This window comes from Oncorhynchus mykiss, chromosome 13, assembly GCF_013265735.2.
Source record: "Oncorhynchus mykiss isolate Arlee chromosome 13, USDA_OmykA_1.1, whole genome shotgun sequence".
Lineage (NCBI taxonomy): Eukaryota > Metazoa > Chordata > Actinopteri > Salmoniformes > Salmonidae > Oncorhynchus > Oncorhynchus mykiss.
In genome coordinates this window covers 39,704,804-39,765,751 of record NC_048577.1, presented here as the reverse complement: position 1 = coordinate 39,765,751, position 60,948 = coordinate 39,704,804, and the positions used below count along the sequence as shown (strand labels likewise).

At 41.6% G+C, this 60,948-nt stretch overlaps 1 protein-coding gene across 1 annotated transcript; it reads left to right on the top strand.

The window, feature by feature from the left end:
* The first annotated feature begins 5,578 nt into the window (after window positions 1-5,578).
* LOC110486323 (ubiquitin carboxyl-terminal hydrolase 31) lies at window positions 5,579-26,330 on the top strand. Its single transcript, XM_021557834.2, has 16 exons — window positions 5,579-6,940; window positions 7,105-7,236; window positions 8,421-8,515; window positions 8,620-8,712; window positions 10,032-10,167; window positions 10,915-11,062; window positions 11,225-11,405; window positions 13,021-13,132; window positions 15,551-15,645; window positions 16,562-16,639; window positions 18,777-18,906; window positions 19,611-19,730; window positions 20,017-20,242; window positions 20,371-20,529; window positions 20,720-20,875; window positions 21,066-26,330. Exons 1-16 carry the CDS (start codon window positions 6,377-6,379, stop codon window positions 22,532-22,534), a joined length of 3,894 nt encoding a protein of 1,297 aa, XP_021413509.2. The 5' UTR covers window positions 5,579-6,376; the 3' UTR covers window positions 22,535-26,330.
* The last annotated feature ends 34,618 nt before the right edge of the window (window positions 26,331-60,948 follow it).

Sequence of the window (60,948 nt, the reverse complement as noted above, 5' to 3'; positions counted from 1 at the left end):
GAATTGGCTTTGAAGTCCCGAGTTGAGTTTGAGGGGAGTGTGTGGTGCGGGAATAATGACAAGTGAACCTGGGAGCTTTGTGTTCACATTGCCCTTAAAAAGGGAACCAGACTGTGGAATATAAGCGAACCGAACAGACCACCTCCCGAGATGGTCTCAGTTCGGTTCACTTCTGGGGATCTTTTGAGTTGTCTGAGTTCCATTGGAGTGTTCACACTGCACAATAAATTAAGAGAACTGCACTTAGTTCACAAAAATTGTCTGAAAGAGACCAAGTGTAGTCTACAGCGCATTTTCTATATTTGCGGGTTAGGGTCAGGTGCATGCTTCAGATTTTCCCTTTATCACATATAGACGGGTGGCTGGGGTTGGGTTATTAGCAATTGTGGGCGGGGGCGGGTAAACAAACAGCTGACCTGCACACCACTATCAGACAAGTCTGTGGGCACGCTTCGTAGTGCAGATGTGCTTGAGCAGAGATCCAAGAAGCTGCAACAGGAACAAGACTAGTCACAAAACGTGGCGATGCTTTCAATTGTGTAGGCAACGCCATGCACATTTACATAGATAAAACCCTAAACATCTCTTGTCTGTAACAAATGTTGGACTCTTCAGACAGCATTCTGCAGTGATACACCATCCCATCTGGTTTGCGCTTAGTGGGACTATCATTTGTTTTTCAAGAAGACAATTACACAACACACCTCCAGGCTTTGTAAGGGTTATTTGGCTAAGCAGGATAGTGATGGAGTGCCGCATCAGATGATTTGGCTTCCACAATCACCCAACCTCAACCCAATTGAGATGGTTTGGGATGAGTTGTACCGCAGAGTGAAGGAAAAGCAGCCAACAAGTGCTCAGCATATGTGGGAACTCCTTCAAGAGTGTTGGAAAAGCATTCCAGGTGAAGCTGGTTGAGAGAATGCCAAGCTTGTGCAAAGCAGTCATCAAGGCAAAAGGTGGCTACTTTGAGGAATCTAAAATATATTTTGATTTGTTGTTTACTACATGATTCCATATGTGTTATTTCATAGTTATTTCATAGTTTTTATTTCATAGTTTTCACTATTATTCTGCAATGTAGAAAATAGTCAAAATAAAGAAAAACCCTTGAATGAGAAGGTGTGTCCAAATTTCTGACTGGTACTATATATATATATACATATATATATATATATATATATATATACATACACACTACCGTTCAAAAGTTTGGGGTCACTTAGAAATGTCCTTGTTTTGGAAAGAACAGCACATTTTTGGTCCATTAAAATAACATCGAATTGATCAGAAATACAGTGTAGACATTGTTAATATTGTAAATGACTATTGTAGCTGGAAACGGCTGCTTTTTCAGGAATATCTACATAGGCATACAGAGGTCCATTATCAGCAACCATCACTCCTGTGATCCAATGGCACGTTGTGTTAGCTAATCCAAGTTTATCATTTTAAAAAGGCTAATTGATCATTAGGAAACCCTTTTGCAATTATGTTAGCACAGCATAAAACTGTTGTGCTGATTAAAGAAGCAATAAAACTGTCCATCTTTAGATTAGTTGAGTATCTGGAGCATCAGAATTTGTGGGTTCAATTACAGGCTCAAAATGGCAAGAAACAAATAACTTTCTTTTGAAACTCGTCAGTCTATTCTTGTTCTGAGAAATGAAGGCTATTCCATGCGAGAAATTGCCAAGAAACTAAAGATCTCGTACAACACTGTGTATTACTCCCTTCACAGAACAATTTGGCTAGAACCAGAATAGAAAGAGGAGTGGGAGGCGAGGCCCTGGTGCACAACTGCGCAAGAGGTGTCCATTAGAGTACATTAGACTTTCTAGTTTGAGAAACAGACACCTCACAAGTCCTCAACTGGCAGCTTCATTAAATAGTATCCGCAAAACACCAGTCTCAACGTCACTAGTGAAGAGGCGACTCTGGGATGCTGGTCTTCTAGGCAGAGTTGCAAAGAAAAAGCCATATCTCAGACTGGCCAATTAAAAGAAAAGATTAAGATGGGCAAAAGAACACAGACACTGGACAGAGGAACTCAGCATCCTGGAGTGGCCTCTTCACTGTTGACGTTGAGACTGGTGTTTTGCGGGTACTGTTTGTTTTATGTCCTGTCCTTCCTCTACCCTCAAAATATCCCATCTATTTCAGATGTCCTTCCAGTTTGAGTTTCTATTTGCCATATATTTTTAACTGTGCTGTTTCACAAAAGTTCTGAACCTATAGACACTTTACGTACACAGTATATATTAGTTATCTTGTTATTAGTCCCACCGTTCAGCTCCGTTCAACACCTCCCATCTGTCTCTTAACACCATCCATATTGGATTTCTATTTGCCATATATTTTTCAACTGTGCTGTGATGTTTCACAAAAGTTCTGAACATTTCTATTCTCATAGTTTCTACAGATTGTAAATTAAAGAAACATTTTTGCTAAAAGTATTATTATATTATTGATTGATTGACTGTGACTTTTCAAATCACCCAGTAGTGCTATCTGCAGAGTTAGCTCCAGGTAAATATTGCAGTTCTTCAGCCATTCCTGGAACTGTGACAAAAAACAAGCTACAGTACCAAAATATATGATCGAATGACTCTGTCTCTTCACAGCAAAATCTGCAGAGCTGGGAAGGTTGTATCCCCCTTATATATGTATAACATTCTATTGGTTCCAATAATTTTGTATAATTATTTAAATGTATAATAATTTATATAATTTATAAACCATGTGCCATGGAATCGGTACATTGAAAATCTATTCCCAACTATTTTGCAATCTGCTCTACCGGTCAAACGTGTTTTCTTTATTTTTACTAACGGAGCTCAAAATGTCCATATATTTTTGCTAGCTGCATGTTTAACATACTTTAACTCCACCAGTCCTATTTATGATATAATTTACAAAGATTTTACCCTTTTTTTAATTCATGTTTTTTTTTTTTTATAAATTAGTATAGTTGAGTTGAATTTGTTGTATTATTTGTTCTGTCTTTTCTGGTGGATTAAACTGAAATTGCAACTAACTTTCTATGGCTTGTTTTAAAAATAGCGATATTTTGGAAATTATTTCATAAAAATAAAAAAACAAAAGTGAGAGGTTGTAGTCTGAATAAAGGGAAAAAGGCCATTCTTGAACATGGGGTGAGACATTCTTACTAATTTACTAGTGAACCAGTTTGGATTTAAGTATAACATTTGTATGACAGATGCCTTTAGTGAGAGGTCTAATGCTTTAATATTTAATCATTTCTGCCCTCCGAATTCATATTCATTATATAAATAGGCCCTTTTAATTTTGTCTGGCTTGCCATCCCAAATAAAATGGAAATCAATCTTCCAAATCAAGATGTGTTTGCTCATGACCTAAGGCACTTGCACAACACAGAATTACATGCATGTGATGCATTTATACTCAAATTTGACATGGTTTTGCGCATGTGCCAGGTGATATAAATGTCAACTTCAGTACTGGCGCTCTAAAAAGTTTGGTAAACAATACCCACTGGGCACACACTGACTGAATCAATATTGTTTCCACATCATTTCAATGAAATACATGGAACCAACGTGGAATAGACTTTGAATTGACATCCTTGCCCAGTAGATTATTTTCCTGTGTATGTTTTGTCTTACATTTTGAGCATTTTACTTAATGTCAATCACAGATAACTGGGGCACTTGCTAGCAATAATGTGAGTATTTAGCAGTGTGGGCCTACATGTTTAAAAATGGATCTAGGCCTAAAAGTAAGCCTATTGGCGTGAGTGTGTGCACAGGCATGCATTTTGCCATCACAAAATGATCAAATTAATCAAACCATTCTATAAAACCACACTGCAGGTCATATTAGGCCAACGTGGGGATTTTTAAATAATCATCTGTCTGTAGCTAAAATAATCTTTGCCAGCTCAAATCTATGGAGATTTTTCTCATTATGTGCTGTGGGGGTGCTAATTTCCAAGAAATGTAGTCTACACTGCAGTGGAAATAATTCTTTATTTTCAAAATCTTACTTGGTGACTGACTTCCTTTCTCCAAACAGCAGAGGGCAATAGTCACGTGGCTGAATCTTATATAATTTTTGTAGAAAATAGCATCTTATTTCTTGGCATTAAATGTTGCATTAAATAGTTTGCTCTAACATGTACTGTATACTACACCATAGAGGCACTGAACACCAGGATAAGATAGAATGAAGGAACTCAATGTAAAGATTTCATCATGCAATGTTTCCCAGTAAAATGCATGGTCTACACACCCTTCTTTTACGTAGGGTCTATGGTTTGCACTCTAGTCTGAGCTACTTGGGAGAGATGTAATTGGATAGATATCCTAATGATGAGAGGTGTTGCTGGGATGCACAGTATCTAGTCACTGTGTGTGCTGAGGTCAGCTTAAAATAACAGGAAATTAAGCCATACCCGAGCATATGGGAACTAAATGATCTGGGCATGTGGAGGCAGCATATGGATTAATCTGTACCTCTAGGATCTTTATCTAGGTTACCTACTTTTACCTCACTTCTAAGTTCCACCAACCCAATAGCTATAGCTACAGCAAAATAATAACTAAAGGTCCAAGAAAGATATTGATGAGGAAAGTGACTCATGGGACTATAATTAAAAACACACATTTACTCACCACATCCTTGCGTCTTTAGGTCGGCATCATTTGTAGGTGTCAAGCCCGTACTACGTTCAGTGTAAAACAATAAGGAAAATGCATGAACCATTAGGCCTACATAATTGAATATTTGACATTGTGTCGGATGTCTGAAAGTAGGTTATATACAAATTGCATTAGGATAATTTCGTTCTGTGCTATATGACAGAAGACATGCTGATTGGTGGGTAAGGAGTGGGAGGCGGGCACAATGAAGACTCAAATTAAAATTGGTTTTATGCTGGTGACCTTGACTGCTGATTCCCTCATCAGACTGATTCTCTTTCCTCTAACATCAATCTAAAATATATATTGTTTTACTATGTCTCTGTGTTTTGCATTTTAGTAGATCATGGAGCTAAATGTTGTATTTTGATAGGCTAATATGTGTATGCGATAGGTTACATAACATTTAATAAAGCTAAATCCATCACTGTATGATGTAGGCTATATGGTGAGGCCATTTAGCCAAGATGTGGCAGTCACAGATTGATTCCACCATCCTATTTGTTGTACATTTTGTATGTTGTGGTGCATTAAAATACCAGTAGACCAACTTGATGTCAGACTGGATCTCAGTGGGAACTGAAAAATACCACCTCTCAGATTTCATTAACCCCATTATCATAGGGCCCCACCCTGTACTATAGGAGACCCAACTCCCTCATACCTACAACCCCCCCCCCCCCCAAAAGCAATTATTTATGTTAGTCTTACAACCAATATTTTTTGGACTGTCCATAGATCAGGAAGTATTTCATTAATTGTCAACTGCATGATTATGGATAGGCCTACATTTGAAGAAAAAAAACATTTACTTTATTATTCAATAGTACACGTTTTGAGATACAAAACGTTTGATTTATGTAAGAAGAAAAAAAGGCACAGTGGAACCCCTCTCTCCCCCATATGTATTTTGGCGTTGACTCTGTTACGTCAGCTGTTTCTCTGCTGTCCTGCAGTGTCCCTATTTTTGTAGCTGAAAGTGTGAAGAACTGACTCTGTTGCAATGGAAAATCGGATTTCGGAGAACATTTCAGCTTGGAAAGCATAGGAAATTGTACAATCCCACTCAAATTAACCAAGGACACGGAATTAAACGTCTCTGCTTGGTAACTACATTTTTATTTTCGGATGGGATGGAAGGACACTTCTGCGCAAGGGACTCTTATGCAGTGGCTAGCAGCTAATGTTCAAATGCTAACTATAAAAACAATCAGCTAGCTACAATAAACGATTTGCATGAACGTCAGCGAATAAACTGACTTGTTTAGCATATACAAATGCATTCCGACAGTTTATTGTAATTTGTGTATTTTACTAAATCGAATCACTTAAAATGGATTAATGGATAGTTGGCAAGCTAGCTAGCCAATTAAGCTAGCTAGCTATGGATAGTTGCTGTTCTTGTGTTAGCTGACACGCTAAGGTTAGCTATCCAATTAGGTCAACATAACGCTTGTCTTTGAAAAGCTTTTTTGTGTTGTGTTGACTCGTATTTAATGGTAGTCATTACTATAACGTTACCCCTAGCATGGGAAATATATCCCAGCAAGCTACTGTTAGCTATCTAGCTAGTTGATGGGTTAAGATGTAACTTGACTTCCCAATTAAGATGTAGCACGAGACAGCTGAAAGTTAGTTTGCTTGATAGCTCAGCTCATTCCTCACAGGAAATATTGTATTTTGAAACTTATTGCATGAGGGGGTGCCCAACAAGTCAGGCAATCATGTCTAGTAAAGCCATGACTAAAGAGAAGAAATCTGGTAGCTTCAGCAAGAAACTCTTCAGACGAAGCTCTGTGCGCTCCGTGGGTAGTTTTATGGGCAGAGTCCTCAGGACCCTGTCAACCTTGTCCCATTTTGGATCAGACGGGCATGCTATTGAAGGTGACAAAGACGATGGGGGTTTCACATTATTCAAAACGGGAGGCAAAGATTCACCAGTTTTGGATGATAGTGACCGTTTCCTCGGAGAGAAGGTCCCTGGAGTGTCTGGTCTCAAAAACCATGGTAACACTTGTTTCATGAATGCCATCCTCCAGTGCCTGAGTAATACTGAACTATTTGCTGAGTATTTGGCACTGGAACAATACAGGGGAGTTGAGGAAACGGATGAGGAGAAGGAGAAACCGAAGACAAACGGTGTGCATTCGGGGAGGAAGGGCCCTCATGACAGAGGCGAGGTGACAGAGCAGCTGTCTGGACTGGTCCGGGCCCTGTGGACATTTGAATACACCCCACAGCACAGCAGGGAGTTCAAAGTAAGTTGGTACAATGTATCATAAAGCAAGACTACTTCTCTCACAGAACTGCATTTGGCCCTATACTACACGTCTTTGAAATGGTCAAATACATTTAGGCTACATCATACTTCTGAGACTAGGCTATCACCAGAATTTTCAAGCAGTGTTGCTGTTTGTTGCAGAATGCCGTCTCAAAGAGCGCTTTGCAGTATAAAGGCAATGCTCAGCATGACGCTCAGGAGTTTCTGCTCTGGCTTCTGGACAGGGTACACGAAGACCTCAACAACCATCCCAACAACAGGCCTTCCATTAAGGTAAACTTTTGTTTGCGCATCATAGAGTTAGGGCCTACTAATGCAACTTCAGGAACGGTGGTAGTGGCCAGGTTAGCACAACGAGACAGTGATGTGACCTCGAGCTAGCAGTGAATGGAGCTGTACCTGAGGTGAGTCAGCAGTCTGAGTGGATGAGGTGACAGGAGGTGGCTGGCTAATTCTGATGTCCTTTGAAGACTCATTCAGACATTCCAAACGGAATAACATTTGAGCGGTAAGGGCCTGGCATCCTGCAGGACAGATTTACCGACCTAACCCATTTCTGAACGCAGAGCCCCTTATCAGGCATCAATCTCCCAGAGCACTGGGACAAACAAATTAGGAGAGAGAGCTCACTTCCCTACTTTACGGTGTGCTGACGGATTCATCTCCTGTGGGAGAATGAACAGGAAGTGATGGTGTTCTGTGTCCCCTTCCTGGATTGCTTCCAATCTGAAACCGTTTGGAACAGTCTGTGCATATATTATGATGACATTTTGTTTGTTTTGGTCTTAGGCAAGGATTTTTCAGCTGTTCGTGCTATCTAGAGGCAATCCAAAATGTGTAGCCGAAGTCTACGCTCCTTTGTTGGTGATTGGTCAACAGTAGGGATTATTCAATGTAGAGTTTGTCATCACAAATCGTCTTCATTCAAATTTTGTTCACTTGAAAAGTAAAATTGTGCGACTTAGATCTCCTCGGCAAAAACGTAAACATTTATGACAGATTTCTTGAGTTATCTTAGATGAATTCCGACTATGTTGAGGAAGTTTATACTGGCTACGGTGTCTTAAATGGACAAACGGTACTACTGTCACTTTCTCATTTTTCAAGCAAAGGTCTTTTAAGGGAGTATGCGAGCACATTCGTTTGGATCACCTTAGGCGCCAGCCTGAACCGAAGCATGAAGAAGACTTTAGACATGCAGTGAGAGACGTGACCTGAATAGACCCCACAGAGCTTTGTTGATTAGCCTGCCTTGTTAAATGCTCATAATTCCTTGAGGATAAGTCAGAGGAGCCGCAGCGTCACAGGTAGTTTTATTTGTATTTTGGTCTCTTATCCTTTCGATGTCTTTCAGACGGCTTTGGATGCTCATTGACCCAGTGAATAGAATACAGCCTCAATATCCTAAATGGTCTAATATGCAGTAGGAGCTCATCCACTCTGTTTTGTCCTATTAGCCACCAGTGGAAGAGGATGATGGGGGCCTAGAGGGGCCTTCTCTTCCGCTCTCAACCGGTTCATTTGTGCAAGAGCTATTTCAGGCCCAGTACAGGTAGGTCTTATTTGATGCTTACCCCTGAGGAGTTTTATATTCTCCATTCTGTTTATTCCTCATGACTTCTTCTGAGACAAATTAGTTCCCTTTCTTACCAACAGGTCGTCGCTCACCTGCCCGCATTGCCAAAAACAGAGCAACACCTTTGATCCTTTCCTTTGCATCTCCCTGCCCATCCTCTTACCTCACACAAGGTGAGTACACACCTCTGCTGTGTTCCATCATTGGGTCTGATGGGAGGAACAAGACTGTTGACAAGTGTTGAAATGTACATCTTGAGACTATTTGAGACTGCGGTTCATTTCAATTTCCCAGGGATGCGGAAGCAAAGTAAATAAGAAGGAATGTCGTTTGGGGCCAAAGTCTCCAAAATGGCATATATCTGCAGACCAAACCAAGCCAGTAATTACGTGACTATTCTATTTCTAAAGTCAATTTAAGGGCTACATGCCCAGAAAACACTAAATGGCTAAAGTAAAAAAGGGAAATGGACTATGACTTTTTTTAGAAATATGTTGAGTTCTTCTCTGTCATAGTTTAAGTATTTTGAGTTTCATTATTTGTGCCTAGCAGTCAAAACCACCTTTATGCTCACTCAGCTGACTATTCATAATGCTCCTAAACGGAGGTACCTGGGACATGCATGGCCTTTTTTTGTCCTCATGATGCTATTTTTACAATGGTGTTATACTGTCACATCAAGGAGAGAGCGCCTGTTCGATGCAGATTCTTTTTTTAAGTCACTAAATTCATTGCTGTCCATGCATTATTAAAGATGGGAAGAATGAGGTGAAATGAGGAGATATGCAGTGGCAAATGATGTCCCATTAGTCCTCTGGCTGTCATTTGATTGATGACAGAATAATGGTCCTCCAGACCAAGGCTCAGTGGCTCACCGCTCTGGCTTCACTACTACTTCGTCCTTCTCCCAGAAACACAATTCTGTTACTCAACTTTGGGTTATCAGTTATCACTAGTCTGAAGCATCTAGTTTATTTATCTGAATAAAAATGTTCTGCTAAGCCTGTTATGCCACTGTTTCTGGCCATAGCTGATGTTAAGACCGATCCCACATAACTGAAGTTCAAATGACAGAGAAACTCGGAAATGGCAACCATCTTAAAAATGAGGGTTCTTCAGACTGTGGGGTATCTCAAACTGAACTCCCGAAAGAGCTGCGTTGCTGTGCCTGCTGGTTGAGTTCTTAGTGTCAGCTTAGAGTAGCACTGATCCACACAGTCACCAGAAAAATCCTGCTCAGTGCTCTCAGAGTAATTATAAATTAGCAGTCTCCAGACAGTGTTGTAGCAGCATTACTAGAGGAGGTGGAAACGTGTCCTCTCCTAGGAGGTTGATTATTGGACTTAATTGTGTTTAATTTGGCAAAAGTTGCTGTTTGTCCATTCTGTTATTTCCTGGCCTTTGTCAGTGGTTTTTATCTGGTGTTTTGTAATTCCTTATATGGTGCCAATATTTGATCCCTGTCATTCCCATGTTTCCTCTCTCTTCCCAGGCCTCTGTATGTGACAGTGGTCTACCAGGGGAAGTACTCTCACTGTATGAGGATCGGAGTGGCCGTGCCCCTGAACAGCACCGTGTCCAGACTCCGAGATGCTGTGTCACGTGAGACCAAGATCCCCCAGGACCAGGTGCTGCTTCCTTCCTGCTCTCTTATCCCTAGCAGCCTCAGCTCTGTCTTACTAGGTTACATGAATACAGAAGTGAACTTGAATGCTTTATTTTCTGGTGGTACCTAGCTTCTAAGGATTGTTATCTGAAAAGAACAGTAAAGGAGTACCCTACTTAGGCTTACTTTTTCCTTTAATGATTCATCCCTGGGTACTAGACTGATTGTACCAGCAGGTGTGCTCATTTCAGTACTAATAGCTGCATTACAGTGTTGTTGTAAGTACTATTAGGCTAGTGCATCATAGCCTCTAATCAGGGTGAAGGGATCACTCGAACAGAGCCCATTGTATCCCAGAACAACAGAACTGATGCCTTGGGTTTGATGTGGTTGAAACGTTCATACAGTGCTCTCATTGGATTACATTAAGCAGAACACTAGTGTGTGTGACATCTTGGTCAGAATAAGAAAAGTTGTCATGATTTGAGGGATAGGGCAAGGACTCCAGGAGAAAGGGAGGGGGTTTTCAGTCATAGTGTGTAGCCTTCCATATTTACCATTGTTCTGTATTTGCAGAAGAGGTAGTAGGCCTATACACTGAAGAGAATATTGATGTTGTTTATTTATATTCTGTAATTCATTCACTGAAATGAGCATGGCCTAACTCTAATCTGTTTCACCATCTTATCTGAATAAAAGGTTTCAGTGTTGACTAAATGGCAGCAGCGTATTGACTTGTTTTGGTCATCTCCGCATCCCTCTGATTCAGTTTGTTTTGACGGAGATGTACTATGACGGTTTCCACCGCTCCTTCTGTGATGACGACGACGATCTCGATATCATTCAGGAGAGCGACTCCATCTTTGCCTTTGAGACGCCTGAGACCTTCAGACTAGAGAACATTAGAACCAAGAGAGGTACCTCTTCACTATTCATCTACTGTTGATATCAAATTATTTAATACATTTGGGCATTTCTCAATGAAAGTTTTTTTTGGTAGTGTACTTGTCATGCATTTTGTATAATGTATATTGAACTATTGACTGAGTATCACTGACCGATTGGGATTTGAAATCCAGGGAGTCTCCTTGCCAACCTGAACCAGAACAACTTAAAGTTTGGGAGTGAGATGAGCAGGACTCCATCTTTCATGCAAGGAGCTGTGAATCCTGCCACTGCGTCGGCCAATAAGAACACGGGGGTCGACAAGATGATCCTGCTTATCTGTAACCGAGCCTGCACCGGTCACCAAGGGAGGAGGTACTATAGAGATGTAATATTGACTGCAATGTTGGAATTGTATTTCTATGGGTACTACAGCCCAGTGTTTTCCACTGTCCTCTGAAACCGTTACACCATGCAGGTCAAATTATATTTGTTATATTAAACCTCTTATGCATGAGACATCATATTGATCCCGTTAGCGGGATCTTAGCCCAACAGCCAGTGAAAGGGCGCCAAATTCAAAACAACAGAAATCTCAGAATTAAAATTCCTCAAACATAGAAGTATTTTACACCATTTTAAAGATAAACTTGTTGTTAATCCCACCACAGTGTCCGATTTTAAAAAGGCTTTACGACGAAAGCACACCAAACGATTATGTTAGGTCTGCACCTAGTCACAGAAAAGCATAGCCATTTTTCCAGCCAAAGAGAGGAGTCACAAAAAGCAGAAATGGAGATAAAATTAATCACTAACCTTTGATGAGTTTCATCAGATGACACTCATAGGACTTCATGTTACACAATACATGTAACACAATACATGTATGTTTTGTTCGATAAAGTTCATATTTATATCCAAAAATCTTGAGTTTACATTGGTGCGTTATGTTCAGTAGTTCCAAAACATCCTGTGATTTTGCAGAGAGCCACATCAATTTACAGAAATACTCATCATAAATGTTGATGAAAATACAAGTGTAATGCAATGAACTTTAGATAAACTTCTCCTTAATGCAACCGCTGTGTCAGATTTCAAAAAAGCTTTACCGAAAAAGCACACCATGCAATAAGATGAGTACAGCGCTCAGACAACAAAACAAGCAATACAGATATCCGCCATGTTGTGAAGTCAACATAAGTCAGAAATAGCATTATAATTATCTTCATCAGAATGCACTCCCAGGAATCCCAGTTCCACAATAAATGTTTGATTTGTTCGATAAAGTCCATTTATGTCCAAATACCTTCTTTTTGTTTGCGCGTTTAGCCCAGTAATCCAAATTCATGAGGTGAGAGCAGATAAAGTCCAAAAGTTCCGTTACAGTCCGTAGAAACATGTCAAACGATGTATAGAATCAATCTTTAGGATGTTTTTAACATAAATCTTCAATAATGTTCCAACCGGAGAATTCCTTTGTCTTCAGAAATGTATTGGAACGCAAGCTAACTCTCACGTGAACACGTGTGACCAGCTCATGCCACTCTGGCAGACCTGACTCATTCAGCTCCCATTTCCCCCTCCTCCACAGTAGAAACATCAAACAAGGTTCTAAAGACTGTTGACATCTAGTGGAAGCCTTAGGAAGTGCAATATGACCCCATAGACACTGTATATTCGATAGGCAATGAGTTGAAAAACTACAAACCTCAGAATTCCCACTTCCTGGTTAGATTTTTTTCTCAGGTTTTTGCCTGCTATATGAGCTCTGTTATACTCACAAACATCATTCAAACAGTTTTAGAAACTTCAGAGTGTTTTCTATCCAAATATACTAATAATATGCATATCTTAGCTTCTGGGACTGAGTTGCAGGCAGTTTACTCTGGGCTTCTTACTCATCCAAGCTACTCAATACTGCCCCCAGCCATAAGAAGTTAACAGACTCCAAGTATACCTTAACAGGAGAATATCATGCCCTCTGTTCCAGGTTTGGTCTTCCATTTGTACTGTACATGGATCGCACTGTGACCTGGGATATCCTGCAGAAGGAGATCCTGGAGAAGATGCATCACCTGCTCAGGCCAGGAGTTTACATTCAGGTGGGTGGAGGATAGTGAATGGAATGGAAACAACCCCACAGAATGCAGGTAAAAAACTTTTTTTTTTAATGAAATGGCTAAAGACTGTGCAGACTTTCACTAGTAGGCACTCTGGTTTACTGCATTTAACCCCCTAGATTCGATTAATTACATAACAAAAAATCCCAATCAAAATCTCAGTTTAAGCTAGAGATGTTTTTTTTTGCATTGGATGCCTCTCAGACCATGAGACGTCGCAAAAATCGTTCTTCTCACGAAAAATGTCTGTAGCATCTGAACAGTTTGTCCTAGAACCTATTATGACCACTCTATGCAAAGGTAAGACTCCCACAAACTCAATTTTGCTCTGACCCCCACAAGTGTCTCAGGACTCATCTGAAGATAACCGGTACCGGTTTTAAAAAACTAATGGAAGTATGAAGGTCGTTTTGTGCTACCCAAAAAAGGGGTTAAATATGTGTAAAAAAAATATTTACACTAACAGTTAAAAAGTTTGGGTCACTTTTCCTTGTTTTCCATGAAAGCATACATTAAATGAGTTGCAAAATGAATAGAAAATATAGTCAAAACGTTGACAAGGTTATAAATATTGATTTTTATTTGAAATAATAATTCTGTCCTTTGTTTTTGTCAAAGAGTCCTCAATTTGCAGCCATTACAGCCTTGTAGACCTTTGGCATTCAAGTTGTCAATTTCTTGAGGTAATCTGAAGAGATTTCACCCCATGCTTCCTGAAGCACCTCCCACAAGTTGGATTGGCTTGATGGGCACTTCTTACGTACCATACGGTCAAGCTGCTCCCACAACAGCTCAATAGGGTTGAGATCCGGTGACTGTGCTGGCCACTCCATTATAGACCGAATACCAGCTGACTGCTTCTTCCCTAAATAGTTATTGCATAGTTTGGAGCTGGGCTTTGGGTCATTGTCCTGTTGTAGGAGGAAATTGGCTCCAATTAAGCGCCGTCCTCAGGGTATACCATGGCGTTGCAAAATGGAATGATAGCCTTCGTCAAGATCCCTTTTACCCTGTACAAATATACCACTTTACCATCACCAAATCACACCCAGACCTTCACATTGCCTCAACCATGCTTGACAGATGACATCAAGCACTCTTCCAGCATCTTTTCATTTTTTTCTGTGTCTCACTAATGTTCTTTGTGATCCGAAACACCTCAAACTTAGATTTGTCTTTCCTAACACTTTTTTTCCAATCTTCCTCTGCCCAGTGTCTGTGTTTTGTCCATCTTAATCTTTTCTTTTAATTGGCCAGTCTGAAATATGGCTTTTTCTTTGCAACTCTGCCTAGAAGGCTAGCATCCCGGAGTCGCCTCTTCACTGTTGACGTTGAGACTGGTGTTTTGCGGATACTATTTAATGAAGCTCCCAGTTGAGGACTTGTGAGGCGTCTTTTTCTCAAACTATACACTCTAATGTACTTGTCCTCTTTGTCAGTTGTGCACCGGGGCCTTCCACTCCTCTTTCTACTCTGGTTAGAGCCAGTTTGCGCTGTTCTGTGAAGGGAGTAGTACACAGCGTTGTACGAGATCTTCAGTTTCTTGGCAATTTCTCGCATGGAAGAGCCTTCATTTGTCAGAACAAGAATAGACTGACGAGTTTCAGAAGAAAGTTCTTTGTTTCTGGCCACAAATGCTGATGCTCCAGATACTCAACTAGTCTAAAGAAGGCCAGTTTTATTGCTTCTATAATCAGAACAACAGTTTTCAGCTGTGCTAACATAATTGCAAAAGGGTTTTCTTATGATTAATTAGCCTTTTAAAATGATAAACTTTGATTAGCTAACACAACGTGCCATTGGATCACAGGAGTGATGGTTGCTGATAATGGGCCTCTACGCCTATGTAGATATTCCATTTAAAATCTGCCTTTTCCAGCTACAATAGTCATTTACAACATTAACAATGTCTACACTGTATTTCTGATCAATTTTATGTTATTTTAATGGACCAATAATTAGTTTTTCTTTCCAAAATAAGGACATTTCCTTGTTTTTTTTATGTCCTAGATTTAGAACAGACACTTCAAAACCTTGTTTCTTCTGATTTATTTTTTGATTGTCCTTTTTGCCATTCTTGAATGTGTTATTCAATGCATTTCTATGGGCTTTAGTAGTAAATATATTTTTTTGTATGTGTCCTAAAATTCAAAATCAAGTATGACCATCTTAAAACAATTCCATATCAGTTTAGCATCCCCTATCCTCCAATGTCTTAGACTCTAAAGAAATAAACAGTTGATTCTCATGTAAGGGCTTGTTAGACGTTTAAGTTGCCTCATTGGATAGAATGCTGTTGGTCTGGTTTGAAAAGCACGGCCATGGCAACATGTCTATACGTACCAGTCAGGTGGTGGGAATAGGGATTGTGAGTAACTAAAGTCCTGGTATTATCTGCAGGTGGGGCCCTTCAGCCTACGAGTGGTTGGTGTGGTTGGCATCACGTACCTCCTGCCCCAAGAGGAGCAGCCTCTCTGTCACCCAACAGTGGAAAGGTCAGTCTCCTTGTTATTCCTGGTCCTCTGTAGCTCAGTTGGTAGATCATGGCACTTGCAACTCCAGGATAGTGTGTTCGATTCCCAGGACCACCAATACAGATGTGATATCTTCATTTGACCAGTTTCTATATTATGTGGATCTTAATTAATGGACATTTTTGTAGGGGTTGATACATTTTTCATTAAACCTCGAATGCAATAAGTTTTCATTTTGCATGAAAATTCTCTGCGACAACAGAGTGATCAAATTAAGAAAGCACATCTGTATGTAAAAAGAAATGTATGCACGCATGACGGTAAGTCGATTTGGATGAAAGTGTCTGCTAAATGGCATATTTTATATTATCATTCAACTGTAGCTCTCAACCAGGGTCATGTTCAGTAGGGCACATAGCAAGATGTTTCTCACCAGAAAAATATAATTTGTGTTCAGGTAGTATCTCCCCTTTTTCAAAACGTTTTCTTCCTACTGAACACAACCTCCTCTCACCAATTCACAATTTTGTTTATAGTTTACTGCCTCCTTTTAATCCTCAAACCACACTTGAATGCCAGATCAGATGCTCTGATGTCACCAGAACAGTTAAATGGCGTGCCTTTACATGTTTTGGTATCTGTTTCTTCACACATTGCTTGCTCGGCAGGTTTGGTTTATAGTTTATCCCAGTTGCTCATTCAATTGAATAGAACGGAAGTTTGTTGAATAGAATGGGAGTTTGTCACACAGTATACACACTAAAAAGCTGGATAGATGTGTGTACAGCAGGCAAAAAGCCACGTGTAATGTAAATCCAATTCACTTAGATTTGTAGTGTTTTGAAGATAAGAGGAATACAGCTTGTTGGTTGATATGTGTTTAAGTTGTGAAGCTGGCTTATTCTCGTTTTTCCTCAACATAATCTTTCCTTGGCAGAGCATACAAGTCCTGTGGCCAGGGGGGACCGTCGCACGTCAAGATAGTGGTGGAGTGGGACAAAGAGACCAAGGATTAGTGAGTGAACGCTGCACAACAATATTGCTGGTGCTCTGCATCTCTTTGATAAACGCCATGTTTCTGGGTGTTTGTGGTGAGATTTATCCTGCAGGGAAATACAGGACCATAAATGATCCCTATAAAGCCACTAGGGATGGGGACGATTATTAGAATATCCAAATGGACGTTAGTATTCGATTACTAGCGAGGGTATTCATTTAAAATAATAACATTTTAGACATAGATAGGCTAGGCCTATTTTAATGAAAAGGCTTTGTGGCATTGCGACATACAAGGACAGACCATGACATTAGACATTTTAATAAAACAACAGTTTTTATGAGTGCGCTCCATTTAAAAATAAAAAAAAAGGCGTACCGGTAACCTACACACTTTTCACGAGTATAGCTTGTTGTTGTCGGTCAATCAAAGCCGCACTACCATGAAAGGCTCCATGTGTACCAAGTGAAGTTGAAGATTTCTAATTAATGCAAAATGGAATTACAATTTAAGGAAATGAAGTTGGCTAAATGTAAGTAAATAAGTAGGCTACAATGATCAACCAACAGGTAGGCTGTTGTTTAATTTGAATGGAGTTGTTGTAGACAATGACTTGGGGGGCACTGCTGCCTTAATTAGCCTCGCTAGCTGGCTAACTAAATTAGCTGGGTCATTCCTACTAAGCGGTACATTTTGGACCTCATAACTTTTGGAAATAATCTATACTGGACAAAAATATAAACTATAATGTAAATTGTTGGTCCCATGTTTAATGAGCTCAAATGAAAGATCCCAGAGATGTTTTATATAAACAAAAAGCTTATTTCTCTCAAATGTTGTGCACAGTGTGATCATTACACAGGTGCACCTTGTGCTGGGGAAAATAAAAGACCACTCTAAACTTTGCAGTTTTGTCACAAGACAACGCCACAGATATCTCAAGTTTTGAGGTAGCGTGCAACTGGCAAACTGACTGCAAGAATGTCCCCCAGAGCTGTTGCCAGAGAGTTGAATGTTAATTTCTCCGCTATAAGCCGCATCCATTGTTGTTTTAGAGAATTTGGCAGTACGTCCAACTGGCCTCACAACCACAGACCACGTGTAACCATGCCAGCCCAGGACCTCCACATACGGATCTGCTGGATCGTCTGAGACCAGCCACCTGGACAGCTGATGAAACTAAGGAGTATTTGTCTCTAATAAAGCCCTTTTGTCAGGGACAAACTCATTCTGATTGGAAACTTGGCCTGGCTCCGAAGTGGGTGGGTCTATGCCCTCGAAGGTCCACATTTTTCTTTAAAACGTGTATATTTTGACTATCCGGATATTCGAATAGTGAAATAATTTCAAATGCACATCCCTTAAAGCCACCAAACATTCAATAAAATAGATTGTTTGACGATGTTTGTTTTTGCTTTAAGGCAAAAGTCTGCATGCTCAGTTCGGCGGGCGCCTGGCCGAAACCGGCTTGGCAAACCGAACGAGTGTGCTTGCATACTTTCTTAAAATAGCTTCTCTTGATAAATATGAAAAAAAATGGCAATAGTACTGTTTGTCCATTTTGAGATGCCGTAGCTAGTATAAACTTACACAAAATAGTCAGAATGAATCGAAGATAACTCAAGAAATCTGTCATTAATTTTCACGTTTTTGCAGAGGAGTTCATAGTCGTGCAATTTTACATTTAACTACGATGTCTGGTGCAGTATTCATTTTTGAATAAAAAAATGTGCACGAAAGCAAGCCGTCTCTCGTTGAATGACAAAGGCTCTATTGAAGAATCCCTACTGTTGACCAATCACCGACGAAGGGGTGTAGAATTCGCCTACCGACTTTGGCTCAGTTTGCCTACCGACTTCGGCTCAGTTCGGCTAATGTGCCCGAACAGCCGAAAAAACCCTTACCGAACTCCAAAATGAACAGAAACATAATGCCTTCATAATGTATGCACAGACTCATAGGAACTGTTTCGGCTGGGAAGCATGCTGGTGCCTTTAGACATTATAACATAAAGGAATGAAATCCGTAAGTATTAGACTACCTAAGCAATACCCACTTATTGGGAAGTGTCAGATTTAGTATTGTTTGTTAGGATAGGAGGCAGTGTGTTGAGTGATTGATTGGCTGACTGTGATTCCCCTCCCCTTCCATGAAGTCTGTTTGGGCTCAATGAGGAAGAGTACATCCCTGATGCTGAGAGTGTGTATCTGCACAGAGAGCAACACCATCAGCCCCAGGCCTGCACCCTCGCTCAGTGCCTCCAGCTCTACACCAAAGAGGAGCAGGTAACACTGGAGTGCACACATTGTGTTGGCACCACAAGGCCACACACACACATGCATTGTGTTGGTATCACAAGGCCACACACATACACACATTGTGTTGGTACCACAAGGTCACACACGCACATTGCGTTGGTACCACAAGGCCACACACACACACATTGTGCTGGTACCACAAGGCCACACACACACACACACACACACACATTGTGCTGAAACCACAAGGCCACATGCACACACATTGTGTTGGTATTACAAGGCCACACATACACAATATCTGTCGATGCTGTTGTATGTATTTAAACAAGAAAAGAGACCAGGAAAAAGGAACATTCTCTTCTTACCAGAGGGTTTGTTTATTATTCCACAGCTGAACATCCCATAGCCTTTAATTTGGTTGAAATGCTGAGGGTGCTGGATATTCTGCCCCTAATTCTAGGTTTGAAATACAGCATTTTTATAATGGCTTCTCTCTGTCTGGAAGGACACCAGATAGACTGAATATACACTGTGGTTAGCAGAGGCTGGAGGTGGTCAGTTTAAGAACTGGCACTGGTCACAGAAATGAGGGTGCTGTGAAAACATGGAGTAGAGTAGTCTGGAACTCCCTCTGTGAGTGAGACTGATTTAAAAGCACTGCGTTGGGGAGCTTTTCCTTGATGGCTGCGTGTGTGTGTGTGCGCATGGGTGGGCTGTCTTTGTTCCAGCTGGCCCCGGATGATGCCTGGCGCTGCCCCCACTGCAAGCAGCTGCAGCAAGGCCACATCAAGCTCAGCCTGTGGACCCTGCCTGATGTGCTCATACTGCACCTCAAGAGGTTCAGACAGGTACTGCAGCAGCAACACAGCATTCAGCACCCCCTCCAATTCCCCCACTGAAAATTGTGTCCAATAATTCCTGTTTTGTTTAAGTAACGGTAGTTTCTCATGCTTTGGGCGGCCCGACTGGTTCCTATTCTTGGTTTGCCTTCAGTCAGTGTTGCTTGTTCTGTCTTGTCCATGTTCAGTCACTGCCACTCAGTCTTACCCGGTGACCAATCTCCTGCCTGTCGAAGAGGCAGGTGTAGCGCCAGTTCAGTTGACTGGGTACTGTGTTTACTGCTGTGTCCTGTAGGAGGCTGACAGGAGGGTGAAGATGCAGAACATGGTGCGGTTCCCTCTGCTTGGCATGGACATGGCTCCTCACATGGTGAAGAGGTCCCAGAGCAGCTGGAGCCTGCCCTCTCACTGGTCACCATGGAGACGACCCTACGGCCTTGGGCGTAACCCTGACGACTACCTGTACGACCTGTACGCCGTCTGCAATCACCACGGAAACATGCACGGAGGACACTACACAGGTAAGACCGGTGGTTTAGAAGTAAGGTGGTAGTAGTCACTGACTGGAGGTAGATGGATAGGAAAATAACACTACATTCTGACAGTTTCTTCACCATCACCCTAAATCTCTTGTTCTTCTAACCCCCAGCTTACTGTAAGAACTCTGTTGACGGCCAGTGGTACTGCTTTGACGACAGTGAGGTCCAGCCCGTCGCTGATGATGATGTGTGTCAGCAGACGGCCTACATCTTGTTCTACCAGAGGAGGAACACGATCCCCTCCTGGTCCGCCAACAGCTCCGTAGCAGGTCAGTGGTGACTTCTTGGAGTGTGGGATTTTCCTGACACTAATGATGGTGTATTACGTGGTGCTACAGGAGAAATGCCATTAAGTGACATTAAAACTGTCACTTAACACTCTTAGTTGGACAGTAGCATCAACATCTTGGTTATCTTTGAGAGACCTGAGGGGTTGATTGTCGTGTCTATCTGTGCCAGGCTCCACCAGCTCATCTCTGTGTGACCACTGGGTGAACCGTCTCCAAGGCAGCAGGCCTGCCAGCCTGGCTTCCGGGGCCTCCTCCAGACGCACCTCTCTGGTCTCCCTGGGCGAGTCGGTGGAGTTCACCACAGGGGACCGCAGCGAAGATGACGGTGAGATACACTAGGTTTCTCTGTCTTTCTAAATCTTCAGCTCTTTTGCCCTCCTCTCCCCCTCCTTTAGCTAATTATTTATAACCTTACAGGAGCTCTTGCTATGCCCAGTTGAGAAAAAAGGGCATTAAATTATCCTTTTATTGAGTCTAGTGCATTAGTGTAAACTCATTTATTTGTATCTATTTAGGTGGATTTTCGACCCGTCCCTTTGTTCGGAGCATCCAGCGTCAGAGCTTATCTTCCAGATCATCCATTGCCAGTCCTCTGGCCTTCAGTGAGAACAGCATGAAGCCCTCCTGGTCCCTCTCTGCCAAGCTCCATATGAGGTCTAACTCCCCCTCACGCTTCTCCCTGGACTCACGCTCCTCTCCCCCCTTGGAGAGGATAGGAGAGAGGGGAGAGGCCTGTGATGACAAGGTATCCACATCTTGCTTCGGTAGCTACAGCCGGCATGAGCGCTACCCTGGTGGCAGGGCCCCCTTGGCCATGATGGAGGGGAACAGCACCGACCAGGACCATGGCAGGAGGATCCTAGACGAAGTCTACTGCAGGGCCCCCACGCCGGCCGATAAGAAGAGCTCCAAGAGTGACCCGACGGACAACAACAACCAAATAACAGCCCTGGACCAAAACGCACAAGCCTCCCTGTCGAAAGAGCAGAAACGCAAGAGCAGCACCGCCGGATCTGCCCCGAAGTTAGAGAGCGCCGGGTCCAAAAAGAGTTCCACCAAGTCTGAGCCAGAGAGAAACTCCAAGAAGCGCCAGTGTTCGTTCTCCACCCCCAACTCCTCTACATCCCAAATGTCTTCCAGCCCTGTGGTGAAGGGCCCCAAGGTGACCAACTCTAAAGACAAGACCACCAGCAGCAGCACCGCTACGCCCACCAGGACCCCGTCCAAAAAGAAAGTGTCTTTGTCTTCCAAGGGTTCTGACTCGGCAGCTGGAACCCCCCAGTGCAAGCAGCGCATCTCCACGCCGCAGTCCTCCGCTTCCCCCTCCCCCACCGTAAAGAAGAGTGCCTCTGGCCTTGAGAAGAGCACCTCTGGTCGGAAGAAGCTGCTGGAGAGGAGCTGCAGTCGGGACTCAGGGTTGGTAAGCCCTCTGGTTGATAGACCACGTTGGGGCAGCAACGCTGCAGCCAGGACCCCCACCAAGACCGCTGCAGAGGGGGTCCGTCCAGAGAGGTTTTTGCGGAGTTCCATCAGCAGCTCCTCTGTCACCAGCCTGCGCTCCCCCAGCGTCTCCTGCAGGGACCCTAGGCACAGCAGCAAGTCAGAGGACAAGGGCTTGTCGTTCTTCAAGAACGCCCTGCGCCAGAGAGAGTCCCGCCGGTCGGCCGATCTGGGTAAGACCAGCATCCTGGTCAAGAAGGCCTCTGAGAGGACAGCCAGGCTGAGCGTTCAGGAGGAGGATGGGTCGGCCAATGCCTCAGAGCATCATGTGAACGAGGTTGTCACTGAGGTAAAGGAGTCCTCCAAGCCCTCCACCCCAGTCAGACGCTCTCTGTTACCTATTATAGGCAAATCTAAGTCTTCCACTTCTGAATCCAGTCTTAATTCTCCCCCCAATGGGAAAAAGCCTCTTGAGAAGCAGGCGTCCTCCAGAAAGCTTTCTGCCATGCAATCTTCTGCACGCCCAACACAGAAGCCTCAATGACATCATATATCGATAGCAGTCTCATTGTTTTATGTACGCAGCAATTTTTTTTTTTTTCCATGTGCCTAAGATATAAATATATATAGATTGAGAGAGTATATAATATATATATATATATATATATATATATATATATATATATATATATATATATATATATATATATATATATATATATATATGTACTTGTATTTTTCTTTTCATAAGCAAGATGTAAATTATCAAAAGCGCCTTTCTATCCTGTCATGGAACCAAATCATTGCCTTTGGCAAAGTGTGGTATTAGTATACTACTGTACACAAAACTGAATAGGAATGTTTTAAGATAGCACTTTGTAAATACAGTATGGAATATTTTTCTCCAGAACAACGCTATACAGTAACTTAGTAAACAAAAAATCTATTACTGTCAATTTTTATGTAATACTTTTACATGGTTTAAAAAGGTCACGTGAAACTAGAGTAACGGGTCAGGGACTTGACATTTAAGGCTGTTAAGGGTACACTAGTCTTAAGATAGTTTGTGGAGTAGTCTAAAATGTTACTCCTTTTCTACACCTGGTGCTGTTCAAAGGGCAATACTGGCACTGTTTGAAATATTTAAAATGCTGAGGTTCTGAAATATAAAAAAAACAATCTATGTCAGGGGTCGGCAACAGGCGTCCTGTGGTGCGAAACCGCCCAGGAAGTGATTTTTTTGGGGGGTGTTGTGGGACTACCCAAAGTTTTTAGTATAAACAAATATATGTATGTATTTTGGGAATTAAGTTTTTGGTAAAAAAAAAAAAAGGTGTTTAGTTTAGGAAAAGAGACGTGATCGTGTCTCAATGTAATCAAGATATGAAATGATTGTATTTGAGAACAATCTTTTTTTGGGGGCCTTAGTTGTGGTCAATTTGCAGTGTACAAATGATTCTAATTATGTCCCCCCCCCCCCCCCCCCCCCCAACCACCCGCGGCTGAATCTAGTTGCCTACCCCTGATCTAGGTGTTACCAGCCCCGGTAGCACCTCAACCTGTGGTACCTCATGAGAGATTAACGTTTCTGCCATGTTTGGAATAGCAAACAGAGGCTGCTGTATTGTACTGATAAAATCCAACACCGCTCATTTAAGTTGAACATTTGTGCTTATTTGCCTTTGTCCTGTCTTCGGATGAAGTCAATTCAATCTAAATAATGCACACTGCACTGAACGTTTTGCTATTCTTTGCTGTTTACTTGAAGCATACCTACGTAACTGTACCCCTGTCAGGCCCTGCATGGGATGTTCTCCTTAGTTGAATGATAGTTTGACGAGTCATTTCAGTCAGATCTGGTGCCACCCCCCATATCTGCAAAGCTTTTCTAGCTGTAGCTTTGACCTGTTACTGAACTCTCCCTGTGTCTTGCTGTAACCCGTTTGGTAATCTTCCAAGCCCAAGCTTTTCGGTGCAATAGTTCTCAACTGTTCATGCAATCGTTCATCAGTCTTAACTTTAATTATGATTCAAAATACCAGGGTAAACCTTTTTGCTGGTCTGGTTGTAACATATTGAAATCTTCAGAGACCCTTCTACTGAAATGGCATATTTTGTAATATTTCGCTTGCTGACAATGTAAGAGACCCAGTTTCTCCAGGGTCTTGAGATTTGCTATCTCTAACCTACTGCACCAAGTTTAATATTAAACCCCATTGCAGATATTTTGCTGCCTATAGCGACAGTTTGCCTCAAAGTGAAAACCCCCACTGTTACATATGAACTATTAACATTAATGATTGTGTAGGGATTCAGCAACAGTCTGACAACCTGTCACTTGTTATTGTTGCCCATGGCTACGCTGTCATTAAGTGAGCTGCTGCTACAAACACTGTTGAAATGGTGGGCTTTTGAAAGAATAGCAGCTCTAGTTCACTGACTTACTTTGCCTTGACCTGAGGGGGTATACCACAAAGCAGAATCAATGAGTTCGCCAGCTAACTTTGATAAGCAACCAGAAATAACTATTGATATTATGGTTAATGAAATCAATTAGAGCATACCCATTTCAAACGTAACTTTTTATTTTGTAGAAAGATATCAGAATATTTATGCAAGTTAGCTGGCTAACTCCATGATCCTGCGTTATAGTTTACCCTTCTGAAGGCTTGTGTTGACTTCCAGATTTAATGTCTTGGCCTAAGATCTAGTTTATCATGAGCTTGAGTCTCACTGATGACCCGGGTTCCAAACCAGTTCGGTTACCCTGTTGCCATGTTACGAATACATAGAACCACACCTCTCACATCTTTCACAAAATGTCCATTAAAAATATTCTCAACGTTTAGGTGATGAAAAGCTTTGTTATTTTATGGCCCATCTTTGAATATATATTTTATTAGTGAAATCAGCTGCCTGCAACAATATTATTATTTTTGGCTTTTAAGTATATGGTTGTGCCACTGTGTTGTCAATCGATGGAAACAACCATTTCAACACTGTGGAAAGCAGTATTGCATGATAACTCTAACGCATGCATGTCCTTAACTATGCAATAGATTGTTGCTATGTGAACCAGAGAGTAAATGTACAATATATCCTATCTTCCAAATGCCAGCAATGGAGAGCATGGTTAGTGTCTTCCATTGCTTTAATTGCACACTTATGTTTTAGGGTTTTCATTACACTTCTTTTTTACATGCGAGAATGTTACCACATTGTGAAACGGATGTAACCCAAAATCTTTAAGATGCTGAACATTTTGTATTTGTCTTGTTTTCTAACTTAAGTTTACACTAAATTGATTTAGTCTTGTGATTGTTAAGGGATTGTCTCTACCTTTTAAAAAAACATTTTTTTACATTCATTTTCATTGTGTCTATGTTGTTTTCCACTATGCTGGAGTACGTGTTCAAAGGGTGCTCTCTTTTTAAAGAGCAGGTTATCAGTCTTCTCCTTGCCCTCTTGTTCACCAGCAAGGATTTCATTATTAACACTACAGACTGACTCCATCTGTAGCTCAGTCATCTCATGTGTTGCCTGTGCACTCTGCTCTCATTTCACTGTTCTATGAGCTGTTAGATTTAGGTATGAAAGGCATGCCAGTTAATGGATGAATGTCATTATTAAACAACGGGAGTGTTTTAACATTTTTTAAAGAATACTTTTGGTCTCGTAGTTGCCATAAAGACACCTGTTGTGGCATAGACTACTAGAGTATATATGTGTCTAGGGCAGGGCTCTCAAACCCTGTTCCTGGAGAGCTAACCTCCGTGTAGGTTTCTGCTTCAACCCCTGTTGTAACCCGATTCTGCTTATCAATCAGCTAATTATTAGAATCAGGTGTGCTAGATGAGGGTTGGAGGGAAAACCTACGGGATGGTTTTCCGGAACAGGGTTGGAGAACCCTGGTCTAGGACATCTGACATAGTGGTAGCTAATTAGATAGTATAAATACCATGTCATTAATCAGTCATATGGAATTTGATTCATTCTTCTCTCCTTGAATGACACACTGGACTTTAGATACTGATTAGCGAATAGTACCAGGCAGCAGCCCACGTTTCTACAATGCTACAATAACACTATCTTAGTGGTTATCTGTACAGTAGTCTTCTGGAAGTAGTTCAAAACGAGTCCAGGGAAATATTTGATGATGAAATAAGTTTGGGGAAGTGCATGAGACTGCGTCAAACCTTTTTTATGTTAATTTATTTGTATGTTTTGTTTATGATGCATTTATTTTATAAAGAACGCATTTCTTTGAAAGAGACATTATGTTGCTTTACCAATGCAAGAACAACATGTACAATGTAATAAAAAAAACATATGTAAAGCAATATGTTGTATTGTACATGGTCCCTTTTTTTAATACAAATATTTTACATATCTCCAGTATTATGAAATAATGTTGTCCACTGTGACCCACTAGAGGGAGCTTGTCTCCTGTGAATGTTTTTTGCTTTGCACAGTAAAGCCAGTTGATTTGACATCAGTTGTCCAACTGAATATCCTAAAACAAGTAGAATTTATTTGGTATAATTCTTCATGTAATTAGCCTACTACTTATTGTGGGATTATTTACAAAATAGATTTTTTTTCCTCATTGTGAGGGTATAACTGGTTCATTCCTCCACCCCTGACCCCACCTTACATTGCATTAGGACGAATCAAATGCATGTACTGCAATTCATTTGAAAGTGTGATTCCATGAAGTTAGAAAACCCTGAACCTTTAGCAGGGTGCTGACTGCTAAATATTTACAGTACTGCCTGATGTTTGCAAGGAGTACTCCTGCAGCAATCCAGAGCCTATGCATTTTGTTACACGGAACCCAACAGTCAACAGCATTTAATTTATTTTTATTTTTTTATACATCTCTCCCATCCTCCCCCCTTCCATTAAAGATTATATTGGTGTTGGGTGGTGTATGGATGTGGTGAGTGTGAGAGATCACAAGTCAATGCCTCATGCTCTTACAGATACAAGATGGTGCTAAGTTCCAAGTCTGGAGCAGCTATTTCTGAAGCTTATTATCGCGAGCAGCGAATAGGGAAGTGTCGGGGCTTATAAATGTGTTTTTGTCAGTGTTTTGCATGTCTTCTCGATTTGCACATTGCAGAAAATGGTACCGCTTTCATCTCATCACACATTAACACGTGTTTTAACAGAACGATTACATGTTTTATTGAGTCTTGGGAGGATGTTTTCTCACAGATATTCTCTACTCATGTTTGGCATCTTAGTTAAACACTTTTTTACTGAATAGATTTCAGATGTTCATAATTTGATGACTTCATCTCTTCTGTTCATTGTTACACAGTGTGTGTGTGTGTTAATCTCCAGTCAGGTCCTAAAATATTGGCACCCTTGATTAAGATGCGCAAAGAATACTATAAAATAAATAATACATACTGAGCTATATTGTATGCTCAATGTTTTGAAAATTACTTTTATATTAATACAATTGCTCAGAGAAAGGGATGATTAACAAGTTATATATTTTTTTTTTCTCAAAAAGGTGGTGGTCAAAATGAGTAGCACCCCTGTTTTCCATACCTTCCAATACCTCACCTTCCAAGGATAATGGCACTGAGCCTTTTTGAAAAATGTTTTGAGATTGGAAACACATTGGGAGTGATCGTAGACCGTTCCTCCATACAGAATCTTTCCATATCCTTCCTCTGCGCTCTTCAATTCAAACCACAGGTTTTCAATGGGGTTCAAATCCGGAGAGATGGCCATTGAAAAATGTTTATTTTGTGGTTAATAATTTTTCAGCCTCCTGGCACAAGCAACCAGGTTTTTGGCTAAAATGTATTGGTACTGGGTGAAGTTCATGATGCGGTTGACCTTAACCAAGACCCCCAGGACCAGTGGAAGCAAAATAGCCTCATAACATCAAAGATCCACCACCATATTTTACAGTAGTTATGGGGTTCTTTTCTGCATATGCATCTTTCTTTAGATGCAAAACCCATATCGTTGGCGTGGCTAAAGACCTATTTTCACGTCATCCAACAAATGTAAACGCCCGAGGGGTATACTACGAATGAAACTAGATCTACTCAGGCTTTTATAAAGCTAGCCAGCTTCAGTTAGCTTCACATTCCAGATCAGGCTTCATTCGTACTATGACGGTGGATATTGCTCTTCTGCCTGCCGCTAACTCTAGCGGGCTTGTAACTGCGCGACATGCACGCGCAAAGACCAAACTGTTGATTGAGACAATGCTGAAACCATCAAACCATTTTTGTCGAAATCATAATGAAAGATAAGTTACAGTATCTTGCAAATTCAGCAGGCTATGATGTGAAATAGGCTAGAAGTTTATTTTATTTACGTATTGTTAATGCTGTTTTTGATGTGCTTTGGCGTGCTAATCAATGCGCACGATAACCTTTTCCCCCGCTCCTATTAGGATAGTACAGTAACATTTCAACGAAGTATCTACTAACCCTAATCTTAACTATTACCCTAACCTTAACCCTTACAAAAATCCTCATAATAACCCTAACTGTGACCTTAGCAAGCAGTTGCTTATCAACAGATAGTTTGTTGATATTATGGTCATCTGTAGAACACGTACAGATGGAAAATCTGAACTATCCCAATAGTGTGACCAATCATTTTTGTCATAGAAAAGTTTTACTGTGCATGATCTTTAAAATGTATCCTGGCATTACTCAATGTGTAATGTGATAGGTATTTGAATGACATTTTTTATTTTTTTTACGAAACACTTTTGATTCATATATTTAACCGGTCATCTTTCTCAAATGAAGGAGATGGTGAATGAGGGAATCTGGTTTCATTGGTGCACAACATGCGGCTGAGTCATCTCATTCAGGGTGAGTTAGCCTGCCCTGGAGAAGGTTAGTTCTGAAGCATGCGTTGCCATAGAAATGGCTAGCTAAAAGGTGAGCCACTTTCGTATGACACATTATCAGAGTTGACCAAAGTTACCTCGCTAACTCAAACTTTGGTGTTATGTAGGCCGGACCCCTTCTTCTTTTCTCACCAGCTCTGCTCACTGAGACTTCTCTTAACAGGGCAGTCAGATGCCAGGCATCTCTGCCTTTCAGCCAGTATAAACCTGTAGTTAATGATGTCAGTCCATAGCCAGAGCTTCTGTTGAAGTAATCTGCAGACCATTAGGGCTGAGCCTAGCAGGCCTGATGATCTGTCAACCTCCTCCCACCACCCCGCTGTGTTCCTCTCCTCTGTCTGGCAGCTCTACATGCCCCTGGAACACAAAACCACATCCCTTTCATGTACTGGGAGTACCTGTAGAGATATTACACAATTTACCCCCACAACACATCCACCACCACTTCCATTGTCAGCCAGTCCAGGTTGTGAGGATGCATTTAAACTGATTTCAGTGTCTGAGATTCCAGCTGTAGGCATGAGAGAGAATCAGGATGGATGTTCTTTAACGGTGACGCCAGGGGAGAAAAATAGAAGTGTGAATGGAAATGTTGTTTGAACAATATGTGCTGTGAATGAGTCCCACTCCCACCAGTGCCAGACTCCATCGAAATAAAAGCCCAGTAAATCTAATCTAATCACTGTGTTGACAAAAAAAAAATCTGTCGTGCTGGTTTTTTTCTCCAAGGGCGGACAAACGTTGAAACTCAGAAAAATGAGTTGAATATTGATCAATGGAGGCCCTCCCCAGGGTGCTTGTTGCCCTCTAGCTGATATTGCTGGAAGAGAAATGGCACGCTAGTTTCATTAGCATTTTGCAATAAACAACATGTGGGTTGCCAAAACCATGCCAGAGTGAAGCCAGATGAGTATAAGAAGAACTCTTCCTGGTTGTCTTTGCACAGGCATATCTCCCTGAATTTCTGTACGCCATTTCATACCATGCCATAAAAAGGGATTTGTGGCTTGGCAGAGCTCCAGAAGGCAAGCCATTTAAAATGTCCCCACACTTAACAGAGGATGCCATTTACTCACATTCTCCGTGCTTTGAAGCAGAGTGGAACCGACGTCCTCCTCTTCGCACTCAATAATATCAGTCTCCCACAGTAAAGGGCGAGTTACTTTAGTAATTCACATGCGGTTTTATCTCCTTTGTCCCGTATTTTGACTCTGCCCTAGAGAGTGCGGGGAACTTTGTAAGAAAATCGATGGTAATTGATTCTTGAGGGCTGGAGTAGCAGGTTAGAATTCACGGTAAGAGCTCTGGGAAGACGTAGACAGAGAGGCAGTAGTGAAGGAGTGCAGGAACCTGGGCTTAATATGCATGTGGCAGCTCAGCTAAAGGTCAGCAACATGAACCTGTCTGTAGCTACAGATTATTAAAGACGGTCACCGCACCGGGCGCACAGTTACTAAGGACCCAGAGGTAAGCCAAGTTAGAAATAAAAACACTACTGTCTCATCTTCTGTGATGTAGGGTGGTCGAGGTGGGGGGCAGCACACAACTCTGAGAAATAGTAACAATCATGTCACAATTTTATTGGATTTCCAAGTGTCTTGCTCATAGCTGGTCTGAAGTACAGTAAAACATTGTAAAGCCGATTATCTATAGAGATGATCTACTGTAGGGAATGTAGTTTTGAATAAAAATGTATGATTTTAGGAAGCATGTGCCACCCTGGGTACAATCAATTCTTTCTTCGGTCTTGAACACGGGTCATTTCTCTCTAAGGAGTTTTTTTTGTTTCCTCCCTCATCTCCACTATCCACAACAGTGTTTGTCATTGCTAGTTAGTTCACATCAAACTGTCACATCAATGTCAGGATATTCTCTCTGTCTCTTCTCGTACTTTCTCACACTACTTGTTTGTTAGCCTCTCTTCCCCAACACTAGTCCATCAGCCCTTCACAGGCTGACTTTCAGAGCAAGATAGCTACAGACACTGGCCATTGAAAAATGTTACCATGGAGAGAGGGACTGTTTCTCTGTGACAGGTCCAGCGGGTTACAGCTGACAGCTCCCAGATTGATGGCTGACATACTCCTTGTGTGTGTGTGTGTGTGTGTGTGTGTGTGTGTGTGTGTGTGTGTGTGTGTGTGTGTGTGTGTGTGTGTGGTGGAAAACTATTCCCAGTGGTGGTGTGGAACCCCTGGCTGATAGCCATATGATATCCCTAATCATGACCACTGAAGCATGGTGAGGCCCTCATCTAAACCTCCAACCTGGACTCAGGGGTAGACGTAACATAGTAAACGAAAATCCGGGATTCTCAAATTAGGATGATATGTTATTTATGGTATGAATTCATTTGTAGATGTCCATCATCTATTTCGTATTATGATATGTCACAAATTACAATTAATATGATATGTTGCGAATTACAATTATTATATGTTACGAAATGCAATTCTTATACGTTACGATTTCCAATTTGTTGTGGCTAACACTAGGGAGGTGGCTAATGCCAACTTTAGCTAGGTGGCTAACATTAGCTAGGCTAGAGATTACATTTAGGGTTAAGGTTAGGAGTTAGGTTAAATGGTTAAGGTTATGGTTAGGTTAAAGTGTTGCGGTTTTGGTTAGGAGAAGTGTCAGCTAACATGCTAAGTACTTGCAAAGTATCTACAAAAGTAGTAACTAATTGCAAAGTTTCAAATTAGCTAAAGTTGTCCATGTTGCAATTTGAACATGCAACCTTTGGGTTGCTAGACCTTCGCGTTATACGCCCACCTAACCACCCTCCTTTTGTTTTTGCCATAAGTAACCTCTGTCTCATGTAACCATAACAAACTCATTTGAGTGTCTAGTGTGATTCTCGTTTACCATGTTACGTCTACGTCTAGTCTCAGAAGCTGTATACCACCTGAAAAAGAGCTACCACACTAGCAAAAACAACATGTAACATTATCATCTTGATAATGCCTTGGTACAATTTCCTTCACAAGTCTTTCTGGTGTTATCTGAAGAAACAAATACACAAAGATTAACCCAGCGTAGAGACATAGACAGACTGTTTGTTGCTGATTGCTATCTTTACCATCCAAACCATGGACTGATTTTAATATAGATTTGCTGGCACATGAACAGGCCAAATAGCAACGCCATGATGTTCTACTTTCAAGAGGTTTGTTTTCTTTGAGATAACACGCTCGCCAAAGAAAATAATCTGTTCACACACAATCGGTTCCCCATAATTATAGAATGATCTTTGGAGTAATTTGCAATAATCCCAAATGTCACTTCAATTGACATTTCTCAAAGAGTACAGTTACATTTCAGCCAGTACATATCTTATATATTTAAATGTAATGAACCGTGTGTGTAAAAGTATGTGTAAAAAATCTAATCAAATGTTATTTGTCACATGCCCCTGAATAGTCTACCGGGAAATGCTTACTTATGAGCCCTTTCCCAAGAATGTCAAGTTAAAAAGTATGAAAATTAACAAATACAAATAAAAAAAATAGTAACTCAATAAATAATAAGGAATACCGGTACCGAGTCAATGTGCAGGGGTACGAGATAGTTTCGGTAATATGTACATTTGGTTCGGGGACTAAGTGACTAGACAATCAGGATAGATATTCCTGTATTAAAGTTTACCCTTTAACCTAACACCTAAACTTAACTCTAACCCCTAGCCTAGCTAATGTTAGCATTAGCAACCTAGCCATCTAGCTAATGTTAGCCACAACAAATTGGAGTTCGTAACATATCATACGTTTTGCAAATTCATAACATATTGTAGATTTTGCAAATTTGTAACATATCATACGAAATGGATGATGGACATCCACAAATGAATAGATACTACACGAAATGTAACATATCATACGAAATGGAGGGTCTTGGATTTCCGTACAGAATAACACAAAATGTTCTGAGACCAGGTTTGTATTTTGTCAGTGTATTACTAAGGCTCACCTCACCTACTCTCCTGTACACAGGTCTGCTGTATGGTGATCAATCAGGGAGATCTGTCCGGATACCTACCAGGCCTCCCCAGTCTAGTGGAGCAACCAAGTGGTGCGGTAGATAGCGCTTCAGAGGTTCTTTCTGGTGTTCATGACCACCACCAACTTAGACAGTCATACACAGTGAGTATATTGCATTGATTCTGCTGCTGGGTACACACAACGTGGGATTAATGTTCCATGTTTCTCTTCCTGCTGTGTTGGTAGTGAGCATGCTGTCTGTGCTGCTGAGCGATCAACCAGGTATGATAACCCTCAATAACACAGCTCAGCAGATGCAGATCTCCACAGATGGGATGCTCAGTAGGTTTTCAATTGCTCAAACATCAGGTTTCAACGGCTTTGACAGCCGTGTGAGATGCTCTCACTCACGGCGATAAGAATTACCTGGACCTGCCAATCAGACGAGGCGAGGTCAGCTCCTCCGTGTGAGATTTGTTTATGACAACAGAGTTTATGTTCTGACAATAAAGTGACAGCACACCAAATGTGGCTGTTGGCTTGGCAACTTTCCCACTCTGTCACATCGTTTGAGGCTCCCCCCCCCCCCCCCCCCCCCCCATTATATTACCTGTATGAGGATGTTTTTTCTTTGTGAATTTGCAGACAAGTCTGTCTTTGAGATTCATAACAAATGCACTGTCTTGATGCATTAATATTGCCGTGTAAACAAATCAACATTTAGCACATACCAAAATAGTAGTGTTTCACTGAAATGTTAGTATGCAAGACAAGGGTAGAGCAAGCGAACAATCCTTATCTACAGTATGAAAGGATAACACTGTACAGTATGTAACCTGACAACCACTGTCACTGTACTGCAAATATAGATTGAGGCTAATGAAAAATGAATAGAACAAAGCAGCCATTGATTTGATCAACCATTGCCTAATGAATGATGTCGTTTCTAAGTTCTCTGGTCGTGGTCTCAAGGGTCATACCTCTACCCTCCTTCTCCAGTGTTGTTCCAGAGGAATGGGAAACCATATTTTAGAATAACTGCTGTGCCGTATTGCCTCCATGAATCCTTTTTATCATGATACATTGCTGTAGGAGTGCAGCAGCTAATACAAATATGAAGCCAGATGCCCTCCTCATAAACTGTTCCACCATTATTTATTTAGAAATGAATATTCTCCGACTGTGCTAATATTTCTCAGGGCTTAGGAGAATGAGCTAATGTGTTTGTAATTCCTTGTCTCGGTTGCTTTATTATTACGTGTCAAACGAATAAAGGTGTTACTAAATCATATTTTTATTTCTGTCTTTCCCATTCCCCCATGACTACTGTAATTGGAGAATTCCCGGAGAATCTGAGAATTACTACACTGTTTCCATTTGGTATATTAGTGGTTTGTCTCACCACTCAACAACAACAAAAAATCCCAAAATATTTATATTTTTACTCAAACCACCCACGGGCCGGATTGGACCCCGGATGTTTGAAACCCCTGAGCTAGATTGTTAAATCTTTGGAGGCACAGGAACCCCAAATAAAGTGATTCCATTTCCCAGTACCTGGAGCTGTTCAGTTATTGAATTCTGCACACCTTGTGTGTTTCTAAATGTGGTTCAAAGTTGGATTCTCAAAGTGTCCTTGTTAAGATTCAGTACTATGAATACACCAAAGGAGATAGAGAACACACCATCATAAGATCACAGTTTGCTAAAATCGTGACAACGAGAATAGGAACTGGTAAGGCAGCAGAAACAGATCTGGGACTCAATGTTGTTAATTATCCAATATAAAATCAATTCAACTATCCAAGTGGCCAGGGGCCTATGCAAGATGGCCGCCAAATCAGCTGGCAGGTCAGGCGGGCATAAGGTAACCGAGATGGACAACACACACCATGCACACACCAAACAATTTACCTGAAGACATTTCTTGGTCTTTTATTTGCTTATTTTATACACACACACACACACACATATATATATATATATATATATATATATATATATATATATATATATATATATATATATATATATATATATATGTATATATATATATATATATATGTATATATATATATATGTGTATATATATATATATATATATATGTATATATATATATATATATATGTATATATATATATATGTGTATATATATATATATATATATATATATATATATATATATATATATACATTTTGTTCACTGTATATTTTATTTCTTTCATAGTCAACACATTTATCAGATGATCTGTTTCAACCTTACTTTTGATGTTTTACTGCTCTATTGCTAGTCTATGCTGTTAGCATTTATTATATTCTATCTGCTACCAAAATGTTTTGTTGTTAACCTATGTTAGGTCACAGGGCAACTGAAACCAACTGCTTTTATGTTTTTTGATTATGTGGATTATATACACTTCATGATCAAAATTATGTGGATTCCCCTTCACTGGAACTAAAGGGCCTAGGCCGAACCATGAAAACAGCCCCAGACCATATTTCCTCCTCCACCAAACTTGACAGTTGGTACTATGCATTTGGGCAGGTAGCGTTCTTTTGGCATCCGCCAAACCCAGATGGTGAAGTGTGATTCATCACTCCAGAGAACGAGTTTCCACTGCTCCAGGTTTCAATGGCGGCGATCTTAACACCACTCCAGCTGACGCTTGGCATTGATTTTAGGCTTGTGTATATATATATGTATGTATATATGCCACCTGTTTCTATCTGCCCACAGGACTATACTAGGTCACTAAATGCTTTCACCTGAAACCAGTCTGAGCCAGATTATGTTGATGTTGTCATGGGAAGATCGAGGACGTTGACTGTAAGAAGATGTTCAGTTTGTCATCCAGCCTCCATAAACCGAGACACTCAAAATTCAAACGCTCAATGTGCTCCTTGTTAATGACCTAGTCGTAAACACTAACTCCCCCTCGTACATTTGCATCTTAAACATAACCTACAGCAGGCTTGGCCAGTAAATTGGTACTTCAATACATTTGTCAGTAAGAGACATTTTCTCATTACTTTTATGAAGATGCAGCTGCTGGCTCGCTGCAGCACAACAAGGAGGAACAAGAGGAAGTGACCCGCAGGAAGTTGTGATAAATCAGAACATATTAATACTGTCAAAGTAACCTCTCACTGAAAACAAATCAAAAGTTTATTGGTTGCATACATAGATTTGCAGATGTTTTCATAGATGCAGTGAAATGCTTATGTTTCTAGCTCCAACAGTGCAGTAATACCTAACAATACAATAACAATACATGCATGATCCAAAAGGTTTAAACATATCAGAAATATCAGAACGAGCAATATCAGAAAAAGCAATGTCGGCATCCAGATTATAAATACAATTGTTGTTTACATACACTTAGGTTGGAGTCATTGTAACTCGTTTTTCAACCACTCCACAAATTTCAGATTATTTCACTTACATTTCACTGTATCACAATTCCAGTGGGTCAGATGTTTACATACACTAAGTTGACTGTGCCTCTAAACAGCTTGGAAAATTCCCCAAAATGATGTCATGGCTTTAGAAACTTCTGATAGGCTAATGGACATAATTTGAGTCAATTGGAGGTGTACCTGTGGATGTATTTCAAGGCCTACCTTTAAAATCTAAAGAAATCAGCCAAGACCCCAGAAAAAAATTTGTGGACCTCCACAAGTCTGGTTCATCCTTGGGAGCAATTTACAAACGCCTGAAGGTACCACGTTCATCTGTACAAATAATAGTACGCAAGTAGAAACACCATGGGACCACACAGCCGTCATACCGTTCAGGAAGGAAACGCGTTCTCTCTCCTAGAGATAAACGTACTTTGGTGAAAAGTGCAAATCAACCTCAGAACAACAGCAAAGGACATTGTGAAGATACTGGAGGAAACAGGTACAAATGTATCTATATGCACAGTAAAATGAGTCCTATATCGACATAATCTGAAAGGCTGCTCAGCAAGGAAGAAGCCACTGCTCCAAAACCGCCATAAAAAAAGCCAGACCGGTTTGCAACTGCACATGGGGACGAAGATTGTACTTTTTGGAGAAATGTCCTCTGGTCTGATGAAACAAAAATAGAACTGTTTGGCCATAATGACCATCGTTATGTTTGGAGGAAAAAGGAGGGGGCTTGCAAGCCAAAGAACACCATCCCAACTGTTAAGCACAGGGGTGGCAGCATCATGTGGAAGGCTACCTGAAACGTTTGACCCAAGTTAAACAATTTTAAGGCAATGGTAGCAAATATTAATTGAGTGGATGTAAACGTCTGACCCACTGGGAATGTGATGAAAGAAATAAAAGCTGAAATAAATCGTTCTCTCTACTATTATTCTGACATTTCACATTCTTAAAATAAAGTGGTGATCCTAACTGACCTAAAACAGGGATTTTTTCACTAGGGTTAAATGTCATGAATTGTGAAAAACTGAGTTTAAATGTATTTGGCTAAGGTGTATGTAAATTTCCGACTTCAACTGTATGTATGTCACTTCATACAAACTGTTATAGAAAGCACTGTGTCACTCAAGCCAAAAAGGAAACCATAAAGAATACAAGGAAATCTTCATGGGAATGTTTTTGTTCTGCTGTAGTTTATGTATTTATGCTCTAAATGCTTTTGAATACAAAAACAACTACCAGCATGTAAATGTAAGTTGCCCCAAGTTCTACACAAGTAGCCTACCAAGTAAGAAGTAAACAACGACATATTAACAGTAACTTGTTACTGAGAGGTCATCCGTGTAGAGTATATTATCCTTCATACATGATTCACATCATGTAAGTATGTGTTTATCTTGGTATAAAAGCCTGTCATCAACCATAACCACCTCTGTCTCTGGTTGTTGACATTATTAATGAAATATACGGTTTCGCCTCATGAACCTCTCAAGTCTTTTTGGAGAGAATATCAAATCAATTTTTATTTGTCACATGCGCCAAATGCGCAGCTGTAGACCTTACAGTGAAATGCTTACTTACAAGCCCTTAACCAACAATGCAGTTAAGAAAAATGGGTAGCCATTTGATTAGATGTTCAGGAGTCTTATGGCTTGGGGGTAGAAGATGTTTAGAAGCCTCTTGGACCTAGACTTGGCACTCCAGTACCGCTTGCTGTGCAGTAGCAGAGAGAACAGTCTATGACTAGGGTGGCTGGAGTCAATTCAGCCAAACGTTTTTAGGGCCTTCCTCTGACACCGCCTGGTATGAAGGTCCTGGATGGCAGGATGTACTGGGCCGTACGCACTACCCTCTGTAGTGTCTCGCGGTCAGAGGCCGAGCAGTTGCCATACCAGGCAGTGATGCAACCCGTCAGGATGCTCTTGATGGTGCAGCTGTAGAACTTTTTGAGGATCTGAGGACCCATGCCAGGGGGAATAGGTTTTGTCATGCCCTCTTCACAACGGTCTTGGTGGGCTTGGACCATGTTTGTTTGTTGTTGATGTGGACGCCAAGGAACTTGAAGCTCTCAACCTATTCCACTACAGCCCCGTCAATGAGAATGAGGGCATGCTCAGTCCTCCTTTTCCTGTAGTCCACAATCATCTCCTTTGTCTTGATTACGTTGAGAGAGATTGTTGTCCTTGCACCACACGGTCAGGTCTCTGACCTCCTCCCTATAGGCTGTCTTGTCGTTGTCGGCTATCAGGCCTACAACTGTTTTGTCATTGGCAAACTTAATGATGGTATTGGAGTCATGCCTGGCTGTGCAGTCATGAGTGAACAAGGAGTACAAGATGAGACTGAGCATGCACCCATGATGGGCACCCGTGTTCAGGATGGTGTTACCTACCTGTACCACCTGGGGGCGGCCCGTCAGGAAGTTCAGGATCCAGTTGCAGAGAGGTGTTTAGTCCCAGGGTCCTTAGCTTAGTGATGAGCTTTGAGGGCACTATGGTGCTTCGGCTTCGGTGTATCCACTTCAAACACCTACACATAATGTAGGCATATTGGCCTTTACATTGCCACAGTTTGAGTAAATCGGAGAGACGTGTTAGCTCTCACCCAATTATAGCAGAACCTTAAAACTTGTCAGTTAGCCCCAATATAAGAACCCAGAGGATAAACCAACCTCCATTGCATTTCCTTGGGTTAACAGTGGGACAGAGGGGTAAGCAGGTAGCCTAGCGGTTAAGAGCTTTGGACAAGTAACTGAAAGGTTGCCTGTTCGATTCCCTGAGCCACATCTGTCGATGTACCATTGAGCAAGACACTTAACCCACGTTGCTTTGTGTCATACCTAAGCACAACCATTGAGCAGATGTTATCCAGTAAAGCCATACAGTCTACCCACCAGACAACATCAAATCAAATCACATTTTATTGGTCACATGTTTAGAAGCCTTTTGGACCTAGACTTTGCACTCCGGTACCACTTGCAGTGCAGTAGCAGAGAGATCAGTATATGAATAGGATGGCTGGAGTCTTTGGCAATTTTTAGGGCCTTCCTCTGATACCGCCTGGTATAGAGGTCCTGGATGGCAGGAAGCTTGACCCCAGTGATGTACTGGGCTGTACGCACTACCCTCTGTAGTGCCTTGCGGTTGAAGGCCGAGCAGTTGCCATACCAGGCGGTGATGCAACCAGTCAGGCAGGATGCTCTCAATGGTGCAGCTGTACAACTTTTCATGTATCATTCATACTGATGCTCAGCCCGGGCCTAGCCCACTCTAGTCTCTACACAGCAGACACAGCGAGGGGAACTTAGCTTCTCGTGTTGGTGGGATACTCTCAAATGTACAGCCACTTAAAAGGTGAGATAGATAGTCAGCCAAGAACAGGGAAAGAGAGATTGAGAGGGAGTAAGAATGCATAGAACCTCGCTGGGAGAGACGAGGGTCAAATAAATATTCATTTGCCATGACTCTTGCATCTTAATCCTATGTACTACATTAATATACATCAGGGACATTACCTGTAAAATATTGGACTTTTATCCTTTTTAACATTTTATCCTTTTTGTTCTTTTATATATCACACTCTCTCTCTTAACGGCTGAGTTACAGTTACATTTCAACCTGAGGCACCTGGCTATTCATTGGTAGAAAAGGAGAAGAGATGACAATTGTTTGTTACCTAGCTACACTCTTAGAAACAAAGGGTTCTAAAACGGTATATTCGCCTCTTCCCATGGGAGAACCCTTTTTGGTTCCAGGGAGAACCCTTTTGGGTTCCATGTAGAACCCTCTGTGGAAAGGGTCCTACCTGGAGACAAAAAGGGATGTTCAAAGGCTAATGACATGGGGACAGTCGAAGAACCCTTAAAGGTTCTAGATAGCACCTTTCCTCAATCAGCACATCATTCTCAATCAGCACTTCGGGAATATTTCATTGCAAATCCCTATTGATTGGTGGCATGATGTGAGATGGGCATACATGTTGATTGGCTTATAGACTCTGATAAAGTGGGGCTCGCTTCTCTCTTACTGAACACAGTGAACGTAAATCTTTATGAAACAGTGGGATTTCACTGTGTTTACCACACGGCATGTTTTAGCATTCCTTTCTCCTGCTCATGCTGTGGGACATTTAAATGCTTGACTTTTAATCTTTTGTGTATGGATTCTGTAGAGCGGATTTAAATCAATAAATGTCTGCAATTAAACTTAAGCACTAGTTCCAGTCGATTTTGCTCTTCCCGCTCAGGGCCATATTTCATGCCACATTCATCCCATTTGGGTTTAATGTTGGCAACAACAGAAAATACCTTCCGCTTCCAGTCTTGGTTGTAATGCTGTCTGCAACACATTGACTAACAGCAGGCCTTACCACTTTACATCAATACATATTTCATGTCTGAAACATTGTGGGCTTGTAATTCATTTTCCAATATTTATGGGTATTCACAAAAATCTGATTACAATTTGCATGAGCTATGATATGCCATAAAAACTGAAAAGCTTACACATACTAAGTGACACAAGCATCTGTTATCTTATGGAAATCCAACTTGGAACCCCTTCAGTCAGGACTATGGAAGCCTGGCAGATAAGATTCTCTGTGGGTTCTGAAACTCATATTTCTTTCAACACGACAACATCCTTCATGGGGAATACATCATGACCATATTGTGGTTGTGGTCTTTTTATTGGCAATAAAGATCAGAACCATGCTGAACCATGCATTTATTACCAATAACCAGCATCATCTCATGACGGAGATGTGTCACACATCATATGCAATAGAGTGATAGTCCTTCTCTAACAAGGTGGTTGGTATGTTTCATGAGGCTAAACTTATCACAGTGACTAACTCATCTCTTCAACAGATCTGCCACAATGGGAAGACACAGCCTTTGACAATAGCAAACATAACATAAGTATCGTGAATAACCATGACAGTCCTCAGGTGTCATGAGTATTTAAGCAATGCATTGTCACCGTACACCTTAAAATCACAAATATCACGCCATTGCGGCTTTGTGATATGTCATTTCCCCTGCCCTCATTTCTCGTCCTGTGTGCAAAAATATCAGGTTGACACAAATTCCTAGCTTGCCTGCCCGGGAGCACTGCTGTCCTTCCTCAGTCCCTTTTTCCTCAGAGAGGAGCGAGACTACACAGCACAGGTCCAACGTGTGTCTGAAGCCCTGCTAGTCCCAACACGTCTCAGGCTGACCCTGATAGACCCATATAGACTCCATTTCAACAATACAACAACATTTCATCTCTATCCGCTGTCCCCTTGCCGTTAATTACACATCAGGCAAATCTATGGCGCTCTAGAGTTACCGGCTCCGGAAACTGGAGTTCCAGAAACTGGAGCCCGGAGGTACTCTGTCACAGTTAGCCCAGCAGCTTTTTAGATTGCAAGCAGCCACCGGATTGACAGTCCACCAGCCATATTTCATGCTTCATACTAAGTACCGATATACCAATTTGCAATATCAATGCTGACTTTACTCAGCCAACAAATAAGCATCTTCAACTTGGAAGGTGGAAAAAACCAAGCCACTTCACACATTAGAGAGAGGGATAACTTGACATAATGAAAGCTGATTCCAGGCATACAGATGTAGGATCTTAATTTGAGCTGGTTTGTTACAGCAGGAAAATAATCCTACAGCAATAAGAAATGTGAATTATTTTGTGGATTATAATTAATGGACATTTTCTTACGGGTTGATAAAAAATAATGTAAGGGAAAATCAAGTTTTACATTTTAAAATGGAAATTACAAACTTCAAAATCATTTTAAAATTCAAATACAAGTTTTAAATTTCCTGCATTGCAGGAATGTTTTCTGGCAATAGTGTGATCAAGTAAAAATCAGACTGTAGTGCACTGTAGTTAATGGTGAAAAGGCAGCAGATGGGCCCTTTGATTCCTGTTGCTGTGCGTCTCCTCTCAGCCACTACAGCTCCCCTCTCTCCCACTGAGAGAGAGAGTACTCATGGGTTGCCAGGCTAGCCAGGGGCGTAGTGGACCTTTTCTACGCTTATCTCAATAGATCCACATCAACAAGTGGCTGGGCAAAATATGGGTGGCAAATTACATTCCTGCATGAGCCAACTTGTTTTGCCAGTGTACTATCTGGAGGTTGAGTTGCAGCATAATTACAGTTTTTTTACAATCACTTTGGCACTAATTTCAGAACCGTGTGGTCATTTTTCAAAACTCAAAACTCAAAACGGTCATCACTTGTAACACAGGCTGTCCAATGTTCAAAAGATTACATTGTGCATTCATATCTTGAAAGAAACTTTGCACTTGCAGAATCATTGTTTCAAATAACTAATTTATCACAAAATACCATAGGAACATGCACTTAGATCACCCACACACAAGATACCGATAGTTTCACTGTGTAGTTGTTCGTACAATCATTAAATATTGTAGTACAAAATATGTGACAAGTTTCATTATCCTACTACATGTAAATCATCACTGTAAAAGGACTAGTAGATAGAATACTACAGACACAGTGGAATCATTGAACAAAATATGAAATTTATTGATGAAATACAATAAAATCACAACATAGGTTTCTTTGAATCAAAGCTAAATAAATAGCTACAAAAAAACAAAACAAAAAACTACAGTAAAACGTCAACTGCAGTGTTCCTCAACCTGGCTTACTGTAAAAAGCAAAACAAAGGATTGATTACTGTACTCAACCCTGTCTTGTGGATTTGGCCACAGGTTCTCATCCACATCACAATGGATGTTTTCATTAGTCAAACATCTTGGGAAGAATCTTCGGGCGAATCCAGGCCTGACACTGGTCTGCCGTGATGTCATTGCATGTGTCATCCATGGCATGGAGAAGGGCGGCTTGTTCATGAGGGCGCCTATCATATACCTTTCACCTCCATGTGGAGAAAAAATCCTCAATCGGGTTAAGGAAGGGAGATTAGGGGGGGTAAGTAAAGGGTGGTAAATTGTGGTTGGGCCTGAAACCATGCTTGCACCATTTGAGCATGGTGGAACCTGACATTATCCCACACAATGACATAGGTCATGTCATCAGCTCTACAGACCTGATTTAGGTCATCAAGGAAGGTTACATTCGAACAGCGAATCATGTGGCTGCCTGCAACTCAATATATAGAGTACATAGAGTAAAGAGCTTTAGATGTTAATCGACCAAACATTAGAACGGGCAAGATGTGTAATCTAAGGAACTTTATTGATGCCACACATGGTGATTCCAGCATCTCAGAAACAGCTTCCTTCCTGGGATTTTTACGCACTACAGTCTCTAGAGTTTACAGAGAATGGTGCGATAAACAAAACACATTCAGTGAGCGGCATTTCTGTGGGCAAAAGCACCTTGTCAATTAGAGAGGTCAGAAGAGAATGTCCAGACTCATTCAAGCTAACAGAAAGGTCACAAATGCTCAAATAGTCACACCATGGCCATAGAGAGGCTTCTTATTCTCTATTTTGGTTAGGCCAGGGTGTGACTAGGGTGGGCGTTCTATGTTCTTTTTTTCTATGTTTTTGTATTTCTTTGTTTTTGGCCGGGTATGGTTCTCAATCAGGGACAGCAGTCTGTCATGGTTCTCAATCAGAGACAACACTTAGGCAGCCTGTTTTCCCACTATGGGTAGTTGGGTAATTGTTTTCTGTTTTGTGTATTGCACCTTGCAGAACTGTTCGTTTGTCGTTTTGTTGTTGTTGTTGTTGTTCAAGTATTCATATTGATTAAAAGGTATGAATACTTTCCACGCTGCACCTTGGTCTTCTCCTTCTCCCGACAACAGACGTTACACAAATAACAGCTGTTTAAACAGTGGTGTGCAGAATGGCATCTCTTAACGTAAAACACCATGAATAATTCAGGCTGTTGTGGAGGCAAAAGGGGGTCCTACCCAGTACTAGATAGGTGTACCTAATGAAGTGGTCGGTGAGTGTACAGTAATGTCAAATCTGAAAACATGGTCTGAAAAAGTGGTACATGGGACCATAGAAACAGTGTCTGATAAAGAATGATGATGAAATATGACATCCATAGATAATGTAGTCCAATTGGTTCATGTTCCACGGTAATTGGTGTCAATGGATCTCGTGATCCTGAAACTTTCATGATCTAAACATGGAATATTGTTCGTCAGTTTCCATAAAACTATGCATTAAGAGTAATGCAACAGTTACTTATCACTTTGAGCAGTCGTATCAATTGATAGTTAGATCATTGTAATGAAATGAATAGACAGTCATCTCAGATGTAATGTGTGAATTGCATTTTGAAATGGTAATACTTTGATGTTAAGTTGTGTCATTTTGAACAGGTGATTTTAGTTCAGTGAACAAATTATCTTAGCTTTATGTGTATTGTATCCAAGAAATTGGAAAAAGTGTTAGTTTTGAATCATTTGCATTTTTATCATTGGTTGTGAGTTTTGTTTCTAGAGTTTTGAATAATGACATCAAGGTTCCGAAATTAGTGCTAAAGTGATGGTAAAAAAAACTGTAATAAGTTCCAACAAAACAATACATAGTTAGTCACTTATGTGACGTATTACTTGTACGTTGCATGTGTGATGTATTAGAGGAAAGGAGATACCTAGACAGTTGCACAACTGAACACATTCAACCCAGAATGTGTCTTCCGCATTTAACCCAAATCATCAGAATCAGAGAGGTGCGGGGAGCTGCCTTAATCGATGTCCATGTCATCAGTGCCCGGGGAGCAGTTGTTGTTGGGGGTTAACTGCCTTACTCAAGGGCAAAACAGCAGATTTGAACAAACAACCTTTTGGTTACTGGCCCAACACTCTTAATTGCTAGGCTACCTGCCAAGGAACAGAAACAGAACATGGAACGAAAGTAATCCATACTGTTCCGGAACAGAACCGTTATTTTAAAAGAATGGGAACCGGTTAATAATGTTTTAGGCATTTCTTTCTGTCCCACAAAAAAACTCAACAAAGTGCCTATGCAAAGCCCTAACTCGGTCACTCAGAAAACCTATATCCAGTGTCTGCCTGCCAGCTGAGAATCTTTGCCAGTGTGTGTTTAGGCTATTTGCCCCTCTCCTCTCCGAAGCACAGGCTACCGTACTGACGTTACCACTAGCTACCACTGGCTACCGTACTGACGTTACCACGGGCCTCCGTAAAGGACGTTACCACTAGCTACCACTGGCTACCGTACTGATGTTACCACGGGCCTCCGTACTGACGTTACCACGGGCCTCCGTACTGACGTTACCACGGGCTACCGTTCTGACGTTACCACGGGCTACCGTTCTGACGTTACCACATGCTACTGTACTGACGTTACCACATGCTACTGTACTGACGTTACCACGGGCTACTGTACTGACGTTACCACATGCTACTGTACTGACGTTATCACGGGCTACTGTACTGACGTTACCACATGCTACTGTACTGACGTTACCACATGCTACTGTACTGATGTTATCACGGGCTACTGTACTGACGTTACCACATGCTACTGTACCGACGTTACCACATGCTACTGTACTGATGTTATCACAGGCTACTGTACTGACGTTACCACATGCTACTGTACTGATGTTATCACGGGCTACTGTACTGATGTTACCACATGCTACTGTACTGACGTTACCACGGGCTACTGTACTGACGTTACCACATGCTACTGTACTGTCGTTACCACATGCTACTGTACTGACGTTACCACGGGCTACAGTACTGACGTTACCACATGATACTGTACTGACATTACCACATGCTACTGTACTGACGTTACCACATGCTACTGTACTGACGTTACAACATGCTACTGTACTGACGTTGCCACATGCTACTGTACTGACGTTATCACGGGCTACTGTACTGACGTTACCACATGCTACTGTACTGATGTTATCATGGGCTACTGTACTGACGTTACCACATGCTACTGTACTGACGTTACCACATGCTACTGTACTGATGTTATCACGGGCTACTGTACTGACGTTACCACATGCTACTGTACTGACGTTACCACGGGCTACAGTACTGACGTTACCACATGATACTGTACTGACATTACCACATGCTACTGTACTGACGTTACCACATGCTACTGTACTGACGTTACAACATGCTACTGTACTGACGTTGCCACATGCTACTGTACTGACGTTATCACGGGCTACTGTACTGACGTTACCACATGCTACTGTACTGATGTTATCACGGGCTACAGTACTGATGTTACCACATGCTACTGTACTGACGTTACCATGGGCTACTGTACTGACGTTACCACATGCTACTGTACTGTCGTTACCACATGATACTGTACTGACGTTACCACGGGCTACAGTACTGACGTTACCACATGATACTGTACTGACATTACCACATGCTACTGTACTGATGTTACAACATGCTACTGTACTGACGTTGCCACATGCTACTGTACTGACGTTATCACGGGCTACTGTACTGACGTTACCACATGCTACTGTACTGATGTTATCATGGGCTACTGTACTGACGTTACCACATGCTACTGTACTGACGTTACCACATGCTACTGTACTGACGTTACCACATGCTACTGTACTGATGTTATCACGGGCTACTGTACTGACGTTACCACATGCTACTGTACTGACGTTACCACGGGCTACAGTACTGACATTACCACATGATACTGTACTGACATTACCACATGCTACTGTACTGACGTTACCACATGCTACTGTACTGACGTTACAACATGCTACTGTACTGACGTTGCCACATGCTACTGTACTGACGTTATCACGGGCTACTGTACTGACGTTACCACATGCTACTGTACTGATGTTATCACGGGCTACTGTACTAACGTTACCACATGCTACTGCACTGACGTTACCACATGCTACTGTACTGATGTTATCACGGGCTACTGTACTGACGTTACCACATGCTACTGTACTGACGGTACCACGGGCTACTGTACTGACGTTACCACATGCTACTGTACTGACGTTACCACATGCTACTGTACTGACGTTACCACGGGCTACAGTACTGACGTTACCACATGCTACTGTACTGACATTACCACATGCTACTGTACTGACGTTACCACATGCTACTGTACTGACGTTACAACATGCTACTGTACTGACGTTACCACATGCTACTGTACTGACGTTACCACGGGCTACTGTACTGACGTTACCACGGGCTACTGTACTGACGTTACCACATGCTACTGTACTGACGTTACCACGGGCTACTGTACTGACGTTACCACATGCTACTGTACTGACGTTACCACATGCGACTGTACTGACGTTATCACGGGCTACTGTACTGACGTTACCACATGCTACTGTACTGACGTTACCACATGCTACTGTACTGACGTTACCACATGCTACTGTACTGACGTTACCACATGCTACTGTACTGGCTTTACAAGCGTGATTCAGGAGATAGGGAGAGAGATTTTTAATTAGCTAGAGAAGAATGGATAAGCTTGTTAAATTCTAGTTATGGATACTATAGGCCTACTATATGTCAGTCACATCTTGCTCCATAGGCTACACTTGTCTGTCCATCATAATTGAATGATAAGCTATATGTAAAAAACTGTTGATTTCACAGGTTAAACAATTAACAGAAAGGAATGATATAACTGGTTCAGAACTTGATTTTGCTGGTTGGAAACAGTGTAATGGAATGATAAAAATAATGTGGTTCTGTTCAGAATGAAATTGGAAAATAATTTACCAACCCCTGCTTATTACTTAGAAAAACACCCTCCTATAGCATATCCCTTGTCCTTTCCCTGAATGTCAGAGTGAACCTGTCTAAGAGACAAGAGTATGAGGTGATTAAATTCCTCCCTTCAGCCAAACAGCCTCAACACACAGGGGAGATCACAAGTCAAGGTCACCACACACACACTCCAAAGCCAGCTCTGCTCTGCTCTAGGGTACGTTTGTGCGTGTGTGTGTGTGTGTGCATGTGTGTGTGTGTGTGTGTGTGTGTGTTTTTATCTCATGGTCTTCTGTAACCGCAATATGAAGTTTGACAGGTGGTGGTGGGAAAAGAAAGGAGAAGGAAGGATAGGTTGGAGAACATCAGCATGTCAGCCCGTAATCTATTTCAATGACACTCGGTAGGATGAAAAGCAATGAGCTGCTGACTGCTTAATAAACTGAGAGCTTACACTGCAGTATGGTCTAAACTATGATTCATTACTGTCTCTGGGATCCTCTAGGAAAATAAAAGAGGAGCCTGAGGAGGAGTCTGCTGGATTCCAGCCCTGCTGAATTGCTGTAAATTGCCCCTGCATTACACGTCAAGACTTTGTGTGGAGTTCACTTTCTGTCTGTCTTTTTTTTATACTACCAATTAAAAATATTTAAAAATGAAGAACTTTAAAATCGTCCTGGGTAACTATACGGTTTCCAAGGTAACATTTCGGCGATATAGGCTGATTTGATTAATTAGTTAGTTTATTTTCTTCACAAACATAATTAGGAAGGTAGATATCAATGGCTTATCTCAAAGTCACGGTAGGTAAATCTCATTTTATGACACACCTGACGGTGAAAATGTTCTCTTCGTCTGGAAGACTACACATGCAAAGATTTGATAAAGGAGTCAATGGAACGTCCAGATTGGGCACATTCAACAAATCTGATCTAACAAAGTGGATATTCGTCATATCCTTAATGATTTATGTATTGTCTCTTTTTTCACTGCATAACATGTAGAAGTTCAGAAGAAGTGAATGCTAAATGCTCACAACCATTCGTATTAGCTGGGTAGCACAGCTAGCGTCCAGAAATCGGTGGTAGTCGTCAAATTAGTTTTTAACTGTAACGCAGTTGATTGGTAACGATGACATGAAGATGTGTTGGGGTTGACATCCATACAATCATTATACTCCATTTTATACCTCTACATAGTGTGAAATACACGCATAAAACATACCTTAAATCAGGGATGAGCAACTGCAGTTTCCAGGGAGCTGATTGGTGTCACACTTTTGATCCAAGCTGAGCTAACAAACCAGACTCCAATTATCAACTAATCATGATCTTCAGTTTAGAATGCAACTACACTGAACAAAAATATAAACTCAGCAAGTAACAGTTTCAAAGAGCTGATTGTTACAGTTCATGTGGAAATCAGTCAATTGAAATAAATTCATTAGGCCCTAATCTATCGATTTCATGAGACTGGGAATACAGATATGCATCTGTTGGTCACAGATACCTTTAAAAATGGGCCTCACAATAGGCCTCAGGATCTCGCTGCGATATTTGTGTGCATTCAAATTGACAATCGATAAAATGCAATTATGTTCGTTGTGCGTAGCTTATGCCTGCCCATACCATGACCCCACTGCCACCATGGGGCACTCTGTTCACAACGTTGACATCAGCAAACCGCTTGTCCACATTACACCATACACGTGATCTGCGGTTGTGAGGCTGGTCTGCCAAATTCTCTAAAATGACATTGGAGGCGGCTTATGGTAGAGAAATTAACAATTAATTCTCTGCCAACAGCTCTGGTGGATATTCCTGCAGTCATCTGTGGCATTGTGTTCTGTAACAATACTGCACATTTAGAGAGGCCATTTATTGTCCCCAGAACAAGGTGCACCTGTGTAAAGCTGTTTAATCAGCTTCTTGATATACCACACCAGTCAGGTGGATGGATTTCCTTGGCAAAGGAGAAATGCTCACTAACAAGGATATTAACAACATTTGAGAGAAATAAGCTTTTTGTGCACATGGAAAATCTCTGGGATCTTTTATTTCAGCCCATGAAACATGGGACCAACACTTTACATGTTGCATTTATATTTTTGTTCAGTGTAGTTTAATCAGCTAGTGTGACACTACTCCGGCCCCCAAGGACTGGAGTTTCCCATCCCTGGCCTAACAACCCATAATATCACACGCCATTTGATTGCTGAGAGCCTTTATGAGCCATGTATCCATGGCATCTTCTGGAATGTCTCAAGCATTTCTAATTATCGCATAGAGGAAGTTGGCACTATATTTGCTCTTTAATTGGTAACATTAAAAAGCAAAGGGCGATGCATGTCAACCGAGAAAAGCCAGCTGGGTAGGCCAGCTGGGGAATTGTGAGGAGAATGAAGGAGAAAGCTTGATACATTCAGGACATACTACACTACTGCACCATGATTAGGGCATTGGGGCGGGAATAATTAGGGAGGAATTGTTGGGTAACTCCTTGTCTTACAGTAGTGTCTTCATTACACCCTATTAGATCAGAGGTAAATGCCCACAGAAACGGACCTCGTAATAAAGCTCTCACATTATTCCTCTGAGTATATATGAGATGATCTGTTATTCACTCTGCTGGCTGGCCTGAATATTATTCTCATTCGTGTTAGCTAAAGGAGCAGAACAGAGTCTGGGGTAGTGATAGGGCTTCCTCTCACTGTTAATTAATGAGGGAAGGTTGGAGGGGAGGAGGGATATTTAACTTGTCACGGACATGCCACAAGGCCATCATATAGATGACGAGAAAACATGACTTCCTTGTTATGTCGATATAGGACTTGTTTTACTGTGCATATAGATACATTTGTACCTGTTTCCTCCTGCATCTTCACAAGGTCCTTTGCTGTTGTTCTGAGGTTGATTTGCACTTCGCACCAAAGTACGTTCATCTCTAGGAGACAGAACGCGTCTCCTTCCTGACCGGTATGATGGCTGCGTGGTCCCATGGTGTTTATACTTGCGTACTATTGTTTGTACAGATGAACGTGGTACCTTCAGGTGTTTGGGAATTGCTCCCAAGGATGAACCAGACTTGTGGAGGTCTCCAATTATTTTTCTGAGGTCTTGGCTGATTTCTTTAGATTTTCCCATGATGTCAAACAAAGAGGCACTGAGTTTGGAGGTAGGCCTTGAAATAGATCCACAGGTACACCTCCAATTGACTTAAATTATTAGCCTATCAAAAGATTCTAAAGCCATGGCATCGTTTTCTGGAATTTTCCAAGCTGTTTAAAGGCACAGTCAACTTAGTGTATGTAAACTTCTGACCCACTGGAATTGTGATACAGTAAATTATAAGTGAAATAATCTGTCTGTAAACAATTGTTTAAATTACTTGTCATGCACAAAGTAGATAGTTTGTATAGTTTGTTAACTATAGTTTGTTAACAAAAAATGTGTGGAGTGGTTGAAAAACAAGTTTTAATGACTCCAACCTAAGTGTATGTAAACTTCCGCTTTCAACTCTAAGTATTTTCGATTACACTCTGTTCAAAGTGGCAACAGTCTGTAGCTATAAAGTGGCTTATAAAGTGTAATTGGCCTCCTCACTGGTTTGTGTTGCTGGAGAGAGAATCATATCAGCTTTGATGTGCTTTATGAGAGCCAGATGAAACATTAAACATGATTTGCCTTTGTTATTTATTAAAATGATGAAGATCATCACGCTCAATAATGAATAAGGAGTGGGGCTCGGACCCATGAGGTTGTGAGATGAATTAGAAGGTGCCTCTAGTCTTTTCATCTGCCCTGGTGAATGAGCCTCGCTCTGCAGTATCATCAAAGTTTTATACCTCTGTTTTATACACTGGCCTATTGTCTAAAATAATGGAAAAGAGCTCTAATTTTCATGAGGCCATTTAGGGCAAGGAGCCTAAAGTGTTATTTAGATGGACACCATGCATTGTGATGCTCAAGTTAGTTTCACGCTAAATACTCTTTGACTTGTGTTTGATGTCATGATTAATAATATCATATTCATTGATCTCATCTGCCTGATTTAATGAAAGCTACCCTTACTGAAACTAACCCTGCTGAAAAGAACAGCATAGACCAGCATACATTTCAAGCTGGTTTATGCTGGTTTATACTGGTCTATGTTGGTCAGTGCAGGTCTGATGCTGGTCAAGCCGGTCTGACAAGCATGGTCTAGCTTAGGGATGGGCAACTTTGATGGGGGTGGGGACCACAAAAAATATGAACTCACCATGACAGGCCGCATTTGCTCTTGCCATGGGTTGTACAGAAAATGTAGCAGTTATAAAGCAAGTTTGCTGCAATCCTATACATTTTGCAATTGTGTAACTCATTTCATGCAATTCTACTCATTTTGCCATGGGCAGAGAGAAATGTTTGCAGTTTTTAATATATCTGAGTGAGAGTGACTAATACAATCAATGGGGGCTCCCCGGTTGGTAATTTGACCATTATTACCACAAGTTTAGATGGCTGGACGCTAGACTTACCAATCTAAAACATTTTAGCTGGCATGGGCTAATTGAGTGACTGTCAGTGACTGAGATAACAAGAGAAAAACTGCTGATGCACAACCACATTTTGAAATTACACCTTGTTTAGTCTACTATTCTAACTCTCAACAGTAAGTGAGTGGGGTCTCGACGGCCCTCAAAAGGGCGGGCTACAAGTTGCCCATCCCTGGTCTGACCAGCATGGATCTGAGTTTTGGACACTGGAGCTTATACTGGTATTCTGGTGATCAAGCAGGGCCATGCTGGTCTATGCTGGTCCAACGTAGTCTAGCTTGTCAAGCTGGTCTGACCACACCCATCATTATCATTTTTCTTAGCATGCTCTACTGCAGTTGATTTTAAAAGAATAATGTTGGTTTCAATATCTTTCTTGTTTGCTGTGTTGTTGCATGTACATTGATTGATTAATTAATATTATGCTAAATAACATTTCTCTAAACTAATCCAATTTGTCAGTTGGACTTATTGCACCCGTTGCTTTATTCATCTTTCTAACCTTGGCAGTCATTCTGAATTCATATTGTGGAAAAAGAAAAGTTGTAATTGTTGGATATCTCCCACTTTGGCTGGATTCCAATAGGAATGAAATGTCGCTTTGCAAGCCAGCATTATGTGACTTGATGCTGGTCACCAGTGTCCAAAACGTAGCGAAGGCACCAGCAAAAACACAGCACATGATGGTCACCAGAAAAAACAACACCTATGCTGGACCAGCATATGTATCACATTTCAGGGAAGACCCAGATGCAGACAGTGTCGAAGTAACAAAAGTTTATTACTAGAACAGGGGGCAGGCAAAACGACAGGTCAAGGCAGGCAGGTCAGTAGTCCAGATTGGAGTCCAAAATTCACAGAATGGCAGGCAGGCAGGTTCAGGGTCAGGGCAGGCAGAATGGTCAAAACCCGGGAAAACTAGAAAACATGAACTAGAAACAGACAGGAGCAAGGGGAAAAACAAACAAAACGAACTGGCAACAGACAAACAGAGAACACAGGTATAAATACAATGGGGATAATGAGGAAGATGGGCGACACCTGGAGGGGGGTGGAAACAAGCACAAATTCAGTTTTTTTTCAGCAGGGAAATTGAATATATATATATATATACACTGTGTGTGTGTGCAGTCCACATGAGCCATGCTGTAATTATTGAGGTAATCCTGTTTAAGACATTTACTTTAGCTCTTCTCTCTGGATTTATGCTGACACCTAAACAGCCTGCACACTTTGCATGACATGATCCCAGCCAAAAGGGCTCTTGGCTCACTGGACAGAGCTAGTGTGTGTTTTTTTTCATGTGTGTGTCTGTGTGTGTGAGAGACAGCCTCTAGCTAGTCTAGCGCAAACAATGTTTCCGTTCCATTTGTCGTGCTGAGAGCAACTCCTATCTCTGGCCTCGTAAAAGTTATAGAACACGACCATTACCAGCATCGTCAATCTACCAATTTACAGTCACAAAGACACGTTGTAAATCAATGGTTTGTATCAAGTCCTTCTAAAACCTTGCCACTTACATCCAGTAATTGAACATGTCTCATAGAGACGTGCAGACATGTTTACATCTCTTAATACACAGTATATGACCTTCTGAGCGTCAAACTAGCATGTCTATTCAGTGTAAAAACTGGTGACAAGTTACATGACGGTTTCCTTTTTGAGTTATTTCTTTCATCCAGTCTTCAACAACAAAATTGCGGCATATACTACATCTTCACTTCATTTCCTATTCACCCCACACCATGACTAGATAAACAAACTGCTGGATCACACAGAAAAATATATGGACAGGAAGGGGGGCAGCGGAGCCCTTCCCCAGAGAATGTGAAATCCTGGATTTTCAAGTGGGAAACCTTACTGTTTTTCAGTGTTTGTGAAATCACCAACATGGAGTAGTCTTATTTCACGTCTTTTTACCTCGGCTTTTTGCATGGAGCACCTATTCAAAGCCCCACCTGGTTCCTCACTGTACCCTATGTGACAGAGCGGAACGGGGGGAGGAGTAGTGTACATGTTTGAGTTAGCAAGATGTCACTGGCTGTGCCCTTTCACCCGAGGCAGTGCCATGAGAAACACGTTATGTACTGGACTATTACTGGTCTCTTAAACGCACCATGTAGTGCAGGACTCCCATTGGGTCAGTGATGTGGCAGGAACACTACATTTCTCCCACCAGCACTGCTTCTACAAGTCCTGTACTTCTCACAGGCTGTTATCTTCATCCAGTTCAAAACACATTCAGTCATACAGTATTTTGTCCATTCTTAAAGCTGCAGGTATAGGCAGTGTAGAAGTGACTGGCCCAACTGTGGTGTATGTCCCCTCTGCCATGAGACTTAGTGGGAGGGAAGGTGGTAATAATTCTCTGCTCAGAATGACACATCTCATGGCCTAACGATCCCATCTAAATAAGGGCTCTGTGACATGCACAGGAACAGCTGAGATTTTTTTGCATTACTGAAATTGGCCCATGTGTCAAGGTTTCATTCCCTGGCCTTGTTTCTGTCTCAACCTTTAATTTGGGGCACTGAAGCATCATTGTTCAACGAGTCACACACTGCCTGCAGCACAATATCAGTAATTGGGTTCGACCTTTTCTCTGGAATACCAAAACTACAAATGAAATTCAAACGGAGTTTCAATAATAACGTTTTGTAGGTGGGGGCTGGGAGATTTACAATGCCACAGCTGTAACAGTGTCTCAGTGCCCTGGGTAGGAGAATAATAAACATTCATTTAGGTGCCTGTATCACAAATACAACAGGGATAAATGGGACTGCTCCATCCGGGTTCACTTCCACGTGCTCCCTCTTTTCTATTATCAACTATCACAATGTCATCACACTTCGGCCTAAGAATATCATACATATCATACAAACAAATTTGTCTAAATCATCTTTTCGATAAGAACATGTCATGTGCACATACAGAGTGCTTATGCTTTGAGACAGGAAGCGCTATGACATCTAAGAGTAACTGTGAACATTAACATATGAATAAGAATGTCACATCCATGCATATGAGTGACAGTGGATGCTTTGGGCTAAAAGATTCAGATGAAGACAGAATGAGCAATATGTTGTGGTTAGCTGTACTGCATTATTCATAGTCGTTTTAGAAGACATTCGTATCAGTCAATATGATTTAGATCTGCATTATTTACAGATTGATGTGTTGTGCATAATTCTCAAATGAATCTGATAGAAAAACAATCGATGCACTTGCATTTCTGTGTGAAATAGTTTAGATTCTCACAGAGAATCAAATCGTTTGTACAAAAGCATGAATAAGTGTTTTTAGTCTTGATTGAAAAGTGTTCTACTAACATGTCTTTGACATCCATCCTAACATAAATCCGTCCTGCCATCTATTCTTGAAGGTTATCATATTTCTCTTGACATGTTGAGTGTAGAGTGCGTTTGCTGGTCATGGTACAGTGGTGTGTAAAAGGCTGTTTGATGGATGTCTCAATAGGAGTGAAAAAGGGGAAAGTTAACATGATATTTATTAGTCCCGTTGTGCTTGGAATACAGTTGGTAAAGGTTATAAATGCGTCACTGGGAGTCATGTGCCTGCTTGATTGAGCTCAGTCAGTCACTCGTGACATAGATTTCACAGGGAAGTAAAGCACTCCCTTCCAGCTCCAAACGTTTAGTGGTATGGAATTGTTCCAATACATTTTAAGTAGGTTAAATCTAAGTTAGGTAATATTTCCCCCAAAGCACTTTCTTTTGATAATATGAAAAAGGGAACCTGAATGTAACCGATGATCCTTGTACAATGAAAAAGTCTGTAAATTGTTGCAACATTTCTTTGCCCAGTACTTCCACTCCATGTCGATGATGAGGATACATTGAACTCAATTTTCATCATCATCCTCACAATCTACAGCAACCATTGCAAGAAACAGATGCTTACAGTATTAAGCATCAGCACGTCCCACATCTTAACAAAAGGCACGATTGATCAATAACCTGCCTGAGATCCATGATACTGGAGGGCATGTACAGTCTACTGCATACAATAGTGGTTTGACACCTCTGTACCTAACCTCTGTATGGTGCCTATTCTCCTCTGTCTGTGCTGTGCATGGTGCGGCAGCCCGGGAGCTCTCCATGGTGCTGAATCTCCACCATGAAAGCCTTGCTGCAGCCTTCAACTACATAGTCTCTCACTCACATCACATCCTATGAAGGGCCAAGGACAGATGATTCAGGTTTGAAAGGTAGATAATGAGAAATTTAGTGAGTGCATTATATTTCTATCCTCCACTCGTCTCTCGAGGTTTAGAATAAGCTGTTAAGACAGGTATTTTGCCCCCCCAGACAATTACCTTAGCCAGTTATCTAACATTCTATCTCTGGAACAGTTATCTATCTCTGGAATGATCAACCCTCATTAGATGTCTTATAGATACAGACTTCATTACGAACATTGGATCCTTATCTGTTGATTGTGGCAGTGAATGCTTACCACAGGAGGGCGATGGAGAGCTTCAGAGGCATTGGCGGTGGACAGTATGTTTGAGATCTTTTGAATAGCCCCTATTGATTAGTAAACAGTATTTAATATCCTATCAAATCCACTCAGTGATGCTGAATTTTCTCTTAATATAATAGTATTTAACCATATTTTCTCTCTTAATAGAAAATAGCATAAGGTAACCCAATTACCAATATGACATTCTGGATGCTAACTTTAAGACAGCACAATTGACCCCTCTCTATTCCCTAAAAAAGCTACAATGTATTTTGCTTTAAATGCCTGACTACATGGCATTATAATCATGCAATACATCCATAAAACCACAAAGTACATGATGCACTGGTCTATCAGTGAAGTGTGGTGGCAGACAGATAGGGAGAATCTACATTGTGATGCGAGCGCTGGCTGGCTGCTTTCATTACCTGTCACACAACAGACCAGATGTTGAACCCAAGCGTGAAAATAATTCCACCCAGTCCTGACTCTGCGGGCCCCAGGGCTCACATGCTTGGTAAGTGTCTCCCCGCTGGAGATGCCATTCAAAATAGGATGGAGGGCTGAGGGTGGAGAGGCTAGAGCTCTGTTACTCGACCCGAGCCCGATGGGCCCTAACATTATACATCGGGTTAGGGCTGGGTAGGGCCTGTTTTTGATCAATAACTAGGGTACGGGTAGGGATTAGGTATCACTAAATGGAGTTTTGCCGTGGTGAAGTTTAGAGTGATGAAAAGTAGTTTAAAAGCTAGCTGTTCTCTGTCTCATCATGGAGCAGAACAGCAGGCCAGAGGCATTTCTATCTATACTCACACAAGCAGAACCATGCACAGAGTGCATGCAGAGTGAGCAGCGCAGGGAGCCAGGGACAGACAGACGAGCTGCTAATGACTTTACTAACGGAGGAAGTTATTTCTGATTTCCAGAAGGGCCGGGCTTTAAATTTGGCAGAAGCAATCGGGCCTGGGTAGGGTAGGGCCTGAATGTCACAGTCATGGGTAGGGCTTAAAATGTATGCCCATGTAGGGCTCTGGGAGGGGCTGGTGTCAGGGGTTGTAGGTCATTGTCACTGGTGGTCTGTGGGTACTGTGACCAAAAGGGACACTGCTGCATGAGGAAAGGTCACTGAGGTGTCTTCAAAGCATCCTTGGGATGGTCCACCGAAGACACCTCATCCTTGGGATGGTCCACCGAAGACACCTCGTCTTTGGGATGGTCCACCGAAGACACCTCATCCTTGGGATGGTCCACCGAAGACACCTCATCCTTGGGATGGTCCACCGAAGACACCCCATCCTTGGGATGGTCCACTGAAGACACCTCGTCTTTGGAATCTCCATCTTCCCAGACTGCACACCTACTGTATGTAGGTGGTTACTCACAACCCACACTCACTGAAAGGGAAAGTGGAATACGAAACAGTTGGAAAGATAAGGAGCCGTATTCACAACACTGAACTCAATTGTGTGAAGTTACAAAGTAATTACTACACTATTATATAACAGCATGTAAGGATGATCTTGTCTCTACAGTAATTAGTGTTACAGTTACTTGTACAAGGGGAAAGTGTTACCAAACAGGGATAAAACGGAGCAAACCCTGGTACAAATCAAATGTGAATATCTATCAGACCTGTTGCAATACACATCACTTGTCCACTCAGATGAGTGAAGTGAGTGCTAATGGAAGGGATGGTGCACAGCCGGGTTCTGCTTTCAGAGGGTAACAATGCTAATTTCTAATCCCAAATGCAATTCCTTCTGATTGTTTTTAGAGGTCTTTCTATTGTTCTGTGTCAGACATGCATATTCAATTACCCCAGATTAGCAGTATTCTTGATTACTTGATTAAGTCTGGAATTTAGAAACAGACCGGGTTTCAGGTATCAATCTTTTCTCAGGTGTAAGTATGTATTTGTTTGTGTGTGCGAGTGTTTGGGTGCGCCTGCGTGTTCACCTGCGTGTGTGTGTTTGTGAGCGCCTGCCAGTGTGTGTGTTTGTGTATGGGGTGGGAGATGGTAAAGTACTAATTCCTCTGATCATAAGCAGCAGTCATTTCTTGTGAGGATGCAGGCATTGTAAGCTGGGAAGGTTATTACAGAATTGGATTTCACTTCGACATGTGGACACTTTTTCAATCAAAGCTTTTGAAAGTTGCCTGTGGTACAGTTTATCAGTCAGAGGGATAGGTAAGGACTGGGGAGAACACAAGGGGAGATGAAAGATCATGTCAAACAAGTGGCAGAAAATGAAGTTGAAAGGCCTAAGGCTTCTTAGAAGTATTCTGCTTTCCAAGGATGAGTTGAACTCATGCTTTGCCTCCATTCACAGTGTTTAATTAGGATATTATTGATTTAAAGGTGCTATTATTAAAGAGGTAATAGTATTAAATGTATTGGTAGTGTATACCACAGTTTATGGCAAATTTATATTTGAATGCACTGAGGCCCAAGGGCAAATTAGGTCAAACGTTCAAATTCGATTCATATGAATTCCCAAATGCATTTCAACAATTCTATTTTACCTGTTCATTGGATTTGAAGTCAAGTTCAGTCGAAACATAATAAAGATTGCATGAGGGTGTTGTTTATCAGATCATGCGGACAAAATGAATTACAAATGACTCGGTCTTTGACAGCAGTGAGCACCATAATAATCACCTCAATACAAAAAGTTAACACATCTTTCCTCTACATAATTAAATTAACAATATACACTGCTCAAAAAAATAAAGGGAACACTAAAATAACACATCCTAGATCTGAATGAATTAAATTCTTATTAAATACTTTTTTCTTTACATAGTTGAATGTGCTGACAACAAAATCACACTAAAATTATCAATGGAAATCAAATTGATCAACCCATGGATTTGGAGTCACACTCAAAATTAAAGTGGAAAACCACACTACAGGCTGATCCAACTTTGATGTAATGTCCTTAAAACAAGTCAAAATGAGGCTCAGTAGTGTGTGTGGCCTCCACGTGCCTGTATGACCTCCCTACAACGCCTGGGCATGCTCCTGATGAGGTGGCGGATGGTCTCCTGAGGGATGTCCTCCCAGACCTGGACTAAAGCATCCGCCAACTCCTGGACAGTCTGTGGTGCAACGTGGCGTTGGTGGATGGAGCGAGACATGATGTCCCAGATGTGCTCAATTGGATTCAGGTCTCCTGCATTAGGAGGAACCCAGGGCCAACCACACCAGCATATGGTCTCACAAGGGGTCTGAGGATCTCATCTCGGTACCTAATGGCAGTCAGGCTACCGCTGGCGAGCACATGGAGGGCTGTGCGGCCCCCCAATGAAATGCCACCCCACACCATGACTGACCCACCACCAAACCGGTCATGCTGGAGGATGTTGCAGGCAGCAGAACGTTCTCCATGGCGTCTCCAGACTGTCACGTCTCTCACATGTGCTCAGTGTGAACCTGCTTTCATCTGTGAAGAGCACAGGGCGACAGTGGCGAACGGTGTTGGGCTGTAAGCACAACCCCCACCTGTGGACGTCGGGCCCTCATACCACCCTCATGGAGTCTGTTTCTGACCGTTTGAGCAGACACATGCACATTTGTGGCCTGCTGGAGGTCATTTTGCAGGGCTCTGGCAGTGTTCCTCCTGCTCCTCCTTGCACAAAGGTGGAGGTAGCGGTCCTGCTGCTGAGTTGTTGCCCTCCTACGGCCTCCTCTACGTCTCCTGATGTACTGGTCTGTCTCTTGGTAGCGCCTCCATGCTCTGGACACTACGCTGACAGACACAGCAAACCTTCTTGCAACAGCTCGCATTGATGTGCCATCCTGGATGAGCTGCCCTACCTGAGCCACTTGTGTGGGTTGTAGACTCCGTCTCATGCTACCACTAGAGTGAAAGCACCGCCAGCATTCAAAGTGACCAAAACATCAGCCAGGAAGCATAGGAACTG

What these genes read in the sequence shown, in the direction of transcription:
- LOC110486323 (XM_021557834.2), top strand. Translation starts at nt 6,377, where the DNA reads ATGAGGGGGTGCCCAACAAGTCAGGCAATCATGTCTAGTAAAGCCATG. An exon ending in GGCCAGGAGTTTACATTCAG is followed by an intron (nt 13,133 to 15,550) that starts GTGGGTGGAGGA and finishes TATTATCTGCAG; the next exon opens with GTGGGGCCCTTCAGCCTACG. An exon ending in GACAAAGAGACCAAGGATTA is followed by an intron (nt 16,640 to 18,776) that starts GTGAGTGAACGC and finishes CCTTCCATGAAG; the next exon opens with TCTGTTTGGGCTCAATGAGG.